This window comes from Lissotriton vulgaris, unplaced genomic scaffold (assembly GCF_964263255.1).
Source record: "Lissotriton vulgaris unplaced genomic scaffold, aLisVul1.2 SCAFFOLD_1386, whole genome shotgun sequence".
Taxonomy (NCBI): domain Eukaryota; kingdom Metazoa; phylum Chordata; class Amphibia; order Caudata; family Salamandridae; genus Lissotriton; species Lissotriton vulgaris.
Window position 1 is genome coordinate 416,454 of NW_028244137.1, and position 72,089 is coordinate 488,542.

The window sequence follows — 72,089 nt, forward strand, 5'->3', positions numbered from 1 at the left end:
GCAGGCTGGACTCAGATTGAGTAGCAGGAAGTAATATCAGCATCTGCTGCTGGTGCTGTCTCTGCCACCGCTGACCTGGAACAGGAAACCTTTCTTCCTTTCACACAATGTGCTCAGTGGATTTCATCAGGAGCCGAGGCGCGCCCTCTGCTGGGCACTTAAAGAACCTTCACATCCATTCTCCAGGAGTGAATACACACAAACAAGCATTTTGTGGCAGGGTCTGGGTTTTTAGATGTCACAGATGTGGATGTTTTTAACATACACACAGTCCACATACAAGGTCTCACTCTTGGTTGCTGCTGTAAAAAAGTATTTACAGCTTCATTACACATGAACATCTTCAAATGAATGATGCAGAGGACTAACGGGAATTTAGAGAAAGTTGTCAACTGGAAGTGACAGTTTATACTTCATTCAATATATGAGTTAGTGGTGCAATTAAACTGGGCAGCTTATTTATTTTCTCATTTTTTTTAAACGCTTTATAGGGTTTTTCAAATGCACATCATGGTACATAGCAAAGTAAATAGAGAAAAATAGCATTCACTTTTATTCACCAGATCAAATAGTGTGGCATAAGTCATATGTCAAAGCGAAAATTAACAGATTTTTTCTAATCTTCCTGTGATTTGGGGTTATTCCTTATATTTAATACAGTTTTATATCCTCAAACAACTCTGAATTTAGGCCCAAATTAGGCATAGCTGGCAAGGTATCAGATTGCTATGTGTGACATTTTCATATTTTCAGGGTAATTATGAGTGACATTTCAACAAGTAGGAGTGACACTAGCTCCGTCACCACTGACCAGAGGCATCCAATCGTCACTGGCATGGCCCAAGATACTTCTATCAATCAGGGAAGTTTATTTTTTTTATTTATTTATTTTTTTAAGTTATTTTATTGCACAGAGAACAAAGACGGAACTTAGAACTGGATAACTTGGCCCTTTCTCTTCTTGTCTCCGCCCAATTCAAAGTGTTTACATCTTAAAGCCCGCTACCCACCCATGAGGGTCTCAAGGCGCTGAGGGAGAAAGGGAGCAGCTCCGGTCAGTTGAAGAGGCAGGTCTTGAGGGATGTGCAGGGTGGGGGCACGTCTGATGTTGATCGGCAGCTCGTTCTAGATCTTGATCGTGATGTAGGAGAAGGTACTTCCCCCCGCTCTTGCTCTGCAGATGCGCGGGGGTTCAGTGAGTGTGAGGTCGGCCGATCGAAGGGTCCTTTTGGGTACCTGGAAGTAGATTATGTTGTTGAGATATCGGGGTCCAGTGTTGTGGAGGCATTTGTAGGTGTGGGCGAGTATCTTGAAAGTTACTCTTTTCTTGATGTGGGAGCCAGTGGACGTTACACAGGTGCTATGGTGATGTGTTTGTGTCAAGGGATGCCGAGAATGAGTCTGGCTGCGGTGTTCTGTATGGTTTGGATAGTTTGAGGAGCAGAGACTTGTTGATTCCGGCGAAGAGGACGTTTCCTTAGTCCAGTCTGCTGTTTATGAGTCCATGGGTGACCATTTGAAGATCTTTCAGAGGATGCAGAGGTTATTGAAGCAGGTGGATGTGATGGCGTTCGCCTGTCAGGTCAGGGTGGAAGTTTGATTCTTTGGCTTCTGCCGGTGAGGAAGGAGCGGAGCCTGTCGAGAGCGGTTCCCTGTATGCCAGCTTTGTGGAGTCTGGCGGTGAGTGTGCGGGGGGAGACAGTGTTGAAGGCTGCAGAGAGGTTGAGTACGATCAGGGCTGCGGTGTGTCCTTGGTTTAGGAGGGTGCGGATGTCTTCTGTGGCTGCGAGTAGAGCGGTCTCAGTGCTGTGGTTGCTGCAGAATCCGGTTTAGGAGGGGTCCTCCGATGAATTTCGTTAGTCGGAGGTTGACGGTCTTCTCTGTGACGTTTGCCGTGAAGGGGAGGAGGTAGATAGGTTGTAGTTCTTGAGGTCCGATGGATCTGCTGTGCGCTTCTTGAGTAGGGGTCTAACTTCTGTGCATTTCCAGTCATCTGGAGAGATGCTGGTGGCGTTCATTGTGTGTCGTAGTTCCGTAGCGATGGTGGTGGTGGTTGTTCTGTGGAAAATGTGCATGGGCAGGGGTCCGTGGGGGCATCCGAGTGGATGCTTTCATGGTCGATGCGGTGTCTTCGGTGGTGACTGGGTTCCAGGAGGAGATGGTGGGCTGGCTGGGGTTGCTGGAGGGGGGAGTGGTTTCAGAATAGGGTGTCTGGTCGCTGAAGTTGTTGTGGAGGCCCTTGATTTTCTGATGGAAGTAGGAGCCGAGCTTGTTTCAGAGGTCCTGGGAGGGGTTGATATCCGTGGTTTTGTTGGGGGGTTTGGTGAATTCCTGGATGATGCTGAAGAGCCCCTTGGAGCTGCTGGAGTTGGCAAGGGTCTTGTTCTGGATGAAGGTCCATTTCGTGGATCTGAAGCGTTGGTGGTATTCTGTCATGGTGTTCTTATAGGTGATGCAGCCCTCCGAGGATTTGCTATTTTTCCAGTTCTTCTTGAGATATCTGCAGGTGCGTCTGGATTCTTGGAGTTCGGCGGTAAATCAGGTAGGTTTTCTGGGGCTCTGTTTGTTGGGGGCAGGTAGGGGTGCAAGCTCGTCTGCGCAGTTGGAGATCCATCTGTGGAGTTCTTTGACTACGAGGTTGTCATTGGTCGAGGTGGCATAGGCATCGCGGTTGAGGGTGGACTTCAGCTGCTCCTCAGTAATTGTTCTCCAGTTTCTTCCTGTAGGTTGGGGTGCAGGTTTGGACGCCGTGGGTTTGTCGATGTGGAAGTGTACGCAGTGGAGGTCCTTACATGGGGTTGCATGGTGTGGCTGAAGTGGATGTTACCTCCTATGAAGATGGGGTAGAGGGTGTGTCCTGCCTTGTGGGTGGTGACAAGTTATTTCAGTCCGAGGTTGGTGAGGTTGTCCAGGAGGGTGGCGGAGTGATGTTGTTGAGGTGGAAGTCGAGGTCTCCGATGAGTATGTAGTCCGTGGAAGCAATAGCGTGGGGTCCTTTGAGGTTGGCGAAGGTGGTGGTAAACGCTGCTCGAGGTCCAGGAGGTCTGTAGCTGAGGGTGCTTCTTAGGGTCCTTCTGGGACTGGTCTGGATCTTGAAATAGAGGGGTTCGGTGGTGGCGGGCTGTCGCTTGAACTCAAGGTCATGAGTCGGAGGGTGCTCTTGTGTACGATGGCAAGTCCTCCTCCTGGGCGGTCCTTCCTCTTGATCTTGTATTCGTCGGGCGGAGGCGATGTCGGGGCGGTGCAGGTTTCTATGAAGAAGGTGATGTCTGGTGAGAGGGTGTCGATGAAGTCCCAGATCTCTATGGCGTGGCTGTCCATGGAGTGCATGTTGAGGGGGATACACCTCAGGACTTCGGTGGTATTGGCGTCCGACGTGGGTGCGGGTGCCGTAGGGGTGCAGATGGAGGTGAAGGTCTGGCGGCAGGGATGGCAGGAGAACTGGCCGTGGGTGATGTTTGGCGTGGACAGCTGGCAGTTGTTCTTGTCGGGGTTGAATGCAAGGAGGGCAGCTCTGTCGTAGCGGTGGGTGGCCGGAGAACCAGGGTCCCTGGCGCTGAATATGGATGGGCTGCGAACGGGTGCATGCGGGCTTGCCTTTGGTACGCCTTTGGCGTGCAGCGACCGCCATTAAATAGGGAAGGGGGAGGGAAGCACAGCTGGGAGGTGGGAGAGGGAAACCAGCAGGGGGAAGGCCATGGGGCAGCAGCGGTGGGGAAACCACGCGCACAGAGGACACAACAGAACAACAGGAAAGACAGATAAAGAAAAGTAAAAATCAGGCAAAGAGGCACACATCAAAAAACAAGAATAACAAGACACCAGGGCACAGTAATAACAGACACAGACAAGGACAGCACAAAAACGGACACAGGCAGAGAGGCAGACATAGGCCTCGAACACCTACTGGTAGAGGTGACGCGGGTCGGCGGCGGTGGCAAAAGAGCAGAGCTGCTGGGGGAGAAAGCAGGTCCCTAGTCAGGGGTCTTGCTCTTGCTCCCTCTCAGTGGCTGCCATTAAATAGGGAAGGGAAGTGCAGCTGGGAGGCGGGAGCTGGAAACCAGCAGGTGGAGGGGCCACAGGGGCAGCAGAAAAAACCTGTGCACAGAGGACACAACAGAACAACAGGAAAGACAGATAAAGAGGCACCAATTAAAAAAGCACAATAACAAGGCACCAAGGCACAGTAATAACAGACACAGACAAAGACAGCACAAAATCGGACACAAGCAGAGAGGCAGACAGAGGCCTCAAACACCTACTGGCGGAGATGCCGCGTGGTCAGCTCTCCCTGTGACTGTATGTCATTGACAGATGTACATCCTGGATACATCCTGGATACATATGTTTCTTTCAACCATTTAAAGCCAATTTCCTTATTATATTTTTTTACAGACTTGAATTGCAATAGGTTAACCTATTTTTAAATTTATGTACTTACACAGCTAACTAGACTTATAAAGAAACATCTTACCCAAACACCCATACTACCAACCTGTCGTGAGAAAACAAAGAGCTGTGATGATGCCATGTCAGATTGCTTTTTTCCTAACTGCACCTATTTGGTTCAGTTTTTGTGAAATCGGTTGATCTTTGCACACTTCAGAGACAACAGTGTTACATCATATAAGTGTTTATAATCAACTGATATATGGTTTCTTTGGCTGCTATAGGCTAACTTACGGTTCTTTGACAAACTAAATATATTTTCAAAAGCTCACAAAGTATTGCAATCTGTTCTTTTCATTTCATTATCTCAACTGACCTTACTGCTGCAAGGAACCTGAAATATAAGTGAGGGCACTCGTGAGAGGCCCCTGCGGTGAGGGGGCCTGAGACAGCTTTATGAAACTGAACAGAACTCAACTTGTTGTGCAGTCAGTGACTGCAGAGCTGTGAGCTGTGTCACTTTCACAATTGCTTTAGGGGCTCCCAGTTGTGAAGTTACTTTGTGCAGCTGCCTGCATACAGGGAAATGCAGAGCAGTCTCTCAGCTACAGTAACAGTTACAGGCTGAATGAAGACGTGCGTTTGGCATCCGGTGCTGCAGGAGATAGTACGGGCTACATAGCACGTTGAAGATGTGGTCCTTCCCCCAGCAGACAGCTGGTCTCATGGGATTTGTAGTCCCTTTACCAGGCAGCTGCTTTGGTATGGCATCCAGCACTGCATTTGATAGTCCGGCACGATATAGCGTGTCGAAGATCTTGCCCCTCCTCCTCCAACTGCAGACAAACAGGTCTCCTGGGATATGTAGTCCCTTTACCAGGCAGCTGCAGTGGTGTGGCATCCAGCTGCATTTGATAGTCCGGCACTATAGAGCATGTAGACAATGTGACCCCTTCTCCTCCATCAGCAGGCAAGCAGTTATCATGGGACTAATAGTCCCTGTAGCAGGCAGTCTGTTGACTGGGTCCAAACTGGGGTGGCGTGGTGGGCAAAAGAACAATGGATTTAACCCAGATCTTTTGACTGGGGGAGAATGGCTGCATTGACAGCATTCCGTCCATAATTTGTTTGCGTAACACTTTTCACCCTAATTTGGATGGGTATGCCCAGACGTGGGTCCCTTGCTCACTGTGCCACTGGATTCAAGCTAGCCTGGCTGAAGAAGGGTGACATACCTGAACCGGTCCCGGGATGCTTGTTTCCGGTCCAGGGAGGACCTGACCTGGCAGTTCGGTCTGGATTGTTCCCATGGGGAACAGGGTCAAGACTGATTTGCGTATGGATGGGACTAACTGGGGTGAAAATAGAACAAGAAACGTAACCCCGCCAACTGATGTAGTGGTCCTAACAATAGGATCCCAATATGTATGGGGTGATAAGCCTAGGAGTTAGCACTGCACATGACAAAAATCAGTCAATCCAATTATACTCAAGAAAAAGTATTTAGCAAATATATATATATTTTTATTCTTTTTATATACTCTTAGAGTTGATGTAGAAAAAAACTTACATAAATAGATAACATTTTAAATCCACATAGTTTTCTTTAGAACATCAAACAACATACATAAGTGAAAAAAGGGGATAAAAATAACAGAAATTCATCCTACTTTGGGGCCTACCCAGTAACAATTCACACTTCAGTCATACTCACATACTCACAGATTTCCAAATTAATCTACCTAAAATTCTATCATTCAACTTTCATTCTTTCATACATTCCTATCGTCCTGGCGTATGCAACCCAGGGATGGTAAGTATGTTGCATAGATCAGAATGTTATTCCAGATAGATGGTATTAATACGGCTCCTAATGAATATAAAACAGTATGCCGTATTTCTGGAGACACAAGCCGACGCGCGTTTCGGTGACAGGCCAGATGGGCCACACCTTCGTCAGGGCTGGGGGTTGTTGACTGGGAGGGAAAAGGAATAAAGATCTGGAAATGAAAAACAATGTCTTAGTTTTTTCGTTCTATATACAATTTACAAGCATAAAGTGTTCAAACATATACTTTTTCCACTGTCTAATGCATTTTAACAGGGATAACACTGATTATTATTATTGGTATGATGACTGTATGGTTGACTATTTGTAGCTGTGCAGTGCCAAGCTACCTAGTGACACTCCCTAAGACAGACTCCCAGTTGGGTGAGATCTGTAAAAGGCATTAAAGATAACCTAGACTAAGCGACCAATCAAGTACATAATATCACAACTTTCATATATCACATCATTGCATACATTCATTCTGGGGCACGTTTGGCCAAGTGTAGAAAGGTTTTTTGCAAGTCATACTAACGGTCTAGGGCTAGGATGTCAAAGGGCCCATCCTTCAGGTAAAATCGTTTATTCTCAAATGTAGCGGGGGGTTGAGTTTGGCATAATACCAGGATGAGTTTTTCATTGATATTGAACTTTCCAAAACAGCAACAACAAGGGGTGTGCGCAATATTTTTTAAGTCAGACTATAGTAGTACTTGACACTATCCCATTTATTTTTAGAGAACAACGTTGAGCCAAAGAGACAATTTATAGAATATTTTTTTTATTATAAATACCTATTATAGATTTCTAGTCATAGTAACATAGCTGCTCGAAACCCGATGTCGTGCGAGAGGTAGGGGGTGTTTTCTATTTTTCATTCACGCCGGATACTGCGATAGTGAACCTATAATTCAAACGAAGTTTTAAACCAGCACTTGATTTAACAAGATTGAAATTCCATATTTAGCTGGCGACATCATTAGATATCCGTTTCAATTTATAAGGTTAACTGAGCCCAATCCTATGTTCAAACAATATATGTCCTAAATTACCTGATATAATCTTTGGGAGGTTCTTCAGTGAAAATACGAAGTTAGATTATTCCCAAGGGATAGAGATCCTAGTAAGCAAAAAGGGAACACTAGTTATAGATGGACTCGTATTGTTAGGTCTAACCTTAATAATGGAAAAAGAATACTGATCCATTACCTGAATATGGTGGCTATCATGAAGCAAGTTACCGGGAAACTAGTTCCACGAGATAAGAATTTATAGCGGTGGGTTAGGTGTTGCTCCGCCGTACTTTTAGATGTTTGGGGCAGCAGGTATCAAGAGAAGTCCCTTATGGAGGATAAAATCATAAGTATACACTATAACTAATATCCTCTAGACAATACAAAGTCAGGGTGCCTATCACATTTACACACCGTAGGGAGTTGAACCACGAAGCCGCTATGTTTTCTGCTATGGAGAGCTGTAGATGGAGCTACCTAATAGAGGCTATAGGATAGAAGGGAGACAGTAGTAAGTATATGGCTTAACACGTTCTGTCAGGGTGGTAGGGTATCGGTCAGTCACACTTACCTTAAGCAATTGAAGCGCGGTCTGTAAGTGGGATTCCGTCGACTCGCCGCATCGACCTATCGCAACGGGAGACAGGACTCTCACCGCTTCAGAGCCGGTTAGCGTTTAAATAGCCGGTTCTTCGCGCCACAGATGAAACACATCAGCTGCTTGGGGGTAGTAAACATAGATGGCGGACTTCGTTTTACTGATAGATAATTGGCGGCCATTTTAGGAAAGCTATTCTGTGACTGCAGAAATGGAAAACGGGCCTAATTCCTTAAATCGCTAGTTGGCCACCATCTTAGAAGAAGTGTTTTAGATTTCATTTAACTAATAGGAATATCAAGGTATGTCATTGACAAGACTCTCACTGTTTACGATCCAGTTAACGTAATAGCCCGTTTCTCACGCCACAGATAAGATACGTCGGCTGCATGGAGGTAGTAAACATCAACAACGGACTTCGTTTTACTGATCGACAGATGGCGGCCACCTTAGGAAAGCTACTCCGGGGCTATAGAGATGGATAACGGACCTGATTCCTAGAACTGCTTAGTAGCCACCATCTTTGAAGGATTATTCCTGCTTTCATTAAACTAGAAGGTATATTTTATATTTCAATTATATGCGCCTATTCAGGAGAGCCCCCCTGAAAAGTTCAAAGTACATTCATTTTACAGATATAGCCAAATACCGAGTTGTTCCCTCCCGATTTAGTTATCTATTTCTTGAATACAGTGGTCATGCATCATTATCACGGAGCTTATTTTTACAGAAATGCTTGATGCCAAGGACATTCTTCATTCAGTCCTTTATCCACAGCATTCAAGAAAAAGATCCAGAACACCTCCCGTTTTTTTCGTAAACACACGGGATCAGTTCCAGGGTTCGCTTTTATTTTTTCCAGGATAAACCAACGAAGTTCCAGTTCTTTATGTTCTTTTTCCAGCCAGTGTGCTACAATGGGGGCTGCAGTTTTTTGGTTCCTGATGTTGGACTTATGCTCCCCTATTCGTACTCGGCACTCTCTGCCTGTGTCCCCAACATATGGGAGGTTGCACGGACACAGAATTAAATATATGATGTTACTGGTGCGACAGTTTGTCATGATGGCATTTCGTCGTACAGATATCGTGCGGGTGTTGGTACTGACAGTATCACCCACAATAGCCTGCGGGCAAATATGACATGTCCCACATTTGTGGTTGCCATATAAAGGCTCCAATCCAGTAATGGTGGTTTGGGTATTTTCAGGGGTTTCTCGGATTTTGCCTCTTACCAGGTGGTTTTTCAAGTTGGGGTTTTTTTTTAAGGCGAATATCGGTCGGCTCAGATGTGGCTTCTCACTTTCTAAATTCAAGATATGCCAACTTGAATTGATGGCCTGTCTAATTCTGTGGTTCATAGCCTCTCTGTTGGTGTATCTTGCCCGTTTGAACGACTCCTTGATCAATCTGGCTGGATAGCCTCGGAAACGAAGTTTCTCTTGCAAGATATCGGCTTGAGTCAGGAAGTCGTGCATATCTGAGCAATTTCTCCTAATTCGGAGAAACTGACCATAGGGGATACTATCCCTCTGACTCCGCGGATGGAAGCTGGAGTACTGGAGCAAGGTGTTCCGAGCCGTCGGCTTAGTGTATAACGATACCTTAATGGTGTTTTTGTGGTGTTCAATCCAGATGTCCAAAAATTCAATTTTGGAAGTACTTGTATGGCTGGTGAATCTCAAATTAGCATCCGCCGCATTGAGCCATTTAATAAATTCAGACAGCTGTTCTTCGGCCCCCTTCCAGATGAAAAAGATGTCGTCAATGAACCGTTTCCAGTTCTTGACGTTCTCGAAGAAAGGGGCCATTTCATTGAAGATGTTGATTCTTTCAAATTCTCCCATGTATAGGCAAGCTATACTGGGGGCACAGCTAGCTCCCATGCTGACTCCAGTGGCCTGCCTGTACATGGTATTGTCAAATTCAAAGTAGTTCTCAAAAAGAACTATCCTGAGGCATTGTAGAATGAATTCATCATTGGTGATGTCAGAGTTTCTTGAGAGTATGGTTTCAATGACTTCATATGCACCTCTTTGGGGAATGTTGGAATATAATGATTCCACATCGAGGGTAACCATTATCTCAGAGCTCTCAAAAAATGATGTGCCTTCTATTTGTTGGATAAAGTGTCCCGTGTCTCGCACATATGATTCCAGTTCAGTCACCATAGGATTTAAGAATTTGTCAATATACTTTGACAATGGCTCGGTGGCAGAGCCAATTGTGGAGACAATCGGTCGCATTGGGGGATCAGTGCTGTTTTTGTGGGTCTTGGGTAACCCGTATATAATTGGTATTTTGGTGTTACTCGGGGTAAGAAATTCAGCTTCCGCCTCGCAGATGTGGTTTTGACTGACTCCTCTCTGAACCAGGGTTAGAATACGTTTTTTCAGAGCGTTTTCAGGGTTCCGAGTAATTCGTATGTAGTGGCCTGAAGAGGAGAGCAATTCGGTCATTCTTCTTTTGTAGTCTGAGGTATCGAATACAGTGATCCCACCCCCTTTATCACAAGGTTTAATTGTGATATTTTTGTTCAATTCAAGTTCTTTTAGGGCATTGTTCTCTGATAAAGGTAGGTTTGCTTTGGGTATGGGTACATATTTTGTCATTTTGTTAATTTTATTCATGACAGTCTTTTCAAAGATGTTTACCTCAGGGCCTACCATTTCCAGTGAAGGTGTGAATGAAGAAGGGGGTTTACATCCAGATCTGTTATTCTCGTTGTTTGTAGGTGGAGCCTCCAAAAAGAACTTTTGAAGACGCACCTTTCTGAAGAATAGCTGCAGATCCCTATTTAATTCAAATTTATTGAAGTTAGCTGATGGTACAAAGGATAGGCCCCTCGTTAGAAGTTGAATGGCCATAGGATCAATAGTTTCACTAGATAAGTTAAACACAGGGAGCCCCCTTATGTTCGCCAATACTGATGGTGGCGAGTCTGTACATACATCTACGGTTGTCCGCGACCCTGACGGTAATTCCTCGTTTGAGGTGCTCTCGAGGGGGGACGGGTGTTGCCCCGGCGATTCCCTAAAAAACGATTCTGTTGATGATTATAGTTTCCATTTCTATTCCCTCGATTGGAATTATGTCCTTGGTTGGGGTTATGTCCTTCGTCATAACTAGGATCATAATCTTCAGGGACATCTCCTTCAGAATCAGTAGTTTCTGAGAAGGTGGTAACTTTTCTTCCCTGACCCCATCTGGGTGCCTGTCCGCGAGGTGCATTCTCTTCCTGGGCTGTATAAAAGTTGGTTCCCAGGTATGGGTATGCCCTTTCTTGGGAAAACATTCGAATATCTTTCCGTAATTTTTCTGTTTCCTTTTCAGTAGATACTCAGAGAAGGATTCTAGTTCAAATTGGATCTCCTCGAGTTTCCTTTTACCATCATCTACCGCATCTCCCTCTTTCAGTTTATCTTCCAGTTCACGGATTTCTTTATTAAGGATGTCAATCACGGCACGAGCTGTTTCCACAATGAGCATCATCCAGTCCCTGGAGCAACGGTTGGAAACGAGAGCCCATCGCTCCAGGAACTGTCTGATTTCAATGAACATCCCTGGGATGCTACGGACTCTAAGTCCGATTGGGATGGTGCCGGCTCGTAAATAATCGAGCATAAACTTGGCGTGTAGTTCTGTCCTTTTTGATTTTTTTCTGAGATTGAGCAGTTTATTCCAATCTCCATTGAGCCCTTTAGGGACAGTGAAATCCTGGTTGCCGTCTGCTAGGAGACCAAGCATTTTGGCAAAATCATCGTTGGTAAAACCGAATGTTTTTATAGTGTCCATTTTGGATATGATTCTAATGGTAATCTATCGTATTAAGATAGGGTCGACAATAGAGGTGCTGGAGACCAAGACAAATATGGGTCAAACGTGCTCCACATTCAAATCAACACTCATATCATATGTCAATTATCTCTCATAGCCAGTCTCGGTTGGTTCGCTTAGGTATCAAAAACCCGGACTACCCCCACAGCACAAGGCTGTGAGTAAAATAATGAAAGAAGGGGGTTCCCCGGTGGGCTTTTAAGGATGTAGGCAGGCCGTGAGGGGGAGAAAACTGAAAATAGAACAAGAAACGTAACCCCGCCAACTGATGTAGTGGTCCTAACAATAGGATCCCAATATGTATGGGGTGATAAGCCTAGGAGTTAGCACTGCACATGACAAAAATCAGTCAATCCAATTATACTCAAGAAAAAGTATTTAGCAAATATATATATATATATTTTTTTTTCAATTCCTGCCGAGCAATCTAACTCCAAGTTATATTCAAATACAACAGATATGTTATTAATCAAAATTAAATAACAGGTTTTGACAGCAAAAGTCCAAAATAACATCAAATAAGCATTCAGACACCCGAATCTTGGAGTACGTCAATCCGTATTTAGATGTCAAATTTCAAGAGTCAATCCAGTTTCTCATGTCTTTTTATTCATTCCGAGGTATGTTCCCAATTTCAAAGTTCACTCCAAAATCAAAATTCAAGTTTCACAAAACGTCCACTGCAGCCAACACGTGTTTCGTTGAGCATTTATCTCATGCCAACCAACTTCCTCAGGGCTGCAAGCCAAATTAATACAAAATATAAGCTCAAATAATAGCAATTCTCAATAAAAATAACAGACCATAAAGTAAAAAGATGAGTTGTGCTACAAAAAACACCACTTATGTGAGATAAAGGACACAGTACCCTCATTTTTAGTGACAGGTCATGGTCATAAATACAACATGTGGATCCCGGTGTCAAATTATATACAACAACAAAGCATTCTGGTATATCGCCAAATTCGAGTTAGGATTATTACCTAAACAGTAAATGAAAATTCTTCAGTTTCAGAGTTGTTCAGTATTGTTCTCCAAAGAATCAACAGTATCTGGAAGAACACAAGGAGGCTTTAGCTCTGTCACCACTAGAGTACGATAATTATTAAAACGCGCTCTCAATTTTAAGATGGGATCTGTAATCGGGTCACAATTTATCTTTACTATCAGAGTACACGAATACTTGCCAAATTATTACTCGCTTTAAAAACGTAGTAGGGCAGTGTAACAATTCTTCGTGTTTATTTTATACTTAAAAAAACGGTGTCATCTGGCAAAACATAGTAAAGGGTCGAATATAAGTACCTTTCGATTTCTTCGCACCCACGAGATTTATTATATGGATGGTGAGTCAGTTCATCAACCGATCTATCAGACGGTTCTATAACAAAAAGGAATCTCAGGATCTAAATCGATCTAACTTAAAGTGTAGAACCGATTGCCACTATTTAGTAAAAATTACCTTACCAGTCAGTTAAATAAGTAGCTTCATACAGTATCTTTCCACAATGTCAGTCTTCAGCAATCAAAATCTGGGTCTATAGAGGAAAGCCATAGTATAAGAACCGACCTAACAAAGTACATAATAAAAAGGTCTACCGAAGTGTAAGGTTATAAAATACGGGGTCGCGAGAGTAACGAGACAGTTTCTCACCTATATCCCAGTCGAAACGGCGTGGTGTGTATCTCCACCGGCACGGTGTTTATCTCCGTCGGCGTGCACCGTGGCAAAATCCTGTGACATAAATTTTAGTGTCATATTTTACTAAGAAAATAATTAAGTTAAATGTGCAAAGGTTTAAAAGAATATCAGGGATAATTGATGTTTTGATAATAAAATGTTTTGTTTGTGTATGTATTATTGTCTTGAAGATACAGATTATGTGAAGCAAGGTGAAACATATGATAACTGTTTGTCTATCGGTCTTTTTTGGATTGAAGATATTGTTTATAACAACCCAATAATCATGTAAACAATATTGTTGTGTTGCATAAACTAGGGATCTGGCCAAGCTCAATAGGCTTTGGCTTTCCCACGCACGGGTGCCTGGACTAAGTTCAGTGCTCCATCGCTTAAACAGAATTCCAAGTTATTGTACCCCCAACACACACACAACCCCACAGGGCATACGTGTGGCGTGGCGTGGCGTCCATGCTTTTGCTTTTTGTATTACTAACAGTTCTGCGAAGGGGTCAAGGATGCAGCGGTAATTCAAACCCAATTTTGTTCTTTAGCATAGCACTCACAAGTACTGTACTAAAAAAAAAAAGACACTAAATATGTTTAAAAGTGTTTATTTCAACCGTCTAATCCTGTTGCTTAGTACTTGATTAATAACCACACAGAATATATTTAGAACAGCGCTCATGTATGTTACTAGCAGCAAGAATAATATTAACATTTGTAACAAGAGTGGAATGTTCCTTGGAGCTTAGCAACTGGAATACTTCTTCTATGTGCTACACTATGAGAGTTTGGAGTAGCTAACTTGCCTATAGAGTTTCTTGGACCTTGGCACACTGCATACGTATTCACATTTGAGAAGCAGTGACTATCAGACTTAAGTTAAGAAAGAGTGTTCCTTTGGAAGGAAGACACACATCAGCTGGGCTTAGATCTGCTCCTCTCTGATTGGCTCTCAACATAGGAACAGATGCTGCAGCCGTCTGGCAGGAGCTTTTGTGGTAAATTGGGACGAAGACCTCCCTAATTCAGTGGTCAATTCATGAGGTACATAGAGTGTTAATGACTGACTTTTACTCTACAGTGGGGTACTTCCCATTAATCCGAGACATAACTAAGATTCCAACAAGAAAACATGTACATTTTTCACATTCACTGTCAGACCTTGAAAGGCAGATATCATGGAGATGGTAGCAGACTTGAGTTGCCTTGTGTGGTAGCAAAGTTATTGTTTGGATAAATTGAAACATTCATGAGTTCTCGGAAAGATAATAACATGCTGCACATCGACCACACACAGACAGGATAACGCGTTGGGAGTTTACAACAGTTGTTTGTCTAGTTATCTATTTGGGAAAAAACATATTGTCTGTGATAGCCATATAATCATGTAAACAATGTTTAGGTAATATATGTATTTTTGAGATTGAAGATTGTTCTAATAAAATATATGTTCTTTAGGATATAGGACAATGCAGTTTCCTAAATTAAATAAGCATTTTGAGACCAGATGTTCAAGCTTCCTACTCTTTAAGACATGTAGCTACACAGAGATTTGGTCGCTCAGGAAATACAGGATAATCCACTGGTGTTAAAAATGTTTTGTCCAGCCGGAAATTGAGAACAGAATTCCAGGAGAACACTGCCTAGCAAACACAGCCAAAGGATTGCTGTCTGGAACGCAAAAGCATGGTCAATTAGACTTGATAGACCTATCAGAGAGAGAAACTGTTCATGTAAGGCTCGTTAATGAAACAACAGGAATCCTTAAAGGATAAATTGGTAGAAGAGGTTATCCCAGAAGGTCTAAAGCAGGCGAAGAAGAGGCCAAGAGTCATAGAGACAACCTCCTGCACCCTTATGCATGAGTAAGAGAAGAAAGCATGGCCGTGGTTCTCATGTATAATTCATTAGCAAATTGTATTAAATAGATTTTAAAAATAAATTGGAGAATTTTGGAGGTTAGTGAGAAGAAGCTATCACTGTACCCCTCTGTTTGAACAGAGGTCAGAACCTCAGGAACCCTCACAACAATGACTGACATACCTGGGGCCATTGGTGTAAGTACATCAGACCGTCCGCCCTACTTATGGTAGGCATTCTGACCTACGTGTTTCTCTTCAGGAACACTATGAAAAGACTGGTTGTCTCAAACTGAAAAAATCTATGAAATATGACCTAGACTCCGTTGTAGAAAGCTCTCAGGGTATCAAGTACATTATTTATTGGTTTTACAAAAAGCAAACTCTCACTTTAGGAGTAAAACCAAAAAGTCTGTTGTGAAACTGTGTGAAAAATGGCAGACACTCACCAAACTTTAGGTGCTTTTAGAGGAGCTCCTGTTGCTCCTTGAAGACACAGGGATAGCCAGGTTGGTGGAGATCGCTAAATATGGTGCATGGTAGTCCAACAGGGTAGTGGAGGTTGTTACGCCTGTTCCTCTGGCAGGCCATGGACCCCTGTCAAACTTTAAATGAGCGGGACATTCTTCAAATGTAACTCAAAATAGAAAAATCACTAAAGAAAGGCGGGTTGGATTTAGGGCACTCTATCAAAAATGCAACAAAGAGTTACACCAGCCAAACCAACGGCCCACCCACCAGCCTTGTTTAGAGTTGGACAGATTGTCAGCCTTTCATCGGAAATCCCATTGAGTCTGTTGATGGAAAACTTCTTCCGATGAAGAAAGGGCTCGAAGAAAACCCATCAGACATTATTAGATAAAGCAGTGCTATATAAGAACCGTAAAAAAATAAAAATGTGTATTTGCCAAATTCATGTTTAAATCCCTGTGGTATTTTTATGGATTATGAACAAGAGAACTGCCAAGATACAGACATATTTTAGCTTTCATAAATAAATCAGGTATTTGTTGGGTAAAAAAGACTGAATTAAGTTCCCAAAACAGCCGAGAATCCCAGATCTCAGTATTACTGGTAGCACTTCTCTCTTCATTAACACAGAAGGAGAGGTAGTACCACCTCAAGCAAAGAACCGCTTCTCACTCTGAGAGAAGGCGCACTGGTGAGAATAGTCCCCTCTGATACCACTTGCGCCAGACTCCCAGCTAAAAGCAGTCATGCTATCTAGATTTGACCCCTCTATTACCAAATAAACTAGGCTTCTTGCTGACATCACAAATTATCTTTAAAGTTTAGGGAATAAATCACATCTAAGATCACCTTATATACCCTCAGCAGACAAATACCATGAATTCAAATACATTTGTTGTTTTATTACGTCTAAAAACATACATTTCTTATTAACATGTAACATCTAGCCATCATTGTGTACATTCCATAGCATCATGATTGTTTTTGATGTATCATAATTTAGTTCATGTTAATGTTAAAGTAAATCCCGGTACACACCTCTGTAGTGTGGTTTTTGAAGGCTCTTGGATGTCCATACATGGGTGGTGTTTGGTTATGTATAATTTAATACAGATCTATAAAGTATTGGGTTTCAAATGTATTATGCCACTAATGGAAGTATAAACCCTTTGTTCCTAAATATATATTCTCCAGTTTAGAACTTGTTGCTGTTAACGTGAAAGTAAAGTGAGTTTGACCCTGGAGCAAACCCCTGGAGTGTGTTATGTATAAGGATGGGTGTGCTGAAGAGCAGTCTTGTTGCTGTTCCTCATTGGCCGGGTGGTGAGGGTTTTTCCCCAGTGTGTGTTCGCTGGTGGCTTCGGAGGGTTGCCAACCCACTGAAACTCTTCACGCATTCAATGCAATGGTATGGTTTTTCCCGTGTTTTTTTCGCTGGTGGTTCCGGAGGGTTGATAACTGACTGAATTTCTTCATACATTCACTGCACTGGAATGGTTTTTCCCCTGTGTGTGTTCGCTGATGACTCCTGAGAGTTGAGGAATCACTAAAACTACTTCCACATTCATTGCAATGGTATGGTTTTTCCCCAGTATGTGTTCGCTGATGTGTTTGGAGTTGTGATAACCGACTGAAGCTCTTTACACATTCACTGCACTGGAATGGCTTTTCCCCAGTGTGTGTTCGCTGATGACTCCTGAGATTTGAGGATTGACTAAAACTACTTCCACATTCATTGCAATGGTATGGTTTTTCCCCAGTATGTGTTCGCTGATGTGATTGGAGATGTGATAACAGACTGAAGCTCTTTACACATTCACTGCACTGGAATGGTTTTTCCCCAGTATGTGTTCGCTGAACTGACTGAAGCTCTTCACACATTCATTGCACTGGAATGGCTTTTCCCCTGTGTGTGCTCGCTGATGACTTCTGAGTGTTGAGGAATTACTAAAACTACTTTCACATTCACTGCACTTGATTGGTTTTTCCCCTGTGTGTGTTCGTTTATGTACTTGGAGGTCTAATAACTGACTGAATTTCTTCACACATTCAGTGCATTGGTACGGTTTTCCCCCAGTGTGGGTTCGCTGATGACTCCTTAGAGTTGAGGAATTACTTAAACTACTTCCACATTCATTGCACTGGAATGGTTTTTCCCGTGTGTGCTCGCTCATGTGATTGGAGAGTTGATAACTTACTAAAGCTCTTTACACATTCATTGCATTGGAATGGCTTTTCCCCAGTATGTGTTCGCTGATGACTCCTGAGATTTGAGGATTGACTAAAACTACTTCCACATTCATTGCAATGGTATGGTTTTTCCCCAGTATGTGTTCGCTGATGTGATTGGAGAGTTGATAACCGACTAAAGCTCTTTACACATTCACTGCACTGGAATGGTTTTTCCCCTGTGTGTGTTCGCTGATGACTCCTTAGAGTTGAGGAATGACTAAAACTACTTCCACATTCATTGCACTGGAATGGTTTTTCCCCTGTGTGTGTTCGCTGATGACACCTGAGATTTGAGGAATTACTAAAACTACTTCCACATTCATTGCACTGGAATGGTTTTTCCCCTGTGTGTGTTCGCTGATGACTCCTTAGAGTTGAGGAATGACTAAAACTACTTCCACATTCATTGCACTGGAATGGTTTTTCCCCTGTGTGTGTTCGCTGATGACTCCTTAGAGTTGAGGAATGACTAAAACTACTTCCACATTCATTGCAATGGTATGGTTTTTCCCCAGTGTGCGTTCGCTGATGACTCCTGAGAGTTGAGGAATGACTAAAACTACTTCCACATTCATTGCAATGGTATGGTTTTTCCCCAGTGTGCGTTCGCTGATGTAATTGGAGATGTGATAACTGACTGAAGCTCTTCACACATTCATTGCACTGGAATGGCTTTTCCCCAGTGTGTGTTCGCTGATGTAATTGGAGATGTGATAACTGACTGAAGCTCTTCACACATTCATTGCACTGGAATGGCTTTTCCCCAGTGTGTGTTCGCTGATGACCCCTAAGAGTTGAGGAATGACTAAAACTACTTCCACATTCATTGCACTGGAATGGCTTTTCCCCTGTGTGTGTTCGCTGATGACTTCTGAGTGTTGAGGAATTACTAAAACTACTTCCACATTCACTGCACTGGAATGGCTTTTCCCCTGTGTGTGTTCGCTGATGACTTCTGAGTGTTGAGGAATTACTAAAACTACTTTCACATTCACTGCACTTGATTGGTTTTTCCCCTGTGTGTGTTCATTTATGTACTTGGAGGTCTAATAACTGACTGAATTTCTTCACACATTCAGTGCATTGGTATGGTTTTCCCCCAGTGTGTGTTCCCTGATGTCTTTGGAGTTGTGATAACTGACTAAAGTTCTTCGCACATTCATTGCAATGGTATGATTTTTCCCCTGTGTGTGTTCGCTGATTATCTTTTAGGTGTGTTAACTGACTAAAGTTCTTCATACATTCATTGCAATTGCACATTGCTTCTCCTGTGTATGTTTGCTGATGGTTGTTTAGTAGCGATGACAAACTAAAGCTCTTGCTACATGGGAATGATTTTTCTTTCTTGGTTAGTGTCTGTGGGTCGGGTTTATAATTGTCTGCATCCCATGACTGCGTTTCCTGAGGAGCTAACATGGTTGATGAAGCACTTGTGTTATTCTCACATTCCCGGTGTGTGTGTGATATTTTGGGATGGTTGATTTCAGATTTCACAATGAAATGCAAGACTCGCCAGCTACATATATTATTTTGGCAAGTAAAGCTTCTTTGTAGGTGGGTATGTCTTTAGATTGTATAATAGTTTTCTGTGTTACGGGTAAAGATTAGTCTTCCTTCTGGTCGATGCAAATTAGCACAGTCTGTTGTAGATCAAAGACCCTCTCTTTCTATTACTCTTCAGTTGTCTGGCTCCACTCCCTTGTGCTTTTCTCGTGCTCATGTGGTTTGGCCAGAAAGATTTTATAATACACCTAGCACGCTGAATGGTGGTCTGCCATCATTACAGGAAGCAGAGCAATGCTGTATCCACCTCATACCGAACACATGATCAAAGCTGGTGGAGGCCCGTTTATACAGGAGGTGGTTTGTCAGTGTTGTTGCCTTAATTTTCTAGAGGTAATTTCTTAGTCCTGTTGCGTGCATCCACTGATATGCTCTTGACTGCTTCTTCCAGGATCTATCAGTTTATGTTCAGGGCCCTCAGTCTCTGACTGTGCAGATCTTTTCCTGAATATTGGAGCTTATTTTGTCTAACCACTTTTTTCAGAATTGCACGATTACTGTCATTCTTCACGATCCTTTGTGCATTCAAGGCAGGTTTCCTATTGGATGTAAAGAGATTTAAAATCATTAAATGGAAATGTAAGAGAATGTGAATACACAATATTTAACTAGTTGTAAAAGATATCTCTTCTTTACCATTTTTTAAAGTTACCAAGGGCTATTTCACCATACACAGATCTTTAACTAAATCTTCCATTGAACATGTCACTCTTAATTACTTCAGAAAAGGAGGTGATTTTCCAGTGTTCACAGAGTAACTTAGTACAGAAAGAGTACACATGGAGTGCCCACTCGCTAGAGGTACAGCGTTAGGAAGATGCAACATGGCCAAGATTTTATTTAAACAAGAAGGGATTGTGGAAAAAGATGGATCAGGATGTGCTGCTGTCACTTCAGTCTCAGGAAGTGTATAACAACAGCAACCCTTTCTTGAACCATATCACAAACAAAACTCTTCAGGAAGTATATAATAAAGGTAACACTTCAGGAAGTATATAAGAAATGAAGCTCCATTCACACTCTTCTTGACAGTACTTTCCTGTTCACAGTGGAGCAGCTGAAGTTCCAACTCCTGTCTTTACTTTTCTGTTTGTTAAGTTATCTTTGCCACTTTCCTGGGGTTAGTTCAAGCATTTGTGGGAAGATTACAGCATTGATTATAGAGATTCCATCACAACCTGTAATATACCTGCGATATCTCTGCTGTCAATACGTCTGCTTTTTGTCTTTTTCTACCTTACCATGGCATATGACTTATTGTTTTCCGTGTGGTGTCAGCATGCTACTCTGTGGGTGGATGGAGCGTTGGCAGAGTGGTATAAGATGTCAGTTGCAGGTGTGTGCAGCATTTACACCTTTGGGCATTTCTTGAAATTAGCTTCACCTTTCTCCCTGTTCATCGCCTTCCATACTCTCTTACGTCTGCGTACTCGCTCCACAGGGTTCACTCACAGCTAAAGCAGAGGAGAGACTCGATGCACACTGCAGACATCAGGTAATGATCTGATAGACAAACGGCCATGCTTGGCAGTACCAGGATCACAAGCGTCATTAAAGAGGCTCGCCAGGGACATACAAACGGAGGAAGTGCACAGGTAGCTACTAATGAGGTACAAACAGAGGAGGCGAACATGTTGGTACATGCTCCTTTTTCTGTCTGTTTCAGGCCTTTACTGGGCTGGGTATTGGTGTGCACTATATCTTATTCCTGCGGCTGATAGAGGCACTTGCTGCATGGGTGTTACCACTGTGACCCTTTACAATAAGAGAGCAGAGCCTTAGATAGCGCAACACCTGGAGACTGCCTGCCTTGAGGGGAAGGTGAGGGTCCGGGTGTGAGACAATATCAGCAAGGTACATAAATGGATCCAATGAAACACAGCCGCAGAGAGGCGAAATCGTCAGGCTAGATGGAGAAGAGCCGGGTCTTCCACTGTTTCCGAATCAGTAAGTGATGTTGACTCTTTTAAAGGTTAGGAGGCATAATATTCCATCGGGTCGGAGCTAAGACATGGAAGGAGCAACCTCCCGTTCTGACTCTGCTGTGAAGAGGGATGTGGGCCTTGTTTAGATTGGCGGAGCGTAGTGTTCTAGATGGCATGTAAAATTGCATCCAGGCAGCTAGGCTGGGTTCTCCTTGCTTGCATGGATTTTGTGGGAGATGGATAGGGCTTTGAACTTTGAAAGCTTTCCAATAGGTAGCCAATAGAACTTGCTCAAAAGTTGGGAAGCAGAGCTGAATCGGTTCAGAACAGATTTCTTTCAGCCCAAATAGAGATATTTGCAATAGTCCAGGAGCAAAATGACAAGCGATTGTACAATCAGCTGGCAGGATTGCCAGGAAAAGTATCCTATAATTGGTTTGAGGTTCCTTAGGATGCCAAAACAGTTCTTCTGCTAGAATCTTGACTTCGGTTTCCAAGGATGAAGAGCTATCCATCCATACCCCAAGGTTTTCTACCACCACTTTATGTTCGACGGGTACATAGTATTTCTGGACATCATTGATCACTCCAAAGATGAGTATGTCTGCCCAGCAGGATTTAAGTTTTAAACAGTTGTTGTGCATCCATGCCGCCACCGCTGTTAGACAGTTTCTATATTTGAAACAACCACTGGTCAACTCTGCTGACAGGGAAATAATTAGCTGAGTGTCGCCTGCATTCAACACTGGTGAGATTCCAAAGGAATTAACTACCTTTACGTTAGGGTTAGGGACAGGGCAGTCATCTAATCTAGTTGTTTCTCTAACTAAGGGGGGTGTAACAAAACTATATGGGGTTTTTCTTCCAGAATTACCGGCAGTCCCTGCACCAACCCCCGAACATTCCTAGCCTGCCTCTACATTTAGTGGGAAACCAACTGACACTACCTCCGTAAATAGTAAATGAAAAAAAATGCGACACTGCCCTCCAAGTGTCCTGCCAAAGAAGATCAGAAAGGTTTCTATGCCAGCGAGTTCCACATATATGAATGGCCAGCAACTTTCAGAGACTACATTTTCCTCATATTGGTGTGATCTTCTTGATAACTTTAAACAACTTTTGCAACCAATCTATGCCCGTTTAGATTCTACAGATAGCACCTACGGTCATCCCCTCTGATGTCTGTAAAACTCTTAAAAAAATTATAACTGTGAAAGTCATAATTTGTGTTTTAACATGATCCTTGGTCGTGAGTTAGCTAAATCACCCTCTACTTCTATTGGTCATCCTTGTTTTGAAAATCAGTGGCTCCCAGCAGGGATCCTAAAGGTCCAGACCATGTAGATCTGGTCTCTAGCAGTTGCCCACCGCAGGTGCCCATATAAGACTCTATGGGTAAGGGGCAATCACACGACTTATCAAGACCAGAGGTTAAGGTTAATCCCCTGTCTACTCAGGCCCATAGCAGACCAAATCAGCAATACATGAACTTCCCTCCTGCAGCTTGTCACTATGTTCAAGTTTTAGTTGACGTGCCTTTACTGCGTCCCAATCTTAGAAAATCTTCACTTCAGCTGATGGCCAAGGCTCGACACTGGATGACTCAAAACTCTAATCAAGGTCATCTCATCCAAAATCATTTGATAATGGCCAGAAGAACGCAGTGAATTGGGTCTGGTGTAAAACTAACCAATAATGACTGGTTATTTTAAACTTTGATAATGAATGGCTAGTGAGAGACCCATTAGGGAGTTTACCGGTTGCCCCTTCACTCCATTCTCAGATTTATGCAGTCTCGATAGGCTTTTTCTATAGGTCGCACCAGTACATAGTTCCACCGTACTCACTCAGGGCCTTTCTTTAGTGAGAACTGGTCATAAGCCTGCGCAGATGGCTTTTGATGCCCTTGCCCTGTCAAATAGGTAGTCATTGTTGGAAGATATGGAGGCATGTGATTGACTGATCTTTCCACTAACTTATCCAAAAAGGGGGGAGAAGGAGGGTACATCTAGGTTCAACCTCCTAAGTTTTAAAGCATAGTACAGAAATTCACATATGGTGGATCGTGGGAACCTAGCCAGTGAGAAAAATTACAGGTTATCCCCAAACTTTGGGTTTCCCTTAACAGAAAAGAAAATGTATTTTCTTGAGTCCCCTCACTCACCCAGGGTGTTGTTGAGGATACGGTGGAGGTCCATAGAAGAAGGGTGGGTTATGAAAAGGGGGTTGGTAGGCTCGCCAGCCATATCCTCCATGGCCTCTATTCCGCATTCTACCTCTGAAGTTTGGGCGACCCCATGGGTTCTTCCGTCCCCCTGTGCTGTTATCCGAATCGTTGGAGCTGGTTTCTAAACCATCTGTGTCAGTGTTATATCCTGGGTTCCTCCCTGTGAGCTGGTAGTCATCTCTGGTGTATGGGTAGGCCTTCTCGTGACTGAAGTTTTTCCCATCTTTTTTTAATTTTTGATATGTTGTATCTTTGAGTGATAGTTCAAACTCTGTCGTCATTTCCAACAGAGTCTACTGGCCCCTCCACCCTGGCGGACCATGGGGCATATCATTGCTAACAAAAAAGTATGTCTCTTTCCCAAAATAACCGGGAATAAAAATAAATGTTATAAGTTGCATGTTATGTCAGTCAATGTAAGTGTACAGTCAAAACAAGTGCATGGAAGATATGCTTTTAACAGAATCCTTTGAACAGGAACACCGGGAACAGACACAGACGGAATGCAATCCACGGTTTGTGATTATATTTTCTTTATTTTAGGAGCACAAGAAAGAACACACACTATTGCTTTGTTTATATTATATAGGCACTAACCTCACTATTGTCGAAAATAACGTGGCCTGCCCTGTAGTGCAGGCAATATGTATTAACCTACAAACTATTTTTCTCTCCCTATCACAGGTACTGCGGGTACAACGTTAACCATATGTATAATTAATAGACACACACACTAGGTGTGTTCTGTACTTATTTAAAGTCATTTTCGGTTCATTTACAGGAGTGGCATACATGGGGCTGACCCCCATGTTGTCCTGAAGAAGAGGTGTGGGGGACACCTTGAAACATGGCGACAGGACATTAGGGGCTATGACCACATAAGTTATACTTCCTTTGTCTAATCCCTTTTTTAACACACCAACTAGAAGCAGGAATAAATAATTGAGCTCACTAGCTAGGTATTTTTAAATAGCTCTAATCACCACTCCACTATACACTGCATCACACATAGTTTCACAAAACCAGTGCTCCTACGTATCCTTCGCAAGTCGCAGCACGCCCCAAGCAGTAGATGCTCGGGATGGCCCCAATGATGAAGCATGTCACCTAGGGGCAAACCTGGGTGAGTGAGGGGACTCAAGAAAATACATTTTCTTTTCTGGTTGGCGAACCCAAAGGTTTGGGGATACCCTGTAATTTTTCTCACTGGCTAGGTTCCCACGACCCACCATATGTGGATTTCTGTACTGATCTTTCCACTAAATCATTGCCTCCTCAGTCTGTTCTTTATAACTATTATCAAATGTTTTTTGGTTTGGTACCCGTGGAGAGGGTTCAGTTGGACATTTTAGATTCACTAAGCAGTATTACATCCTTACCAATTGACCCTACATCATCCTTATCACCAGTACCGACATCGATTTGATCGCAGGAGTCCCTAAGTGATATAAAGATTCTCTCTAGGAATATAGCGGGCTATGAAAACAAAAAGGATAATCAAAATTGGTATAAAGTGTTCACTGATATTATCTGCCTTCAGGAAAATTGGGAAGAGCAGTCGGTCTATGTAAATGGCTACAGCTCCTTTGTTACGCCAGCAGTTCCATCAGCAGCAGGTAGATCTAAGGGGGGCTTACTCAGAATTGTAGCAAACAGGATCACCCTATCTAAAGTGACCTTTATCAATGACTCGCCCCATTTTCATGTTATCGTCACTGAAGGTTCTGGGAAAATTAATTTGTTACGCATTCATTTTTATAATAATAATTTTAAGAATTATACACAGGTGACAGATTAGTTGGCAGGAATATACCAAACATGTTCACTTTTTTTTATTTGAGCTGGGGATTTTCATGTGTACTGTAGCCCCAATTCGGACCAATGTATTTGTGGGGTAACTGACACTAATGGCATTGGTCTATTCTAGGCAGTTTGCTTCTTCCAGCAGTCCAACTTTGCCTAGCACCTTTCTACAAATTAAATCCGAACCCTCCTCTGAATTGTATTGGTATCTAATTACTTCAACCCGTGACAGAAAACTTTTCCACCAGTTTAGAGTGGGAACACTACCCACCAAGGATGTTACCTTGTGTGGTCTAACTTGTACACTAACTGTAGCAACTGCCCTTTCTGGCCGGGCAGGGTTGAAACTGTGGCCCACATTTTATTTGCTTGCCCAGCTTATCAAACCCCGAGACGTGATTGGCTGAAACCTGTGTATCTACTAATGGGGGCCAGGGACCACTGTGAGGCTGACAGATTACTTAAAACCGCAGTGGACGGCCCATTAGTGATCGCCACAGCCAAGTTCTGGGGCTGGCTCTGGGTGAGGAATAGATAAACATCCTTCATCATGTAAATTTTATTGATTGTTTTTGTATATGTCTTTTTCTCTCTTTTTATGACTGACTGATGCTCTTTTTAAAAAAAGGATATAGCTCTCTGGCCCGTTATTTGGGCGTGTTTTCTTTATTGTGTATTGAATTATTTATTGCTTTAACTTCGTGTACTTGAGAGATATTCACAATCATGCTCTTGTGACAGTGTAATGTTACTGTTCAATTCAACCCGTGTTTGTAACGTGATAACTTTTGTGATTTTTTTTTTTAATCGAAATAAAGTTTATAAATTGGTGAATTGATATGAGAATATGTGTCAGTGGTGCAATTAAACTTGACAGCTTATTAATTAATTATTTTTAAATGATTTTTTTAACGCTGTATGTATTGGGTTTTTCAGATGCACATCACGGTACATAGCAAAGTAAAAAGTGTAAAATACCATGCAATTTCATACACCATTCCAAATACAGTGTGGCATAAGTCATATGTCAAAGCGAAAATTAAATGAACAGATTTTGTCTAATCTTCCTGTGTTTTTGGGTTATTCCTTATCATAGCTGCCAAGATTTCAGATTGCTATGAGTGACATTTCAATGACTATGAGTGACACTTTCTGGCCAGCATAATTAAGCGAAGAAGCAGAGGAAAGCATATAAATATCAGAAATTACACCCATCTGATCAACAACAAAGTAAAAAGTTAAGTGCTGCAAAGCACAAGAAATGGAAGGGCACTAAAATATCTAAAACACTCATAAAACAATTCATAAGCAATAGCTGTGTCACCTATGGTTTCATCATTCATTTTCGCCACGCGTGCCATGATGTGAAGCGGTTTCTGTGATATCGACTGATGGAGCTAAATCTGTTTGTCTATTTCTGTATTACACGTGCAGCACAAATGGTGTAATTCATAAGAAGGACGGGACGGTGTTCTACGGGCACAAAAAGATGGGGAGCTCAAAACAACGTTACACCTGCAGAAAAGCAATTAGTTATTCCAGCTTTCACCAGCCTTAGTACACCCACTGGGCCCTAGGCTTTTTTGCTGACAATCAATCAAGGCAAAGAAAGAAAATCACTGGCCAGGCGGCTCTCTCCCGGGTCCAGTCCTGTAGGATGTGAGCGGCCCCGACACAGATTTCCGCTGCCACACCCATCATAATTATAGTCAGCGAACAGAGTCACAGCCTGGCAGGCTGCTGTATTTCAAAACACACTCACTGACAAGTCACAGAAGCAAAATAAAAATCACTCATTACAGCTGAGATTCTGACTGCCACGTGAGCCGGCACGCCATGTGCCCATGACCTCAGTTTAGTTGCATCGGTATGGCCTGCCCTGCCACGTACCACGCATCAGGGGTTAGGCTAATGCATTTCAGTGTGGTGGTCCGCATCACCACACTGAAATCCGAAGTCACGCATTATAGCGCCTCCTCAGCTACTATAATGCACCATGACTGAGTGGCAATGCATATTGCGCGCTCTTCTCGTTAGGTTTCAGGGGCGTGCTCATGATCTGCTCCTCGCAGCTCTTGACTTTGTTACAATGTATTGGGACTGAACACACCACGGGCCGATACAACGCGGCATCACTGAGGAGTCACTACCCAATGACTATCCAGAATTGCAATATGCTCACCAGCCCAGCTGTATGGATTCCGTGAGTTACCATGTCACACACAGGCTGAGCCCACCAGCGCTGGCAAAAGAGCTGATGCCAGTCCGAGTCAGCAGCCTGTCCGGCTGCCAGATTGAGTACTGTCACCACAACACACACAAAAACTGGATAATAAAAGTTGGCACATGCTCAGTGAGAAAAAACTGCCCTTACTCACAAAATTGTGACAAAATTGTGACATGCTTCATCATTGGGCTTGCTTACTAACAACCTTGTGTTTCATCATACCACCTTGCCCCATGAGCATCTATCTGTGAATAAAACTAAATACCATATGAGAAATACAAACAACTATGTGGCTATAGAAAAAACTTGATGAGGGAAAACACAAGTTAATGTGAACCTTAGGAGTAAGAACACAGAAGTACCATTAGATGGCAGAAATATAATACAAGGTTTACTACACACAACCTAGAGGAACACCACACAGTAAATGACCTATCCTGGACGGGCCTGGACTAACCAGGAATCAGACCATCTATAGGAGATAAAAAAGAGATTACTCCTGATGAGGGAACAGAAGTGGGTGTACATAATAAAAAGCCACGCATTGGATTGACTGATGATATTCCTTGGAACACCCTGAATATATAAAGTTGACCACTATATAGACTCCAGTTTTGATTAGTGGCTCCCTTGGTAACTTGAAAAATAGATAAGCATCCAATAAAGTTATCTTTCCAATAACCTGTAAAAAAATCACAGTATAGATCTGAAGATCGGACACCTGATGCCGTAGACGTTGAGATCATGTGACTCCTATGTCCCCCGCGTTACCTGAACTTCTCCTGTCTTAGGGTAGGAGGAGGACTGCAACTCGCACCTATATGGCGAGAGTTGGAGAATGTCCAGAAAATGTACTCACCTTGAAGAAGTAAGGCGCTAGGGGTGGGGTCTGGGACGGAACATCTACAAGATGTGGACATAGATTATGGTACTGGGTGTGCAGTTACACCGACAAAGTAAATACGCGATCGCTTACTTTAATTATGACCATGTGTGGTGGTATACGCATGTATATCGTGAACTGAAGCATTTCCACTGTAATCCAGGCATTCTTTCAGCGGTCATGACCCTTACGACTGTGTGAAATGGCACTATGAGTTGCTTCCAGATTTATTGATTTTCCCCATTTATACATATCAAATAATCATGCCTATTTATAACACCTTTATGTATATGCTTTATCTCGTTATAGAGTTTGACTACTGAGGGTCCCTCCCAACCCCTCTCTAATTCAAGCGATTCGCTTGTTGAAACTCGGTGAGTGATATTTTCTTGCGCAGCATTAGTGATGGTAAAAGTGTTTTCCTGAGTCTTATGAGGTGTGGACACTGTTCCACGATGAGTGTTTAGTACAATTTGGATGCAATGCTCCAAATATTGTTCCTAGAGGGTACTGTGAGCTTTGAGGTGGTCCGTGGATGTGGTGCAAAGAGGGAATAAGCACCCAGAGGTGTGTATTTTCTACTCCTTGATACTTTGTGCGGGGTCAAATGGCAATCTAGTAATATTTCTCTCCCCTCCGTGTGCTTTTCCCACAGATTATGAAGTGTACGTGAAATAGGGAACCCCAAGTTGGAAGGAATGCATTCCATAGATACCTATGCCAGGATCAGAGGATACTACGTTTTGGGATGCGGAGGGTCCTGATGAATGCCGGAGTGACCCGACACTGTGGGCATGATTTAAACGGCAGAAACATGTCAACACCATGGCAGTAAGGAGGGGTGAAGGTATCTTAATCTTCTCCTGTCACCACGACCCATCACATTTTAAAAACTAGCTAGACGACCCAGGAATAAAGTTTTGAGTGGGTACACATTGGAGCTAGTTTTAACTTTCACTAGCTGCACTTTTCTTCGGTGATCCCAAACTGTCATTGTTTGTATTGTTATCCCCTCACCTTTGCTCCACACCAGGCGTTGTGTTAGTAAGCAAGCCCAATGATGAAGCACTTCACAATTTTATGAGTGAGGGCAGTTTTATCTCACTGAGCACGAGCCACCTTTTATTATCCACTTTCCCACTCCTTTGTGTGTGTTGCAGTCATAAATTGGGGAGGTGGGAGTAGGGAAGTCACCTCTCCCCCCTTCTGGTTGTGTTAAAGTGAGTGTTGTCACCACCAGTGTGTGTACAGTGGCTCAGGACCATGAATCATGCAGGGGTGGTGTTGGTTGCACCACAGGCCCTGGAGTCCACGACGAGTTGTTGCAGGCTGGCCATGCAGGGGGTCCGTCTGTTGCAACAGCGCCAGTGTTCCGTTGTAGAAGTACCTAAGAGCGAGCCAGCATTCTTCCGGCTTCTTGTAAACCTGTCCCATATCTGTTATTTGCTTTTAAAGCTACCAAGGTTTCAGGTTGCTATGCGTGACATTTTCATATTTTTACTGTAATTATGAGTGACATTTCAATGACTATGAGTGACACTATATCCGTCACCATTGACCAGAGTCACCTGACGTCACGGGCGCGGCCAAAGACACTTCTGATGCAGAAAGACAAAAAATTAGCATTTGCACGTGGCATTTCTTGAGATCAGTTGTGAGTAGCCCCGTAGCTTGTCCCATCTCTCCTCAATGAATTGTTTGCTCTATGTTTCCTTCCATGTTCTACATTTGAATCACCTGGTATAATTTGGTAACAGAATTACATCCAGTGACCAACCCACAGGCGGGCTTACTGGTGGGCTTTTAGTAGGGTATTTGTGACACATAAAATAAAGGCATTTTTTGCTTAAAAATTCTTGAGTATCCCACCAGAATCAGGTCTGTCGATATTTATGTTTCTGTTCATTGATCAGCGCATTCTGCCGTGTCGTCTTCCGTTAATTTTAACCTTCCTTGAAGCATGCCCTGGTACTTGTGTGTCCTTCCACTGTTTGGGTTGTGGGATCTACTTTTCCCTGCTCCCTTGATGTCTGCTTACAAATCAATCAATCAAGGAATTGCAAGCCTGCTACTTACCCGTGAGGGTCTCAAGGCGCTGAGGTGGGGGGGGCCCGCAGATCAGTTTAGCCAAAGACTCAGGTCTTGAGGGTCTCCCTGAAGGTGTTCAGGGAGGGGGTATGTCTGATGTCTGGCAGTAGCTCGTTCCAGGTCTTGGCTGCAATGTGAGAGAAGGATCTTCCACCTGCTCTGGCTCTCTGGATGTGCGAGGTTTCGGCCAGTGCAAGGTTGGAAGATCGGAGGTTTCTTTTGGGTACGTGGGGTTTGATTCTGTTGTTGAGGTATTTGGGTCCGTTGTTGTGTAGGCATTTGTAGGTGTGAGTAAGGATTTTGAAAGTGACTCTTTTCTCCACAGGGAGCCAGTGGAGACTTCGTAGGTGTTGGTTGATGTGTTCGTGTCGGGGGATGCCGAGGACGAGTCTGGCGGCGGTGCTCTGTATTGTCTGGAGTTTGCGGATTAGGGACTTGTTGCAGCCGGCATAGAGTGCATTTCCATAATCCAGTCTGCTGGTGATGAGTGCATGGGTGACTGTCTTCCTTGACTCAGGGGGGATCCATTTGGATGAGTGATTAGTCGAGTACAATGCCAAACATCTTGGCGTGGTCTGAGGGGGTAGGTGGGCTTCCGAGGGCGGTTGGCCACCAGGTGCTGTCCCATGCAGAAGGGGTGGCAACGAGGACGAGGACTTCTGTCTTCTCGGCGTTGAGCTTCAGGCAGCTGTTGGTCATCCAGAATGCAACATCTTGATTCCTTTCTGGAAGTTGATTTTGGCAGTAGTGGGGTCTTTGGTGAGAGAGAGGATGAGCTGGGTGTCGTTGGCGTAAGATATGTGGTTGAGGCCGTGTTGTCGGAGGATGGCTGCGAGGGGGGCCAAGTAGATGTTGAAGAGGGTGGGGGTCGGTGATGACCCTGTGGGACTCCGCAGGTGATTTTTGTGGGGTCGGAGAGGAAGGGTGGATCCAGTCGAGGGTTTTTCTTTGTATGCTGGCGTCGTGTAGTCTGGCGACTAGTGTGCTGTGGGAGACGGTGTTGAAGGCCGCTGTTAGGTCGAGCAGGATGAGGGCTGCTGAGTGGCCTAGGTCCATGAGGGTACAGATGTCATCTGTGGGGGTGAGTAGGGCAGTCTCTGTGCTGTGTTTGCTTCGGAATACGGATTGGGACGGGTTGAGGACGGCAGAACAGTTTTAGCCTCACAGGCATACTCTGTGTGAATGTATTTCATTACCAAATGCTTTTTTTTCTCTTTTTAATACTTCATTCAATAGTTTTGTTTTAATGATATTCACATATATACCAGAAGAGAGCAAAGCCTGGTACAAGGGTATAATAAGGCAATTGGTGGAATGCCTCCGGATTAAGTTAAAGTGCAATAACCATAAAACAGTAAACAATGCGACATTACACCCTAATAATACCAAACATTGGTTTGATGCTGAATGCCGGAAATTAAAGGCCGGTATTAAGAAACAAGAAAGATACCTCAGGGGTAACTACAGTGAGGAAGTGGTAACAGAACTCAGAAAAATGAAGTTAAAATATAAGACAGTTATCAGAGATAAAAAAAAAGGAGTTTTAAGGACAAATGTTGGGATAACTTACTTGTGGTAATTGAAGATAAAAATGTGAAAGGCTTTTGGAGGTTAATACAGGACTGTATGGGAAAAGCACAAGGGACCATGCAGTGCCCAGTGCCAGAGGACAAGTGGCTGACCTACCTAGAGGAAATCTATGGGAAATGGCCAATGAGGGAGGGAATAATGGTAAATGCTTGGCCAGGAATAAGTGAAGAATTAAAAACCCACTTTTCCCCAGATCGAATTAGAACCATAATATCTAGGTTAAACTTAAGACGGGCGGCTGGCCCTGACAACATGCCAGCTGTCATAATAAAAACAAACATAGAATGGTGGGCAGAGTTCCTTTCAAATATGTTTTTAGGGATCCTAAATACAGGTGAATTCCCTGCAAATTGGAAAGGGGCTATTGTTAGGCCAATCCATAAAAAAGGCGATGCAAACTCCCCCAAAAATTACCGCTTTACAAACCTTTTGGATATAGGTGAAAAGGTCTTTTCCAAGGTAATCCTAGGGATACTAAAGGAGTGGGTGGAAGACAAACAGATAATACCCCCAGAGCAGGGGGGGGGGTTCAAAGAAGGCCACTCAACGATTGACCATTGTTTTGCTCTGTGGTCCATCGCATGGAAGTCAATTGATCAGAGGGGTAATTTATTCTGCTGTTTCGTTGACTTCCGTGGAGCCTTTGATCTTGTGGACAGGGAACAGCTGTGGTCAACACTAGTAGGGTATGAACTACAGGATGACCTGCTGGTCCTGATCCAAGCATCACATACAGAAAATTGGACACAGATAATATTGGACACGGATGGAGGACTGACCGGGAGAATTCCTATTGGGAACGGCTTAAGGCAGGGGTGCGTTCTAGCCCCCCTGCTGTTCGCCCTGTTTTTAGCTGACCTACCCCAAGTATTAAAAGATGTCAGAGGGGCGAACCCGAAATTGGGAGGAAAGCACATATCATGCCTCCTTTATGCCGATGACCTAGTAATTATGGATCAAACTGAGATAGGCCTCCAGAGAAAACTAAATAGGTTTAAAGAATATTGTACGAGTAAAAAATTAGTGGTAAATATGGATAAGACGAAAATTGTATGTTTTGGGAGAAGGAAAGTGAAGTTCTCGTGGTATCTTGGCACAATTTTGCTTGAGAGGGTGACTAATTACAGATATTTGGGAATGTGGTTCTCAGGTAACTTGAATTGGCACACACACCTGCAAGCATTAAAAATAAGGGCATTGGAGTCGGTCAAAGGCCTAAAAAGATTTAATAATACCTATGGTGAGAGGTCAGATAGGCCGGTCTTAAAAGCCTATCAAGCAATGGTCCCCCCACAATTTTTGTATGGAGCTGAGGTTATTTATCTCGGTGGTAAGACCTCCTGGGATAGAGAGGAGGGAAATATATTAAAAAGCTTATTCGCACTGCCAAAATCCTCTATGGTGCAGGCAGCACGACTGGAGCTGGGAATAACCTCCTGGGCTATAACAGCTTGTATGAGCCTTGTACGCTTCTGGCAGCGGTTGGGAGTAGGGGAAATCGCTAAAATCTCCCAATGGGCTAAGGAGGAAATCACCATTAGTGAGCTTCCCTGGGCAAAAGAGGTGAGAGCCTCAGTAAGCAAGGCTTATGGGGTGTTAGATTTGAAGGTATGCTTGCCGCAAGACCCCATAATAATTGGGAAAAAAGAATTAAAGATTCAAGGGGTCAATATGTCCCGTAGTTATGATCGGGACTACCTTGCTCAAAAGTCCTCGGTAGCACACATAAAGTGGCTTTGGAGAGCAACCAGCACTTCCCCTACGTGGATCGGCTACCCAGCCACAGTCTGAGGCGAGAAGTCTTGAAAATGCGAATTGGTATAAACCCAGGTTATGCGAATAACGGGGTCCGAAACCTAATGATAGGATGTAATGGGAAATGCACTTGCACTTTAGGAACCACCTGCGATATTTTACATATTTTATTAGATTGTACGAGATTTTTAGACTTTCGAAAGGAGTTTTTATGTCCGATTTTTTTAAAAATATAGGATTACGCACAGAATGCAAGCTGCTACTCTTTTGGTGGAAATGGAGAATTTAGATATAGCCTGTGCGTTGGGGAAATATATGAATAAAGTTAAGTTGTTCCTCAAATGCGCAGAAGAACATGTATAGTGCAGCCCTTATCTTTGAATAAGGGTAGAGACACCAAGGTATAACAGTAGTAAAAATTGCATTCTGAAGAAGTTATGTATAGGTAAAAAAAAAAAAATTGGGCGATTTTAACAAATAAATGTTATAATACTCTGTTTTAAAAGGAACAAGAGAAGTTAAACTACATGTATCTTGAGGTGTAATTGTGGTTTTAATATTATCATGTTATGCTGCTGCTCTTTCTCTTTGCTGAATATTGTCATGTTTTGTTGCTGTTCTTTCTTTTATCACGGAATGTGGGAAATGTACTTTTAAGGTTTTAACAAATCAAATAAAGTTTTGTTTGACTGACTGACTGACATATACATTTTAACCTTGCCTTGTAACTATACCCTATGCAGATGCACATCCAGACCGCATACTTTAAATACTTTCCTCAACATGCTTTGTTTATTTCTTAATTTCAATGGCACGTACACTTTAAACTCTCCCTGTGACTGTATGTCATTGACAGATGCACATCCCGGACGCATACATTTCTTTCAACCATTTAAAACAAATTACCATATTATATATTTTTACAGACTTGAATTGCAACAGATTGTTACTTTTAAATAGATCTACTTACACAGCTAACTAGTCTAATAATGCTACATCTTACCCCAACACCTGTACTACCAACCTGCTGAAAGAAAATAAAGAGCTATGACGCAGCCAGCGCTGGCCACGTCAGAGCGCTTTTTTCTTAACTGTACTATTTGGTTTCTTTTTTTGTGAAATCGGTTGATGTTTGCACACTTTCGAGACAACAGTGTTGCGAAATAAAAGTGTTTTTCAAAAACTGATATATGGTTTCTTTGACTAACTTACGTTTATTTGACGGACTCAATATATTTTCAAAAGCTCACAAAGTATTGCAATCTGTTTTTTCACAATCTGTTCATTTCATTAAAGAGCCTGAAATATAAGTAAGGGCACGCGTGAGAGGCCCGTGCGGTGAGCAGGCCTGAGCCAGCTTTATGAAACTGAACAGAACGGAACTTGTTGTGCAGACAGTCAGTGACTGCAGAGCTGTGAGCTGTGTCACTTTCACAATTACTTTAGGAGCTCCCAGCTGTTAAGTTACTTTGTGCAGCTGGCTGCATACAGGGAATTGCAGAGCAGCCTCTCAGCTAAACTAACAGTTACAGGCTGAATGAAGACGTGCGCTTGGCGTCCTGTGCTGCAGGAGACAGTACGGGCATCGTAGCACGTTGAAGATGTGGTCCCTCTTCCTGCCCCAGCAGACAACAGGTCTCCTGGGATTTGTAGTCTTTTTACCATGCAGCTACAGGGGTTTGAAGCCCCGCGCTGTGGGACATAGTCCAGGGCAATATAGCGTGTAGAAGATGCGGCCCCTCCTCCTCCCCCAGCAGACAACAGGTCTCCTGATATTTGTAGTCCCTTTACCAGGCAGCTGCAGTGGTGTGGCATCCAGCGCTGCATTTGAGAGTCCGGCACTATATAGCATGTGGCCTCTCCTGCTCCATCAGCAGACAGACAAGTCTCCTGGGACTTATAGTTCCTTTAGCAGACAGTCTCTTGACAGTGCGAGTGGCTTTTTGTTGAAAATTAAAGCTTGACACAATGGGGTGCTCTCCAGACCAGGCCGAACAGGGCTTTTGGGGTGATCAGTCATAGCTCCGATCCTGTGCTTTCCGGTCCCCTCTGATTCCGTACTCTTGCATGGACACATACTGACTGGGTTGTTACTACTTTGTCCCTTTACCATAGGAGAGCAGAGCCACAGACAGCACAGTCCCTAGAGACTGCCCGTCCCTAGGGTCGAAAGCCAGGCTAAGGTGTCAAGCACAGGAAATACATGCCTCCTAAGAAACACTTTGCTTCGGGGCGTTCCCACCCCTGGTCCTAGGGTTCCTTTGCTATCAGTCCACTCTCTCAAACTCAGATGCCTTTTTCAGCACCTTTGGTACTACAGCTGCCTCCAGGCCTCCTTCCTGTCATGCTGATTCTCTCTCTTCCCACAATGTAGGATACAGACTTGGTATACATAACACCCTACCAAGAGTCTTTTCAGACACTGGAAGCCTCAATCTTATTAAAGTCAGCATTACTCCTCCACTACTGTGACTTATAGTCATAATGCTGTCCTTGTTGATCAGAAATAAAGACTTGATAATAAGTATGTTTTTTTAGGAAGACTGAGGACGTTATCCTGACAATAAATGCATACATTAAATAAAGGTATACTTATCTACACTAATCGTACGCTGAGACATAATGCAATGATTAATGATACACAATATAAGTTTAAGACTCTTACATTGATTCAGCACAAGTATTGTCAATTAAATTAACCTAAAATCAACAGGTATAGGATTTCTCTTTTAGCAGAGTTTACATTTTTTCCCTAGAAGTTAGGAGTAGGAATTCATTTTTAAGATTCAAAGACCTTTTTTTTTATACAAATTAACAAAATTAAACTGTTCCATTTAATAGAACTTGTATCGCTGCTCTAAAGAGGTAGTGGATATTTAGGGATTGCGCAAAATATATTATTGTTTAAGTCAATTACTTTATGGAGAAATATTAAATATGAAAGGCTATATATTAAACAGAGGCGAATCCTTTGACAAAACTTTTAGTGTCATATTTTACTAAGAAAATAATCAAATTAAATGTGCACAGGTTTAAAAGAATAACATTTAAGTGATCAATATAATCGTGTCACCATGTCAAACCCCTGCTACAACAACTACACTGACTCCCAGTGAGCCAACGTTGTGCGTTTAAATTTAAGCTTTGATGGACACCGGCCCGGCATTCATATCCAGTAAAATTAGGAAATACAGTCCCTCCCGTACCCTTCGATCGTCCTGCCACTGCCTCCTGACCATCCCAAGATATAAACGAAACAAACATGGGGGGCTGTGTTTCTCAACGCTGGCTCCCCAGTTCTGGAACTCTCTTCCTATTTCCTTACGTCTAATTGACAACCATCTTCAATTTAGGAAGCAGCTTAAAACCTGGCTTTTCACGTCTGCCTACTCCATCTAAACCGCCTTCGTTCCGCGCCCTGTCCCTCAGCGCCAAGAAACCTATCCGGTGTATGTTGCGCTATAGAAATAATTTATAACATTGTGTGGAAATTTATTGTACCTTTATACTATATATTTGTGATGTCATTCTTATTTACAACTCTTTTGATATCTTGAATGGTTTTCATGTTCTCTTTTTTGAGTGTTATTTGACGTTTTAATTATAAAATGTTTTGTTTGTATATGTATTATGGTCATGAAGATACGGTCTTATGTGTAGCAAGGTGAAACCTATGATGACTGTTTGTCAATCTGTCTTTTTTTGGATTGAAGATATTGTTTTTGATAACCCAATAATCATGTAAACAATATTGTTGTGTTGCATAAATTAGGTAATATATGTCTTTGTATTTTTGTATTTTTGTGATTGAAGATTGTTCTAATTAAATATATGTACTTTCAGCACGCTATATATTAGTTTCTCTGAAAATTGGGCCTTGAAGAATGTAAATAAAATAAAATGTACTCCCAAAAATACTTTAGAACCTTCCTTTTTTTAGGCTCTCATAGTAGATGTAATACTGTTTGAAACAAGACGGTGGGGTTATAATGGCTGGGTTGGTTGAAGTACATGCAGGGTCACTGACTCTCTCAGTCTGGTTCTTTTATTTCCCTAAATAGACCATTTTAAGATTGAAATGTTAAAGACACAATACATTAGAGCGGCGGTTCTACAACTTTTTAATTCTGAGGCCCCCACTGAATCATTACTGCAATCCCGTCATTATTGGAATCCAGAGACCCTCGGCCTAAGCTATTTTCTTTTGCCCAGACCTCAAAACAATACTCAACAAGCAGCACCAATGGCATAGCCAATAGGTCTGGCCTTTGGACAGTATAAGTGTTTAGCCAGAGCTATTGGCTTTGCCACCTTATAAGTGTTTAGCCAGAGCTATTGGCTTTGCCAATTTATTTTCGCTCCGTTGTAGAGCAGCGTGGCTGCTATGCAGCATGATGAGAAGTTATGCTAAAAAAGTGCTATAAGCATTTTTGTTATCTTATACATAACCAATAAAACATTATGTACAACTGAACGACCCTCCTAACCCAGATTTATGGGGCGGTGTGGGAACAAACAAAACTGATTCTTTATGCTTTGCCCCATTTCCAGTTTGAAATCTCGGAACAGGAGGCAGTTACCAGACCTGGTAAATGCCTCACCCCCGGGCAATATTATTTACTATGGGTGATAAATATTCCACCCTATTCTGCACAACGTGTGGTCGGCACAAAAAAACCTGCTGGAGAATATTTCTATATTTGTCTCTTGATAACATTTAACTAAGATTATAAATGCAGTCTCTTTAGATACAATTTAGCACGTTATAGAGAAAATAGGAACTACCAATGCTTGCCTGGTTCTTAATTTATTGTGCAAAACATATTTATCCACCCCCTGAATACTTGCGTGTGCTCTGCTCCCTCCACTGCACACTTTATGGCTCATTCGGTAATTCTAGGCAGCACTTGTAATATACAAAAGGACCGGGTGCCTCAACAAAGGGCAATTAGGAGAAGCTGCACTTCAACTTCATATTCTATGTTTGAAAGAAGCGCAGAAAAAAACCTAAAATATCAGAACAATTGCCTGGATGCGAGAACATTAAACGTAAAAGACAACAGACTACATCAACCTTCAAGTAATGCGAGACTTAGTGCAGTGCAAATGCTTGTTTAATGCCAACTGGTGAAATTATGCTGGGGAAAAACAACGTAAACAAACAAGACACTAATAACCAGGAAAAAGTCGTAAGTGTAAGCAACTGAGATTTCGATCTCAGAAGGTGAGGTGTCCACAATTCCAGATTTCACTCTGGATCAGGCTGAAGCAACCCCTGAGTAGAGTCAACTGAAACATCTACACAGTGAGCTGAACACACAGACAAAGGTGTACGGGCATTTGAAGCTCGACAGCATGGTTTCAAGAGTCAGGAGCCAATTGAAAACATATGTAAGCAAATGTGCAAAGAAAACTCCCATCCAGCACCTGGGCTTCAGTAGCACGAGCAGGAAGGAGAAGCGAGCACTAGACAGGACATATGTCTTTTAGGAAGACTTGTAGGGCAGATTTACAAGCCCTTTGCGCCACTTTTGCGTCACTTTTCCCATGTTAAAAATGACACAAAAGTGTCGCAAGGAGCTTGTAAATCTGCCCTAGGTGTCTTAGAAATACAATTCTGGAAGGAACAGGAGATTGGTGGGGTCTGGAGGAAGTGAAAGGCCTGGTCACCCGGCAGAAGAAGTTTACATGAGCCTGTAAGCCAGGGCTGCGTTTACATGAGGCTGTTGCAAAAGTGTCTGTCAACAGAGCAAGCAAACAGCTCGTCTATAGGGTAGAAGAGTATTAGAGGGGTAGTAGAGGGGTATTACAGTGGTATGGTGTTAGAATGTTAATTGGGTATAAGGATAAAGGCATATAGGGCTAGAAGAGGGCTTGAGGGGTTGTAGAGGGGTAAATGTGTATACGAGTAGAAGAGGTTTAGAGGGTTTGAGGGAAAGAAGAGTGTTAGTAGATGTTTAGAGGTGTAGTACAAGGGAAGATGGGTATTACAGTGGTAGGCTACAAGAAGAGGGGTAGTAAAGGGGTAGTGTTGGAAAAGGTTTTAGGGATAGAAGAGGGATGTTCGAGGTGTAGATGTGTAGCTAGGTAGATGGATAGAAGGGTAGAGGGTTATAGGTGTAGAAGAGGGTTATAGTGATAGTAGAGGAATAGTAGAGTGTTAGTATAGAGCTAAAGGAGTACACGAGGGCTAGATGGATGTAGGTTTGAGGAAATAGAAATTTTACGTGGCCAGTGTGTCCCCTACATGCACCCTATGTATGTCCATGTCACCATGCAATTCCCTTCTCATGCCTGCAATAATAACGCCTCTGCAATTCCGTCCAATGTTAGCATGTCAGTCACCAAGCCCTCCATGAAAGAAACGTTAATTCTGCACTGAGGCCTATGTTGCCAATGCATTTACATGGTGTACGTTTAAAAGTCGAGATGAACTTGTTTTTGTGGCTCAGCTGAGCCAGGACCCGAATTCAGGCTCCATGCCTCCTGACACTCTGAAAACTGCAGTTTAGCTATGTATCCCTGACCTCTCACATACTTCCTACTCAGCCGAGAGGTGCCCAGCTTGGCCTGCCAAGACAGTATTTTGCTTACAGTTATCTGTCCTGCTCCACAGAAACACATTCCTGCTTAACGAAAAGGGTAAACATATTCCGCCTGCAGAAGATAGGGCCTAGCCTTTCTGTCTCCATTCAAGTGATTTACAGAACTCACATCCATAGAAGGCCCATGGCCCCCACGCAATGCACGAAGAAATATATGCACACACTAGCATTTAGTGATGAGCAGCCTTTGCTCGAGCGACCTTTAAGTCAGATAATACATCCTCCAAACTCAAGATATCAGATAATACCAGAAGTGCAGGTCGTCCTGACATCCAAGACTCCTCTACTAGCACGAAAGTCAGCTCCCCTCAGCTTCCCCCAGTTACACGTCAATTCCACGTCATGACCAAATTGCGCGCACAAGTAGGGTAAAGGTTCCTGCTGACCATGCAGACCCCCTCCATGTATCCACCCACCTATGACACACCTATGACTCATCAAGTGAACACCCACGTGTACGCCTTCTTACACGCCCTTTTTCACGCCCATTTTTTTTTGTAAACAATTTTTATTGCAGAGCCAATCACAGGATAAACAATCACATTAGCATCAGCATTGTGAAACCCCCCCACTCGTTTTGAGGATCCCATCAGGTGCACACAGCCGTTAGCCCACAACCCGGAGGTCGGGCGGCAAAATCTCAAAGCAATGCAATCTTCGTTTTCAGAGGACATCGCATGGCTCCTGTGGGGGGTTCCATTGTCTGCTTTAAATTTTTTCCCCCAAACCCCCCCCCCTGTAGTGCCTATAACTAAGATCCCAACTACACTACTGAAAGGGAGTCCCTCCCTACTCCTTAGATTCCCCCTTCACCCCCCCCATGTGTCACCAGTCCTTCTTGGTCAGGAATTGAGTTTGAATTACCGCAATCAATGGGCCTTGGTTAACTATCGTGTGTGTGTGTCCCTGGTATTGGTGTTGACCTCCCCTGGTCGTCGGCGGTGTTATTCAGCTCTTCTGGCTCATCCTCCTCCTCTTCTAGTGTACTATCGCGCAGCGCCTGCACCAAGAGCTCCCATTACATAGCCGCCTCCAGGGCTCGCTCGTCCGCCCCTCTGCGCGCCAGCTGGTACCTAATTGTGCTCTCGCTCGCCGCTCATTTCAAAAATTCAGTGAGCCATCTCCGATGGGTTGGGCTCGTTTTTGCCTTCCACCCCCTCGTCAATTCCCGTTTGGCCAAAAGGAGGCCCATATCTATGAACCTGCTCGACATCCTATTTTTGGGTGTGTGCGGGAACCAATGTAGTACGCTGACGGCCGTAGTGTATCGGAGGTCTCTGTCCGCGGCGTCGTTCAGAGTGTCGCCGACTTCACTCCAGTAATCCTGTAGGTGGGGGCACTCTCTGAGCATGTGAGTCAGATCCTCCCCTAGTGCGTTGCAGCGCGGGCAAGCGGCCTCCTCTGCCCCAAAATATTTCTGGATGTTGCCCGGGGTAAGGTAAGCTCTGTGGAGAATATAAAAGTGGATGAGCTGGAATCGTGCGTTCCTCGTGCTCTTCCTAGCCCGACCTACTAGTTGCATCCATGTGGTGTCCGGGATCTCTATCTGCAAATCCAATTCCCACTTGGCCTTTAAAGTAGTCAGAGGTTGCAGAGTTTCTCTCAGCATTCTCGAATATAAGCACGTAACCGCCTTAACGGTGCCCGCCGACATCATGACGTACTGGCAGGCCTGGGCTGTCGGTGGCTCCGCTAATCCCATTCCCCAATGGCCCTGTATAGCTCGCACTACTGCCGCGTGCAACAAGTAGTCGCCTCGCGGGAGGTCGAAACGTTCTTGTAGCGCTTGATATGGGACCAATGCTCCGTCCTCATACAAGTCTCCCACCACTTGCAGCCCTGCGTCTTCCCATCCCTGCAGGTGTGACCAGTCGCCCCCGTGCGGGAGTGCCGTTATCATACCGAGGGGGATCTCGGGTGCATATGGGCATCTAATCTTCGCGCGTTTCGCTGAGCGGTTCCAGCAGAGGCGGAGAGTTTTTTCCTCCAAAGACAGGTCCCTCAATGGTAATTTTTGGCGTAGGGCAATGTAGGCGAGCACATGACGGGGGATGCCGCTGTCTCGGCCATGTTCCGGCCCGCGGTAGACTCTAGCAATTTCTTGCGTAAAGGTCTGGAGCTGAGCTGCCAAATAGTAAAGCTCAAAGTCTGGGACAGCTAGGCCTCCCTCGTCCTTCGGGCGGGTTAGGGTGGACAATGCCACTCTTCGCCTGCCCGCGCCCCATAGAAAGGAAATAAGCAGTGACCGCAGCTGTCGGAAAGTCGCGGCCGGGACCCAAAAAGGCAAGGTCCGGTATAATACAGCAAGCGGGGCAATGCTATCATTTTTAGCAGCGATATGCGACCTGTTACCGATAATGGGAGAGTAGCCCAGAAGGACATATTGCCTTTTAGGGCTCGGATACAGCGTCCAAGGTTCCCATCTAGCATGTCTGCTTCATCATGATAAACATGTACCCCCAGGTAGTCCAGGCAACTGGGTTCCCACCTGAGTAAAGGTCGGGGAAGGGGCTGAGTCTCATGTTTACGTAGGGGGAATAAACAAGTCTTTGCCCAGTTAACCTTCAGGCCAGATATCTCTCCAAAACGCCTCAGGAGTCTTTCGGCTCCTGACAGTGCCTCATCAGCATCCTCCAAGAAGAGCAGGAGGTCATCCGCGTATAGCGAGATAAAATGGTGTGTCCCGCTATGAGTTAGACCCTCGTAGTAGGCGCCCTACCTAGCCATCGCCGCCAGGGGTTCCACTGCTAGGGCAAATAGCAGAGGAGATAGTGCGCAGCCCTGCCTGGTGCCGCGAAGCACTTCAAATTGGTCCGACACCAGGGTGCCCACCCTCACTCTTGCCTTCGCCTCAGCATATAATACCTTCGTCCACTGTATGTAGCCTTCTCCCAGCCCAAAGCTCCGCAGTACTCTATAGAGGTAATCCCATTCCAGGCTATCAAAAGCCTTCTCTATGTCCACTGCCAACACCAGGGGGGTTCTTGCCTCCGGAGGTGGGCTAGACAACAAACGGGTCAATCTCCTAATGTTATGGCTGGTATTACGCTTGGTGATAAACCCGGACTGGTCCCTATGGACTAGGGTCTGCATATGCTGTAGCAACCTGTTTGCCAGTACCGTACTCAGGATTTTATAGTCCGTGGTCAGCATTGACAGCGGCCGGTAAGATGCCGTGTCTGTGCTCTCTCTCCGCGGTTTCAGTAGGGGGATCATCAAAGCTTCACGCATCGAGCTTGGTAGCCATCCCTTAAGCTTAGCTTCGGCGTAGAGAATTTGTAGGCGGGGGCCCCGCTGATCTAGGTACCGCCCATAAAACTCAATTGGCAATCCGTCGAGGCCGGGGGTCCCATTCCGGGCCATTTTTTTAATCGCTCCCCTGATTTCCATTAAACCTATCGGGCCTCCCAAGGCTTTCGCCTGGTCCTGGTCTAGTTACGGTAACTGCAGTTCCCCTAGGAAGGCCGCTATATCCCGATCTTTATCGCCGAGCGCGCTCCTATACAATTGCTCATAATAGGTCCTGAAACTGCTCAGGATCGCCGATTGCGTGGTGCGCATGTCGCCATTCCCCTCTGATATGGCCAGTATCGGGTGGCTACGTCTGGCAGGGTTGGCAAGCCAAGCCAGCAGGGTCCCTGCTTTGTCCCCTTCAGCGTGCGTTCTCACCAGATATGCTCGGTAATCATAGCTGCGAAGGCGTTCTAGTTCTATCGCCACTGCCTCCAGCGCCGCACAGAGATCGCCCTGGACGTCAGGTCGCTCTGGGCGCGACCGCTCAATCTCGCGCAGACTACGTTCCGCCTTGTCCAAGTCTTCTAACAACGTCTTGCGGGCGCCTGCAAATTTTCCGATACAATGCCCGCGGATCACAACATTAAGTGCGTCCCATTCCGTGGCTCTAGAATCGGTAGACCCTTCGTTTTCCGCAAAATAATGCTCAATCCTCTGTCCTAATGCCTCGCGGAACGGCGGGTCATCTAAAGTGTCTGGACGGAGCTGCCATGTTGGGATCTTGGAGATTTCGGTCATCCAATCAAGCGATAGTAACAGGGGGTTATGGTCCGAGATCGTGCGCGCCAGGTATTCAGTGCGGGCGACTGCAGGGAGCACAAGCGGAGAACACAGGAAGGCGTCGATACGAACGTGGAGGTCGTGGAGGCTAGAGTGGAATGAGTAGTCTCGTTCGGTTGGGCGCTGCGCGCGCCAAGCATCCGTCAATCCCCACTGGCCCTGCCATTCTAGTCTACACTTCGCCAATCTGCGTACTGGGGACGAGTGCAATGGAGGGCGCGATCTGTCCAGGTCAACGTCTATCACTGAGTTGAGGTCACCCCCCAGTAGAACAGGGCCTGCGAGGTAACTAGCCAGTTCCCCAGAGAGCCGCGCAAAATATGCAGCCTGGTCTACATTAGGTGCATACGCGCTGCAAAGCACTATGTGGCGCCCTCTAAGGGTTCCCTCCACCGCCACGAACCTCCCCTCTGGATCCACCACTTGACGAGTAACTTGGAATGGGGTACCCGCTCTAATCCAGATCAAGGCTCCCCTAGCGAAGGCCGAATATGTAGTATTAAACAAGTGACCCCTCCATCTACGTTGCAGCGCTATTCCCTCTTGTTTCGTCAAATGTGTCTCCTGTAGTAGCGCAATGTGAACCCCCCTTCGAACCAAGTAGGCGTGTATTTTGTGTCGTCTAGCCATGGTGTGCAGCCCCCTCACATTCCAGGTTACACACTTTATCATTCCTGTATTAGTCATTATCCCATGCAGTATGGTATTGTTCGCAATGTCCGTACTCCCGATCACTCATGATGACACAGTCCCCCCACCCCACAATAACAGTCCCCTTCCCCCCTCTCACAACTGCGCCCCTGGCTCCCCCAACTGCCTCGGGCTCCCCACCCTCCCCCAGAACAGGACCCAACTGTGCTAGAGTCGCTCCCATCCAAACTATATGCGGGCAACTGTTCCCTTATCCCCACCTAATCCGCAGTCTGCATCGCGGAGGCCTTATGGGCCCTAAGAGGCACGAGTTGGCTACTGGAGTGGGCCTCAGTCTCCTTCCCCCGCCCACAAAATAGTGGTACTCACAACATCGTAGTTCCAAGAACTGCCTGCTCCGGTCAATAGGTCAATCCGAGTCCATCAATATAGGGTAAAACTGGGCCGGCAGAGCCCCCTTATCCCTCTACAATCTCCCCCGAAGTTTGTGGAGTGACCTCCGGGCCCTTCAAGCCGCCAAATTCCGACAGTTCAGTTTCAGATCCCGTTGCTCGAGTGTCTGATCCCGAGGCCCGTCCCGATTGGGTCGAGACAGCACCCGATAGGTCAATTACTGCTTGCAGTGCGGCCTTCCGTTCGCTCTCCGTCTGCGAGACCGTTGGTTTGCCAGTCTTCCGCTTACGGCTCCGCGTCCTCCGAGATCTCCGCAGGGGCAGTTGCAGTCTCTCTTCCTCCTCTCTCATGCGCGCTCCATCTGTTCCGGCTTTGTACATGTCCCACCAGGCCCATGCGTCCGCCGATGTGGGAAAGAACAGGGATTTGTCATCTACCACCACCCGCAGCCTGGCCGGAAAGAGGAGCGAGTACTGCAGGCCTTCTGTCCTAAGTTCTTTTTTGATGGATAAGAAGGAGGCCCGTAACTTCTGGGTCTCGAACGTATAGTCCGGGAACAGTGTTACTTTGCAATTATCCACTTGGAAAGGGCCCGCTGTCCTCGCTCGTTGTAGTAGCCAGTCTCTATCTTTGTAGTGTAGCAGTTTGATGACTACTGGACGTGGCGATTGTCCCGGACTGGGCGGTTTGGCAGGTACCCGGTGAGCTCTTTCAATGGTGAAAAAGGGAGAGAGACCCTCAGGCGCCACCTCCGTCTGTAGCCAGGTGGTCAGATAGTCCACAATGTCAGAGCCCTCTTTTTTTTCCGAAAGGCCCACAAGGCGTACGTTGTTCCGTCTGCTGCGATTTTCCGCATCTTCTGCTCGTCGCTCAAGGGCCTGTATCCGGTCTAGAACCTCCGTTAACCGACCTTCCATAGACTTGTGTGCGGGAATCAACTCCTCCAGGGTCGATTCCGTAGTTTTAACCCTGTCCGACAATTTCCCATGGTCTGCCCGCAGGAGGCCTGTTGCGTGTTTATCTAGGTTCCTGATCGATACTGTGACCTTATGCCCCTATTCGGCTATAAAGCCCTTTATTCCCTATATTGGCATAACCGTTCAAGTGCGATTTTCTGAAAAGTCATCTCTGGCCTCACACGAACAGAGCCACATTCCAGCATAGTTCCCTCTGCCACTTCCTTTGCGACCAATTAGTGCAATGACAGAGCAGTAGTCACTATCTGATATTCCTAGATAACACTCCGAGTTCTTCAACAAGATAAAAACGTAGCAAACCTGGAAATCCCCGCTTGCTATGTTTTGATTAGTAATGGAACTCTAATGAGCAACTGATAACTATCACTTCCTAGTGACATCTTTAATTGACGTCTTATGTCCAGCAAACTTGCGTCAAACCCGGCACCTGTCAGGTATAAATATTACCAACGTTGCCTTAAGCAATTCCCTGTTGTGAGCTGTTGTGAGCTGCGAGCTACTGATGCTGGCTGCCTGCATGACCCTGTGTTGGTAAATCTAGCACTCTGTCGCTGCAGCCTGCTATCCTGTGGTGGTGAAGCTGCTGATACCATTATCGCCGCTACAGCGCGAACTATGGTGCAGTACGCTTAAGGAGCTGAACAGACGTCCCTCTGCGAAGACATCCAGCAGATTACAGCTGCCCGCGGACGCTGTCCCCCCTCCTTCCTCGACGCGCTGAAGAGAAGCCGCTGCCTTTCTCGTGCAGAAAAAATCCAGTCCCGGCGCTTCCGGTTTACCCTCGCGGGTGACTGGGATATCGAGAGAGACCCCTGAAGGAGATACCAATCCTCCATCATTCTATTCAGAGGTATGGTGTTGACTAAACCCTTAGACGAGAATTCTTGAAACAAACCTTGGCAAAAACAACTTAACTTAAGCTACTTACTTACTCCCCTTCTCACGTGTTAGGCTTAGGTCAGGCACACTGGGGTAGGCGTAGTTAGAAGCACCAGTTGAGTATGTTAGCCTAATGTATATATGACTGTATATATGTTTTATTACTTTTAAACCATTGTATGGCTAAGAAACCATATCAATGCTTTTACAGTTCTATTTCGCAATACTTATCTTACTGTACGTACTTTTTATAATAACAGTTATTGCAATTGTGGCAATACATTTCTCTTGTACAAGAAGAAAGACTGTTCAATAAATGTTACCCTTTATTGATACACGCCCGTCTCTCTATTCTCTACATACCGTGAAAGTAAACTGCACTAGACTGACTGAGTGAAATCTATGTCTATTGTTTCACACGACCCTAGAGATCGACTCTTGATCTGAGGAGCAAAGTTGTCATGTTGCACGGTTGTTGGAAAACTGAATCCCTTCTTGTCTGTGCCAGGGAAGCTGATCACTTCCTATGCAGAGAAGAAAGTTTCCAGTGACCTCTGAGCTAGTTGGTAACACAACCTAATTAAGTTTAGCATAGTCAGTGGAGGCCTGGAATATAAGCAGTTCCACGTCGATACTACTGTTTATGTTATTCCAATGCGCAGGGCCTAGTGGGAAACTAGGAACTACACTACATGGCGCCCAACGTTTGGTAAGGCGATAAACTAACGCAAGACTTATAGAGTAACTCAGTCGTGCATATTTCACAGACCCCTTTCTCCCGTAAATACTCCAATAGACGTCTGGAGTGGGTGAAAGGTTAAAATCCGCCCGACCTTAGTAGGAAGAGATTCCTATGTAAAGCTCTGGTTTATTCAACGTTGAAGGATACAGTGTTCCAAAATATTGTGCACCTAATCTTTGTCTCCTTGGAGACCTACTCTGCAAAACCTGCATTTTTACAATGCCAGGAGAAAATAACGGCACCACTGGGGCCGCAGCAGATGCGACTCAGCAAGGTCCCGAATACACAGACCCGGATGCTATAATCATCCCGGCACATTTAAGAAGATCTATAACTTTAAAACTTATAGAGAACGGACTGACACCTCAAGGTGGTACAGTAATTTTCGTGATAGAGGCTCACGAGTATCGGCAGACAGAGGTATTCTATTCATGGATAAACTTTCCAGCGGTAAACGCTATAACACAAGAGTTTCACTATTATAAAATAGAGAAACCACCGGATGAGTACGCTCCTTTCGAGGAGGTTGAAATTCCACTTAAATTTCAAGAGCACCTGCTCTGGTTTAATGGCGCCCTAAAACACAATGATCACATAACTAGGCTCGGTCCGCTATGTAGACCAGGAGCCACGTGGCCGGTTCTAGCCAGCTACACACCACATCCGGACATTGTAAAAATGTCTAAGGAAGAGCTGTTAGCACAGCTAAAAACATTAATAAAAATACATAGGCAATTAGTCCAATATGTAATGCGGACTGCAACAGTCCAGCCAGCTGTTAATACACCACAGCTGACCCCTCATCAGGGGAACACAAATAAAATTACACCACAGAACATACAGTCATGTCTTGGTAAAACACCCGTAAAACGGGAACAAATTCCTTTCTGGTTAGCACAGAAAATCACTCAAATAGAGGCAGTATTTCCTGATACTACCCCTATTGAGAAACACAGAATCTTGACCATCTGCCTTCCTATGGGAATCGCACCACACGTGGAGGACTGTGACACTTGGGGTACAGTCTTTGCTTCCATTTACACAAAAATACACGGTGTTCCGTCTATGGCGGTAATACCAGAAGTGCTAAAACAGATTCAAAATGAATTCGGTCCAGAGCCCGCTTTAAATCTAGGTATGAAATTACTGAAAGACTTCAAGCAGGTCTCGGCTATATTATTAGCCAACATTAGAGGAGAAGCAGCATCTGTGGCGATCCGCCAGAAGTTGAAGGAAACAGATATAAAAGATCCTGTTGAGCTTGCAAAAATCATAGAAAAGTGCTATGAAGAATTAGGTAGAGACAGCTTGGGTGGGAAACCGGTAAAGCCCCAACTGCTCGAAAATCCTGAAAAATTATTTATTAAAAATAATTTAAACACTCCTAAAAAGAGCTGGGATGGAAATAAACAATCCACTCCCAAGGAAAAAGTTTTCCAGTCCAGAGGAAGGTCTCCTCGACGGAGGGAAAGAACTCCGACTCGAGAACGCCAGTCTCCCCAGGGGGAGCCCTCTGAGAAAAGATATAACCTTAGAAATAGGGATAATATAAAAAAACCTGATAGATATCAAAGCATTGATATACGTCCCTCTCGATCTCTTCCACAGAATTCGGAAAGAAGAGGACGGTCAGACCCAGGAGAGCACACCAAGTCCAAAGACAAGGAACCTGCTCAAAATAAGAAATCTCAATTTCAGACAAAGAAGGTAGCCTGTATTAGAGTAATCAACCATGCCGAGAATACTGAGGACACAGTTGAAAAACGGGGAGTGGGCATTGACAATGTTGGACAGTGCAGCAGAAATCAGTATAGCGCGCAAGATCATGATGAGTCATCTGGAGACAGTGGACACGAATGAATACATTCAGGTTGAAACTGCCGACGCCAGACTTAGCGAGCCCCATAAAATATACGAAATAACATTGCGTATGGAGGGTGATAAGACTAGGAAAATTAAGGGTCTATTTTGGGATAAGCTCTCAAAAGGCTATGATATTCTGTTAGCTGAAAAAGATTGGCCCCCGGAGTTTGTCAGGGAGTGCCCTCGTGGCGAAGAGGTGATTATGCCAGCCTTCTCGAATCACATTCCGATTCATAAAAAATACACATATGCAAGGAAATGGGCAGTAGCCCAGGCACCTGCATTGTATAAAAATCATGTAGGATGGGATGAGGATTCAACGCCTCACAAAATCCAACTAAAAAGTGAACCAACTGCCCAACGGCAGTATCCCATAAAGCAAGAAGCTAAAAAACAAGTCAGGGAGATCTTAGATCAACTTGAATACCAGGGGGTGATTGAAACATGCCCCTCTCAAATGAACAATCCTTTGTTTCCTGTCTCCAAGCCAGACAATTCATATCGTCTAGTCTTGGACTACAGACATCTTAATACATGTTGCAAAACTTTTGCAGTACAAAACTCGCATAGTGCAGCCCTAATGAATAATATAGTTAGGAAAAAATATAAAACGACATTAGACATTTCTAATGGTTTCTTTTGTCAAAACATTGCACCAGAAAGCAGATATTTGACCGCTTTCTCCGCATTTGGGTCGCAGAAAAAATTCTGTCGACTCCCACAGGGGTTCAAGAACAGCCCAGGACTATTCTCAGCTAGGGTAACAGAGTTACTACAAATCTATGATGATGAAGCATTGTCTTACGTAGATGATATTTATCTCACAGACGACGACTTGGATACTCACTTGAAAAGAGTGAACACCATTATACTTGGGTTCGCAACAGAGGGTTACAAATTCAACTTTAAAAAGTCCCGAATTGCCCATCTGACAGTACTGTTTTTAGGGTACGAATTATCAAGTGAAGGGAAAAGCCTAGCGGACAACTTCTTAGAGAAGTGCGCTGTACTCCAAGCTCCAAAAACGCTGAAGAATTTACAATCCATACTAGGTTTTCTGAATTTCGGAAGAACTTACATTCTAAATTACGCAGAGAGGGTTAAACCTCTCTACGATCTAATAAAACCTGATTTAAAACAAATCAATTGGACTCAAAAACACACAGAAATTTTGAGATCACTGCAAACAGACATGTTAGCAAAAACAAAATTAGATACACGTGACAACACGATCGATCTTGTAATCCGAGTCATCCCAGGAAGATGCGGATTCACGTACCTAACCTCTAATGAGGGAGAAAAGGTACCAATTTCAATTAAATCTCACTTGTACACACAAGTAGAAAAAACATTCAGTCACACAGAAAGAACTGTGAACGCAGTGCAAATCGCATTAACAAATGAAAGAGAACTAGCACACGGCAAACGGATTAATATCCTCACAGCGGAATCCGCCTTCGAAGCGCTATTCAGCCCAGTAAACCTGCCTACAGTGTCACTGGATCCTAAATGGATACAGTGTATAGATTCTCTAGGAGCGGAAGATGTGAAATACTATTTCGTCCCGCAATACGAAGAACTGAATGACTTAGAATATGAAGAAGAGTATCCTCTGCCAATCGAAATTCTGCCTCTCCCACTATACGCCTGTATAATCTATACAGATAGCTTTGTACAGCATTTCAACGTAGAGAGAAAATCCTACGATGCAGCATGTGCGATCATTAAAGGTCGTTGGCTGTGCGGTAAATTCAGACCGAAAGTAACAAAAACTGAATCTGTAAGAAACTGTTCGGTTCAGAGAACTGAAATAAGATCTTTAAAGATGGCGCTCGAAAATGCAGAACGCGAATTCCCCACACTTATAGTGTGCGATTCTCATTTTTGCGTCAACTCTTACAACAATAAACTGCAGAGTTGGATCGAAAACGACTACAAAGATGACACAGGTGCCACAATAAAGCATAAATTGCTCTGGAACGAGGTAGCTCTTTTACACAAAGAACTACAAAAGACTCACGTGATTCACGCACAGAGTCTTCAACGTGATGGCGTTCACGTTGCAGGGAATTCATTGGCTAATACAGCCACCGCGGAAGCAACTAACCCGGCTTCCGTAGCCACAAAAAAGCGTACAGATAAGTACATAGACGGGGAAACCATGCTAGCAGTAAAAACGACCGTAAAAGGCGACTGTGCAGCACTACCCGTAAACTATCCACTCAATTATGCATACATAATCGATGCAAACTCCGTTCCTTTTGCTCGAATCCCTGGAGTGGGGGATAGAGTAATTCCAAACACGAACAGGAGAATATTTTTAATAGCAGACGCACATATGGGTTTGGGTCTTAGGCACAGAAAGATCAAGGAATCACTGACTGAATTACAATCAGTTTTCTGGTGGCCGGGAATGAGTGTAGAACACCAAATATATGCAAACAACTGTGAAAACTGCAATAGGGATCGCAGTAGCGAACCTTGCTACCGGCTACCAGTCAGAAAGAGCGTAACGCTGCCTACACCCCATCCTGCGTCCTATTAATAGTTAAGACGAAATACACTTAAAAGATGTGGCCTCCAGCGCTCGGCTGACGCTAGAACGGTTATAAAAGATTCGCGAGTCCATATCGGCATATACGCAATTACCACGTTCCATTCTGACCAGGGTCCTGCTTTCAGCTCTCGAGCCTATAAGGAGGCCATGGCCAGCATGGGAATTGGGTTGTGGTATTCTTGTCCGTCATACCCCGGAAGGGAATAGTGTGATAGAAAGAAAAAACCGGGGCATAAAGCAATCTATAACAGCGAAGGTATTAGGTTCAGGCGCTGGGTGGGTCAAACATTTAATAAGTGTCCAGACTAGTCTTAACAACATGCCAAGAAATTCTCTAAAAGGCTTCAGCCCATACGAACTATTGTTCGGGATTAGAATGCGAGTTCAGGACCTCGATAGTCATATGTCAGTGGTACAAGAAGAAACAACGCACTTTGATGTAAAGGATCGTTTGGCTGTTTTACAGGAACTGAATGAAACAAGAAAATCATTAAGCAACATAAAGTTAAAGCAACAGCCAAGTACCACTGACGAGGCACCACCCGCAACAGCACCAGCAAGGCCTGTCTGGATTCCAAAGATTGGGGATCTAGTCAGAGAAAAGATCGCGGTTAAGAAGGAATTTGGGCCTTCTTACAGAAAAGCAGTACCTGTCTTAGCAGTCACCGGAACAAGATCAGTTGTGCTACCGCCCCTTGCTGGTAAAAAGGAGAACAGAATCGTGTCCATCGATCTGGTAAAACCACAAGCATGTGGCCTATAATCAACAGTAGGCCCAGTGGACTCCCAAGAAACAACAGAATACCCAAACTTGCAACAATCCAAGAGGTTCAAACTGAAAGACTCATCACATTCGATCAGCCTGCAGTGCACAATGAAGGACTATGCAATAATGCCATGGAACTCGTGCCTCTTGAAACACAGATTGAAACAGTTCGTCAAGAAATAACACCAGTCTACAATGATGTGGCATCAGAAAGTGCTACCGAGAGACAGATTGAAAGAACAATCCCATCAATTGACAGAACTGCCTCTGGTTATTTCATCAACTTCGACAACTTCTCTGAAGATCAAAATGACCCCGAAGTGATGCCAGAAACAAAAAAGTCTTTTAAAGAAAAAGCAACGGAACTCTTTCATCAACTGAAGGAAATCTACCTCATTTCCCCTTGGCTAGAGTTCTGGTTCGGTCTAGGTGTATTTTTCCTCCTGCTTTGGCTCATCATGGTACTGTGTTTGGGAAAATTCATTGAAGGAAAATATATTACAATGGACACAGCAAGTCAGAACATCAACCTAGTCCTGAAACCACACAGATCATCCCACGTGAAGAAAAGAGAACTGTCTACAGTAAATGTCACAGCAATTCCAATACCTGGTGGGGTAGTATGGGAGAAAACAGACTATGAGATCTATGGTCCGGTCGAAATCCTGAAGTATCCTCATCAACTAAAGGTTTCCTTAAGTGACTTTGTGACACCTAGTACATTCTCTGATGATTGGGACTTTAACAGTATTAATGACATGATGTCTGATTTAGTAATGTCAGCTAGATTCACAGATCATGATTATTTACAAGGTTCATCTAGTTATGAGCAGTTATTCTGTTACACCCACTATGGGGATCATTACTTGCATAAATCTGCACAGCCTAGAAATGTTTTTATGTATAATCAATGGGAACATTGTTCTACACCACCTAAAAGCAGTTCTAAAGTATTTTTTGAGAAATTCAAATACTTCTCAGGGTTTAACACCAGTAATGCAGAAACGTTTTATTATAAACTGTTAGAGAAAACAGGAATGAAAACAATGCTGACAAATTCTAAATTGATATATTCAGAAGCATTTTATGACAAAATGATGACATTTGGTTTTGATTATTGGAAAAATAATATTGAAACGAAAACGATTTGGGGTACAAAAGATTGGCAGGTGCAAGGCATTGAAGCACTATTTAGAACCTGCATGATACCAGAACAAATGTTGTTTTTAAATGACACAGTACACCAAACATCTTGTCTTGGCCTAGCTAAGAACAAAGACCTTAGAACACCGTCTATACCAAAGCCAATACCTGAAAATACAACCACAGATATTGAGTTAGACGTGTCACAAATTTTACATTTCAACAGAACACATCCTGATTGGAAAAAGTGGTTAATCTGGCCTACAGACACAAATAGCTGTCAAGATAGATTCCTGAATAAAACACAGGGTTTAAAAATGACCAGATTAGACTCAAGATATTCCCAGAGACAACATCTAGGGATTATAACAACATACAGTGTAGGGAAGCTCTGCCTTGAATGGCTAAAATCATCCACACTGGCTGAAATTAAGCAACACTTGTCTTTATTAAAAGATGGTGCTGATTTGCGCGATTTCATTCTTGGACCACGCAAACAGCGTCAAAAGCGTTTCATAGCGACCAGCATCTATGCTGCTTACAACGAGGCTTGGAAAGTAAAGCAAATTGAAACTGCTGAGAAAATACGAGAAATTGATCGTATTAATTTGGAGAAATCACTTTCTGTGGTAGACAATGGGTTAATGACTCTGTCTTCCAGAATATATTCGTTGGACAATATTGTATCCTCTGCCTTTGATGTGATAGACAGAGATTTGCTAATGTTACAACATGGCCAATCTCAATTACGCTCTATTATAGAATTAGGCTGGACGCTGCAAAATCTTCGTTCAGGCTATGTGCCTTGGCGTTTGATAAACACAACGTCATTATTTTCCAGTTTTAACCTTACTGATAAACAGATCAGTTTGGCACAGAAAGGAGCAGACTATACAATCCTGAGCATCGAAAAACTCGAGAGATTACCATTGACAATGTCAGAGAGTCCTGTCATTGAATGGATAATACACGGCATTATCACCATTCCGATAACAACTTTCCGATTTAAAAAGTGCCTTGAATACATACCTGCTGGCCAGTATGAACAATTGGGTAAAGGATATGTAAAATCCGAATGGAAATTACCATACACTCATTCTTGCTATAGTGACAGCGACAAAAATGTATTTCTTAGTGGTGATAACTGTAAACACTCACTAAGCGGTATACTTTTGTGTCAGGGTATTAATTTACACGGAGCATGTGATGGAAATTCAAACAACCTTTCATGCCACCAGCTAGTCACACCTGCAACTCAGATAGAGCCCTTCTTTATGCAACTTTCGAACGGGAGTTACATTCTTAGAACGGATCACAGGTGTTGTGGCCTCGCGCCAGGGACAAGTTATCTAGTACAAGTAACGTCCATGGTCAAATGTTGTATGCAAGCATTGTTTCCGAGTGGGCCTCCAGACATAGTGACTCCCATCTGGCCTCGTCTGAATCTCGATTCTATACGAATTGATACATTAAGCAAAATGAAATCTGTACTTTTACAGACAACAGTGCCTATAACGTCATCTAAAGAGACGTATGATCTTCTAGTCGCAAGGACGGCTACTGAGGTTCATGACCTTTTATCAACAAATTGCCCCGTACATTTCGTAGAAATGTTCAGCCAACTCCTTAACATGTCTAGTGCAACAAGCATCCCAGGCATATCTAAGACAGTCTTTACGGGACTGCTAACACCCTTCCAGGCAATTTTGGGAATCTTTCCTAATTTTGTGCACTCCATTTTTGGCGGCATACAACTATTTTTGGGACTCGTTGCAGGGATTCTATTTTTGACCCTCCTGCTACGTTATGGCAAGCCTCGGCTCAGACATAGCTCCCATGGGAATGGAAGAGACAATCCTAGCAATGCGCTACCGGGACAGGATAACTAACGTCCTTGGATTAGCCAGGCTGAGAGATCTAAACATGACCTGGTTCCTTTCATTCAGACCGATATGGCAAAATTGCATTTTACCTGTGCTACGGTGTATGCTTTGCGGCGATGAATGCGTGTTGGACATCTGTCTTTCACTTCCATCAGCAGTACCAATGGACGTCGATACTTTGCTCAGTCCAATAACGGCGCACGCATTGTGTTGTCCCCAGCGGCTACCAATCCTGATGACGGCATTCGTGGAGACTCCTGTACTACAGCCAAGTGGTAACAGTGGAGCGAGTGACAAAAGCAACATCATCCAGGTACAATGTTCTGTGAGCATTGCTGGTCCTGCCTTCGATGACAGCAATCATTCTCACACCTGCCAAGTTACAGCGCTATCTAATTTGGTTGAACTATCACCTGATTTTGTAGACCAATTCTTTGAGAGCCTGTCTGATACGATGTTCTCACCCGTAGAGAAACAATAACTTTTAAGAAGCTTTTCCGACACACAGTGTTCCCAAGAACTCTGAATTCGGCCTTCGCTTTGATCAACAGAAACTGCCAAGAGCTTTGGAAATCTATTTTTTTTCCCCGTTCAAGCAATAATTCTTTGAATTGGACAATTTTTTTAATATTGACCCTTTTTTGGCACGAACAATTCTTTGCTTAACGTAAAAACTATTCTTAGAGAACAGAAGCTTCACACTTCTATTTCTAAACAATTTATTACAATGCTTTTTTATGTGATGATTTATCTCGCATTTCTTCTGTCAGAGATACTTCATGTGTAATTCTTTATGCATATTCGTTCATTGATTTCATATGCAATAATTTTTGAATGATTACTATGCTTTAAAAAACGTACAGTACCTAAATTCCATGTATTACAAGTACGCCTATTTCGAATGCATTTATGTATTTTGGGGTGGGCAATGTTACACATGCATCTAATTGCTTAGTTTTAGTAATTTTGATGGACATTAACCCGTGGAGTGGGTGTTGCGTGTTTATCTAGGTTCCTGCTCGATACTGTGACCTTATGCCCCTATTCGGCTATAAAGCCCTTTATTCCCTATATTGGCATAACCGTTCAAGTGCGATTTTCTGAAAAGTCATCTCTGGCCTCACACGAACAGAGCCACATTCCAGCATAGTTCCCTCTGCCACTTCCTTTGCGACCAATTAGTGCAATGACAGAGCAGTAGTCACTATCTGATATTCCTAGATAACACTCCGAGTTCTTCAACAAGATAAAAACGTAGCAAACCTGGAAATCCCCGCTTGCTATGTTTTGATTAGTAATGGAACTCTAATGAGCAACTGATAACTATCACTTCCTAGTGACATCTTTAATTGACGTCTTATGTCCAGCAAACTTGCGTCAAACCCGGCACCTGTCAGGTATAAATATTACCAACATTGCCTTAAGCAATTCCCTGTTGTGAGCTGTTGTGAGCTGCGAGCTACTGATGCTGGCTGCCTGCATGACCCTGTGTTGGTAAATCTAGCACTCTGTCGCTGCAGCCTGCTATCCTGTGGTGGTGAAGCTGCTGATACCATTATCGCCGCTACAGCGTGAACTATGGTGCAGTACGCTTAAGGAGCTGAACAGACGTCCCTCTGCGAAGACATCCAGCAGATTCCAGCTGCCCGCGGACGCTGTCCCCCCTCCTTCCTCGACGCGCTGAAGAGAAGCCGCTGCCTTTCTCGTGCAGAGAAATCCAGTCCCGGCGCTTCCGGTTTACCCTCGCGGGTGACTGGGATATCGAGAGAGACCCCTGAAGGAGATACCAATCCTCCATCATTCTATTCAGAGGTATGGTGTTGACTAAACCCTTAGACGAGAATTCTTGAAACAAACCTTGGCAAAACCAACTTAACTTAAGCTACTTACTTACTCCCCTTCTCACGTGTTAGGCTTAGGTCAGGCACACTGGGGTAGGCGTAGTTAGAAGCACCAGTTGAGTATGTTAGCCTAATGTATATATGACTGTATATATGTTTTATTACTTTTAAACCATTGTATGGCTAAGAAACCATATCAATGCTTTTACAGTTCTATTTCGCAATACTTATCTTACTGTACGTACTTTTATAATAACAGTTATTGCAATTGTGGCAATACATTTCTCTTGTACGAGAAGAAAGACTGTTCAATAAATGTTACCCTTTATTGATACACGCCCGTCTCTCTATTCTCGACATACCGTGAAAGTAAACTGCACTAGACTGACTGAGTGAATTCTATGTCTATTGTTTCACACGACCCTAGAGATCGACTCTTGATCTGAGGAGCAAAGTTGTCATGTTGCACGGTTGTTGGAAAACTAAATCCCTTCTTGTCTGTGCCAGGGAAGCTGATCACTTCCTATGCAGAGAAGAAAGTTTCCAGTGACCTCTGAGCTAGTTGGTAACACAACCTAATTAAGTTTAGCATAGTCAGTGGAGGCCTGGAATATAAGCAGTTCCACGTCGATACTACTGTTTATGTTATTCCAATGCGCAGGGCCTAGTGGGAAACTAGGAACTACACTACAGGCCAAGGCTCGTGGCCACTTGTGTAATGTCCTGATGGAGGGCATCTTTCATGGCGGTGATAGCCTCTAGGATTCGGTCCTGCATCTGCTGAAGATCCGGAGGGGCCGCCACGGAGTCGTCAGGAGTTTCCGAGCCAGCGCCTCCTTCCCCCTTCGGGCCTCTTGGCTTCCCCATAGTTACAGTCCAATATCCCGGATCGGGACAGTGCACCACCAGTGGGTATGGCTAATGTTCGTCCCGGGGACGGGAGCAGCTAGATATTGGCAGGGGCCGGCAGGCCGATAGAGTTAGCGATAACGATAGGTTCTAGTCCTGGGGACTCAGCGGGGCTCCCAGATAGACGGGACCCCACTTCCAGCCTCCCTCCGCCGGACTGGTCTCAGCGCTGTTCGCCAGTGCGGTCTTTGGGGCTGCAGTAAGACGCTGGTTCCGCCACTCCCCCCCCCCCCGGGAAGGTGTCCTCAGAGCGATGTCTGTGGGGGCCAGAGTGAGTTCCAGGCGTGTGCGTCCTTGCTCACTCCACCACCTGGCGGTCACTGCACTCTAGTTCCAAGGGCAAGGGCCAGGGGGGCGTCCTTAGTGCGACACCCGGTAGCGCTGATTCGCCGCAAGCCCAGCCGTGGTGGTCCGGGCCCCACAATGACAGTTAGGGGGGGGTGCCTGTCGCTGAGTCGCTGGCCGGTCCCAGGCGTTATTCCCGCGGCGGGGCCAACTCCCAAATACCACTCAGGCGTCTCCTCTAGCAAGCCGGAGACGGGTCACTTCACATAGGACCCCCGCAATGGGGCTCGAGGCCAGACAGTGCAGCCGTATAGTCGGTAGTCCCAGCACTCCCAGCCCTCAGCAGTGTTGGTGGGGTAACTGCCGCTCTCCCCCTCAGGTCTCAGGCTCAAGGAGCCGCACAGGCGGTGTCCGCTATAAAGGCAGGTCAGTGTGCTCCCGCGGCCCCACCTCGAGGCAGCAGGTTTGCGGATGAGGAGGAACAGCACCTGCAGTCTCGGAGGTGAGACGCTCTCCTACCGTGTGTCGAGCGTCGCCGCAGACAGGGCCGCCGGTCAAGGCTGCGTGTCCGTGGGGTCAGTCGTTCACCGCTCGCTGTTAATCCGGGGGAAGGCAGAGGCAGCAGCACAGGTCGGATCCCGCTATTCTCGGTCGCCTTAGGCCCCAGAGGCCGGGGCGTCGATTTGGCCGAGTCCGGGCTGGGGGAGGGGCTACGCTATGGCCGCGGAGCAACAGCAGACACAGCTCCAGGCCAGTAAATCAGCCACAGTTGCACCCTCCGCAGTGCAGCGCCTCGCACCGGATCAGCTCGTGCAGGCGGAGTGTAGGGATGAGTGAAGCGGCCGCAAGGCTAGTGGCGCATCGCCGTCCGTGGGGTCACCGCCATCCTGTGGATCTTCGAACCGGAGCTCCGCCACCAGTGTGCACCATTAGCGGCTGAAGGATCGGGTCATTTCCTCGACCGGAGCGGGCACAGGAGTATCTCCCGGGAGCATCCGACCTCTGGCGGGGGCCCCCAGGGCTGTGACAGGAGTAATGGCCGGATTAGCGGGCAGGGGGTCGGGAGCCTCGCTAGGCTGCGACCATCTTGCCAGGTGCAAGCCCCGCCTCCGCCCTTTTTCACGCCCATGTGCTCTTATCTCTCTCTTTCACTTGCTCCGCCTTCTCTATGCAAGTTAATGTATGCTTTAAAGTATAAATGATGTACTCTGTGAATAAAGTTCAGATGATGATCCTTCCTGATCCCTAGTGGTGATGGAACCCGATTCTCCCTTAACTCGAGTTACTGAATTAAAGCCCTTTTGAATCGGACACCACGGACTCTGCCTCTCATTATATGCATGATCCTTGTTAATGTATAGAAATTCTGACAGGGTAATTATTTTATTTACCACATAATCTGGCGCCCGAATAGGGACCAGTCCCCTTCCCCACGCGCCGGAGATGTAGGTCCAGCCCCCTGCCCCCTTCTACAGCCGTGACGGACTTCAAGTGTACACAACAGCGGGACTTCCTGCCTACTCCCTCAGGCCCACGGAGGAGACGGAGACTGCGACCAGGCATCCACACGAGGCGGTGAGGATTGCGGACCATCCCAACCAGAGCCCAAGCCGAGAGAGCAAGGTCCGAGGTATCCCGAGGCCCACCCGTTCCGAGGCGCATGCGCATGCGCAGCAGTAGCAGTCACGCAGTATCGAGTTTCCGAGGCCTTCAAGTTCTGCTTCCCGGTGAGTACCGTTATTGGGAACGCATAGAGACGGGTTCATTTATTTGAGCCCGGTAAAGACGCGTCTGGGTACACAGGCACGGTAGAGACGTGTCCATTTCGGTGGACGCGGTAAAGACGTGTCTCTTCACGAGACCGGTATGGTGGTACTGTTTTGCAGTACATAAAGTAAACAGTTTTTCAAGTTCATATTTTTCCCCATGTACTAGTTAGGATGTATCTGTTTTTAATGTTTTAGTGTTGTAGTGTGAATGGTTGTTTTCAGTCTATTTTTTGTGTATATTGTGTTTTCGTTCAGTTAGTTCCAACATGCCACTGTTTTCGAAATTACGTCAGATAGGGACCAGGAAAGGGATACTCGAAGAGTCAGTTCCCGTCCCGCCTAGAGACACACCTGGTCATTTTATGTATCAGAAGCATGGGCTAGATGCCATACTGTTTTTAGACTTATGGGTAGATTACACGAAGGATCTAGAAGAAAAGTATAGATGGCCTGCCTCAGGAACATGGGATGCTGAATGCATTATGAAAGTAGAGGAAGCACTATGGAAAAAGAAAGTTAGACCGTCCCAGAAAGATGCCATTGAGTTATGGCGTAAAGAAGCGCATAGGAGAGCAGAGAAAGTATTCCACAAAGCAGAGAGAAGTAAAGAGGCAGCAGAAAAAGCCAGAGAAAAAGAACTAAAAGAAGAGGGGGAACGGTCAAGGCGGAACAAGCGGATAGAGAAAGAAATGCCCTCATTGCAGGTATTTATCCCGTCCTCGCTGAAGGACTAGCTAAAGTGACCCCCTCAGAAGTACCCAGTAATTTGCCGCCACCACTAGTACCGACTAAAGTACGTAGACATAAACAGACAGAAGCTGAGGCTTTTATTTCCTCCGATCTAGAAGAGCCCGCTTCGGACTATGTAAACGCAGCATTCCCTCCTCCTGTCCCTCCTGTCAACAATTCTTCCTTCCCCCCGCCCCCAACACAGGATCTGCTTGCACAACTGCGGCTTCCGCCGGCGACCGTGAAAGACGACTTAGGACAAGGGGCAATGGGAGGGGGGCCACCAAACTCGCCACGAACACCGCCAGCAACACGAGCACTGCTAGGGTTAGGGCTACAACGAACGCCACAAATGACAGGATCACCCTATAAGCATAATGTAACGATTTCCCATTGTATATACGATCCAGTACCAGGTGTGGGTGCCATGCTCATGTTCTCACTAAGATTAAGACATGCTGTCGATTATTTGATCACATTACCTGGCATGAATGATAATTTAGATAAAATATACCATTTCATTAGAACGGGGAGGGACCCGAGAGTATAGAAGAGGCCATGGAACAGAGAAAGATGGAGGTTCAATGCATGATTTTACGTTTTTTGATTAACTGTCTGATCAGGGAACAAGACCAACCAGGTAAAGGAGTAACAAGAGGTCTGACGGATTGGAGTGACAACATAGCTGCCGGTAAACATGATAAAGAGGGACAGACAGAATGTATGTACAGGAAAATACGAAAATAGATTCTAAAGATACACAGGAAAGAGTCTGACGAGAAAGAGGATTCAGCATCAGAAGATACTGAGCACGAAACAGAGGAAGTGGATAAAATGAATTACGTAGGCAAAGCCCGGCAGTTTGACAGGCACAAGTGCCTCGACTACCGCAAACAGGGACCTCCTATAAAAGAAAGATATTCCCTCGAAAATCTATTCCAAGCTACTGAGAACGCACTGAAAAGACGAGTAGAGTGCGACAGACCCCAGACCCCACATTTTCAAGAATTGGCCCGGTCAGCCGTTCAATGGGTGTCTAATGCTAACATATATAAGGTGACGTAGTGGCTCAGACCTTTTTGAGCCTTCCACAGAACGAACAGCGTTTGGCTGGTATTTACATGGTTCAACATTTGATCACGTTGTACGAGAGTCAATATTCTGATCCCGGTCCCTTGTATAAATTACTGGACGATATATTACTAGGTAGATGGATAGGCCTAGGTACCGATTTAATTAATGTCATTCTAGACCAACGACATAAGTACTTGACTTCTATGACCACGTGCATGATTCCTGCCCCACACCACGACAGAAAGGGCTTACACATAGACAGACAGAACCCCCTACGAGAGGTTCATCCCGTTAAAAATACAGCGGGTGAGCTTCAGCGAGTATACGTTTACACACCCTTGACGAAAATAGAAATACTTGAAATGAAAAAGATGCTGCCCTGCCATGATAAAGACCCGGGGGGGGTTCCACCGTGAATTAAAAGACATTCTCCGCATAGGGGATTACACGTACGCTGACATCATTAAATTATTGAAAGTACTGTTACCTGCTGGTATTTACGAAAAGCTTAAAGAGAAAGACTGGGAGGTGGGAGAGAAAAAGATAAATTGGGCAGAATTGGAAACCGAGGATAAAGGCCGACACCCTGGTGTTGGTCTTGGGGAAAAAGCTAAAGAACTACCTGAACTCCTGATACAGGTCCTGCCGAGATTATTGGTTACTAAAAAGGAAGATTGGGATGCTATTTCAGCCTGCAAACAGAAACAAGACGAGGACACCAGTGATTTTTATTCTAGATTGGAGAAATGTTTTTCTATTAATAGTGGCCTTAAGCCAAGTAGTGAATCATACCCACATCTATTTGTGAGCAAACTAGTAGAGAATTCCTTACCCCCGATCAAGAATAGAGTACTGAAGGTTGAGAGTACCTGGCAAGCAAATAGCCCTTCCAAATGTTGCAAATGTTACAATATCACCAGAACAGAATTAGAGAGGAACAGGAACATGAAAAGAGACACATGAAAGATACGAAAATGAAAGTGCTGGTTGCACAATAAGTACCAGCTAATGCGAATAAAAAGGGCACGGCACCTGTTAAAGGGAACTGTAATTATTGCAAGCAACCAGGTCACTATGTAAACCAATGTGCCGTCCTGAAACACAATATAGCTACAGGCAAGACAAAAGAAAGACCGCATCCTCCTAGACAGAATAGCACCCCACAGAACACGCAACAGACAGTAGCGAATTTTCCACCCCCACCAGCAGCTGCCACACAACAAGCCACCCAGCAAATGTACCAGTACACACAGTCAGACTATCCAGAATTCCAACAGTTCTCATGAAACAGCCTAGAGAGGGAGGTTGGCTTGCCCCTTATTGAGGTTCCTGTAGATCACGGGTACTCATAGTACGGCCCGCGGGCCAGTGGCGGCCCGGCAAGCCTTCCTTTGTGGCCCGCGGACCTTGCTGACATTGTACCCGTGTTTTTGGAAAAAATGTTTAGAGTGTCTACAAACACTGAGTCTTTCAACAGCGCAACTCTGAGCGACTCTGCTGCGGGGCCAGGGCGATTCCAGTGATTAAGTGGAGCTGCAGGGGCCTAAGAAGAGGTGAAATTCCAACAAAGCCCATTAACATGCAAATGGTCTTTTAAAGACCTGTTAATTGCTCGAGTGCTGCTGTGTCCCGGAAGCTGCCTCAGCCAGGGCAGCTGGTAGGAGGGGTCGTTTGGGAGAAGATCGCCCTTAGGGGGGCTCTACGATGCAGATCCATGCAGACCCCCTGCTCCCTAAAAGCCGTAAACTTTTTTCCATTGAAATGACCAGTGTCTAAGAACCCAGGTCACGTAATCAGCATCTACAAGACAGTCATAATTGATATATTCTGAGTGGCAGGAAACAACTCTACCTCGTGTGAAAATACAAATGAAAATACATGCTATAAAACAATCACATATTATCATAAGAAATTAAAATGTATATGTGTGTTTATGCACAAGTTCTTAACTAAACATCGTATGTCTCACTGGTATGCTTTGCTCCTTGAAATATATTTAAAAAGTGTTAAGAGTAAGAAAAGTACATAGTTATGCATATTTTAAAAACAGATAATGAAAAATAAAATGTATTAAAGTTGCCAGTTCCGGGTAAAGTCACTTTGAGAAAAGCATGCTCATTTTTCATTTTTCAAGACGTGAATGTCAGAGGTAGGGTTTTGAATTGTGAAATGTCATAGTTTCAGCATGCTGTCTGGTGAGGTGGCCCAGTCCTCTATGCTGCTCCGTGATGCTGTCTATGAAGCGAGGGTCGGAGGAGAATAGGGAGCTCCCCCTCCCCTCTTTCCCCCCCCCCCCCAAGATCAGTGAGCCCAAAGGATATTGAGGGCCCGCTGGGGAGGAGGGTGGTGCCGGAGCAGTTCCTGGTCAGAGAGCTCAGCTCGCAGCTGCACTCCGGGGATCTGGACGGCACAGTGTGATCTGTGCGAGCGCAGCGGGATCCCTCCTCGTCGTACAACAGAAGAAGGCATAAAATACGGGGGATGTCCCAGCCCGACGGGAGTGCTCCCTGCATCTCAGTGGCGTGCCCTCCTGTGAAGCATTGCTCGTACCTTTGAAGCACAAGAGGCAGAGAAAGGGAGAGGCAGGCAGAGAAAAGGAGAGGCAGGCAGACAAAGGAGAGAGGCAGGCAGACAAAGGAGAAAGGCAGACAGAGAAAGGAGAGAGGCAGGCAGAGAAGGGGAGAGGCAGGCAGAGAAAGGAGAGAGGCAGGCAGAGGGTGGGAGAGAGGCAGAGGGTGGGAAAGAGGCAGACAGAGAAAGGAGAGAGGCAGACAGAGAAAGGAGAGACAGAAGAAGGCATAAAATGCAAGGGATGTCCCAGATCGACGGGAGTGCTCCCTGCATCTCAGTGGCGTGCCCTCCTGTGAAGCAGTGATTCATCATTGCTCGTACCTTTGAAGCACGAGAGGCAGAGAAAGGGAGAGGCTGGCAGAGAAAGGGAGAGGCAGGCAGAGAAAGGGAGAGGCAGGCAGACAAAGGAGAGAGGCAGGCAGACAAAGGAGAGAGGCAGGCAGAGAAGGGGAGAGGCAGGCAGAGAAAGGAGAGAGGCAGGCAGAGAAGGAGAGAGGCAGGCAGAGAAAGGAGAGAGGCAGGCAGAGGTGGGAGAGAGGCAGAGGGTGGGAAAGAGGCAGACAGAGAAAGGGAAAGGCAAGCAGAGAAAGGGAGAGGCAGGCAGAGAAAGGGAAAAAGGCAGAGGGTGGGAGAGAGGCAGAGGGTGGGAGAGGCAGAGTGGGGGGAGAGAGGCAGAGGGTGGGACAGAGGCAGAGGGTGAGAGAGAGGCAGAGTGGGGGAGAGAGGCAGAGGGAGGGTGGGAGGCAGAGGGAGGGTGGGAGACAGAGGGTGGGAGACAGAGACAGAGGGAGAGAGAGAGGGTGGGAGAGAGGGTGGGAGAGAGGGTGGGAGAGAGGGAGTGAGACAGTCCGAGTGAGTGAGACAGTCAGAGTGAGTGAGACAGAGGGAGACAGGGAGAGAGAGAGGGAGGGAGAGAGAGAGAAAGAAAGAAAGAGAGAGATGTGTATGCCAAGGCTGGTGGCTCAGTGGACGAAGGCGTCCGCTGCAGGGACCTGTGATCAACCTCATGGTCAGTTTTTTTTTGTTGCTCTAGCCCCGCCCCCTTCCTCACTGACCCCCCCCCCACTGGTGCGGCCCTCGGACACAAACCACACTGTATATTTGGCCCCTGAGAGAAAGTTTGTGAGTACCCATGCTGTAGATCAAGAAGGTCCCTATGTACATAGTCGTGTATTGGGAAAAGACAGAAAATTTTTGATTGACACAGGGGCGAGCAGAACTACCATCAGTCATGACGAGGTTCCAGGGGCACCCCTCTCAGGCTCACAGAATGTTTCCCTGGGATTTTCAGGAAAGCCTATTGTTAACGAAGTATCAAGGCCAGTTTCCCTAGGAGTCGGTCCATTGTCCCGTACCACAGACTTGTTACTTACTAAGTCATGTCCAGAAAATGTGCTTGGTATAAAGACATTGAAAGAACTAGGAGCAGTTATTTGTTGTTCTCCGGAAGGAGTGCGATTGTTTTTACGTGATTTTAAAGGACATTATGTGTTGAAAGATCTTGATCCCAGACTCCAGAATGTACCACAGCATTTATGGGCACAAGGTCCGACTGACGTAGGTTATATGCACATTACGCCACATCACGCCATGTCACTCTCAAACCAGGAGTAGTACTGCCACGAATCCGACAATACAAGTTACCACCTGATGCCGTAGTAGCATTACTGAAAATTGTTGACGAGCTCATTGCACAAGGAGTGGTAGTAGAAACTGACTCGAATGTATGTAATTCACCTGTCATCCCTATTCTTAAACGAACAGACCCTAATGCACCACCAGTCTACAGACTAGTGATTGACCTTCGAGACTTGAACAAATGCATAATTCCCCAATACCCAGTGGTCCCAGACATTTCTTCATTACTGACTGCAATTGATTCCGAGGCAACGTTCTTTACTGTAATTGACCTAAAGAACGCCTTCTTCAGTGTCCCAATTCATCCAAAGAGCCAATATCTCTTCGGCTTCTGTTTAAATGGACGCAGCTTTAAATTTACGAGAGCTCCTCAAGGATTCACAGAAAGTCCTAGTATTTACAGCCAAGCATTGAAAACACAACTGGACAGTATTCACATGCCTGCCAACACCGCACTGCTCCAATATGTAGACGATATACTGATCACAGCACGAACAGAACCAGACTGCGAACATGCATCACTGACAGTTTTACACTTCCTGGCAGACAAGGGGCACAAAGTGTCCCCTTCGAAGTTGCAATTCTGTGCACAGCAAGTGGTGTACCTTGGACACTTGCTGTCCAAGAGGGGTAGACAGCTGACACAGGACCATATTCAGTTAATTGCCAACCTTTCACAGCCCAAGGCACAAAAGGAAGTACAAGCCTTCATTGGCCTCACTTCTTACTGCAGACAATGGATTCCCCAGTATGCATATCTAGCCAAACTACTCATACAGCTAACAACACAGGAGGCAGCGTCTTCGACTGTCCTCCCTTGGACACAAAAACATACCCTTGCATTTGAAGAATTGAAGAAAGCCCTATGTCAAGCACCAGTTTTAGCGACTCCCTGTTACAGCAAGCCTTTTACGCTTTTTGTCACTGAACGAGATGGAACAGCATTATCTGTCCTTACACAAGATCAAGCAGGAAAACACAAGCCTTGTGCTTATTTTTCTAGTACATTGGATCCAGTGGCCTAGGCTCTGCCTGCGTGCCTGAAATCAGTTGCAGCAACAGCCCTAGCTATAAGACAGAGTGATTCCATAGTGTTAGGACACCCCCTGACAGTACAAGTTCCACATTCAGTGGAAGTCCTCTTGAACAGGACACAGACGCAGCATCTGACTGTAGCAAGACTGACAGGATATGAACTGACATTATTTCAGCCACACATAGAGATCAGACGATGCAACATTCTGAACCCTGCTACACTCTTGCCCTCAAGCACAGTGGACACTGCACCACATGACTGTGTGGAAGTAATTATTACAGTGACAAAACCAAGACAAGACTTGACAGACATTGCATTACCCGACCCAGACCTGACACTTTATGTAGATGGTTCATGCATGAGAACGAGTACAGGAGAGTTAGTGGCCGCGTATGCCGTGACCACTGATACTGAAGTCATAGAGACACAACGAATAGACACACTGTCAGCCCAAGCAGCAGAGCTCATCGCTCTGACCCAAGCCTGTATACGAGCCAAGAACTTGAAAGTAAACATATATACAGATTCACAGTACGCTTTCGGGGTCGTTCATGACTTTGGAGTGTTATGGAAAGAGAGAGGTTTCCTGACCTCTCATGGGGCCAAAATTCAGCATGGTCCCCTTATTCAGGCTCTGTTAGAAGCAATACATTTGCCTACAGCCATAGCCGTCCTGAAATGCAAAGCACATACGAAAGTTACAGACACCATTTCCCAGGGTAACGACCTGGCAGATCGAACAGCTAAACTTACAGCCCAGACTCCAACAGACACTCCAACAGACACGACAAAGACAAAAGTGCCATCACTGACAAACAGCATGACAGTCAGGGATCCCTCACAAGATGTACTCGACATACAGACACATGCCTCTCCAGACGAAATAAAGAAATGGACTGAACAAGGAGGGGTCCATACTGACCAGGGTTGGATGACAAAAGGCAAAGCTACATGGTTTCTCCCTGACTCTATGGTACAAGTCATCATAAACACAGCACATAGTCCAGCACACTTAGGAGAAAAGGCAATGCTAGACAGTTTACAGAATATTTGGTTCAACAAGCACCTGCGTGCAGCAGCAAAACAGAAAGTACGCACCTGCATGATCTGTTGCCAGTTCAATCCAGGCAAAGGCATTCCGGTGGAACAAGGTGGATTTCATCCTCCTGACCACCCTTTTGAAGTCCTCCAGATGGATTATATCCAGATGGACAGATGTAGAGGATACAAATATGTCCTAGTAGTTGTATGTGCACTATCTAGATGGACAGAAGCATACCCAGTCCCAGATTACACTGCTGTAACCACTGCCAGGCAATTGGTACAAGAGTTCTTTCCACGGTACGGATTGCCCCGTGTCGTGTACTCAGATAATGGTCAGCCATTCTCCTCTGAATTAATGAAACAAGTATCTCTTCTGTTAGGGTACCAGTGGAAATGTCATTGAGTACGACACCCAGAGGCAGCCGGACTTGTAGAGCGACACAATCAGACGCTCAAGACAAAATTAGCGAAAGTCTGTGCAGAAAAAGGCGTGGATTGGATGGTAGCCTTGCCGGTTGCCCTCTTTTACATGCGTATGGTAGCTCATTCCAGAACAGGCCTGTCCCCTTATGAAGTGGTTTTTGGTAGACCACCGAATATGTGGGGTACGCCTATGCCAAAGAAAATTACTGATGTTGACAGTAAAATGTTGACAGATTACCTGGCTTCCTTGATGTCTGCACTCCTCTCTTGTCGTTCACAGGTTGCTGCCGCTTTTCCCGACAACACCCAAGTCAAAGAGCACACCATCGTTCCAGGGGATGTAGTGTTGGTCCGGAATTTTGATCGTTCAAGCCCTCTCGAGCCCCGCTGGCGAACACCGAAGTTAGTACTGCTTACCACGAGGACTGCCGTCAAGGTCGAGGGACGCAAGGGCTGGATCCATGCCAAACACATCAAGAAATTCCATGGAAATGCCGGAACTTTAATCGAGACTAAAGACTGCCCCGAAACCAATGACTCAAAGCCCCCTTTGCTAGAAAAGACTCCGCAACAGGAGTATAGGTCTAAATTACGGTCTAGTAAGTCAGACAGCGTTTAATTGTTTAAGTCCACCCTGTGGTGAATCGGTTAGACAGGTTCCTGACATGTATAAGATCGTAGACCAGAATAGCAGAAAGAGAGATAAGAAAGAGAAATACTGCAAGATTTTACTCAGTAGATGTATAGTAACTCTGATTATTATGTTTCTTCTAAGTATATCGATTATATGTATCAGCTTGACACTACATGTTTTCTTTCCTCCTATTGCTTCACATATACACTCTTCCTTCAACGAAACTGTAGAGCACACATTCAGTGATCTGCCACCCCATGAACTGTCATATCGACTAGCACTGTGCAACAATACTTTTATTCGAATGTTGCACCATTCTCATCAGACCAGCAATGTAACAAATTGCTGGGTATGTGGCCGACTCCCACCTTATCAGAAAACGAAGGGAGTTCTGCCCCTCTTTCCTTTCCCGTTCTCGCACAATAGTTCGTGCGGAGCATGGTTTGCTTTAATGTAATCACAAGACAGAAAGTTCACAGATTCCCAGAGCGATTGGATTTGGGGAGATTTAAATATAGTAATGAATAAGGCATGTTTTCCAGACGAAGATGGTCTTCCCCAGAGGAAAGGGACCGATCTAGAAAATGAAGTGTACGAACAAGGAAATGCTTCCCTTAACTTTATGATTCTGAATGTCCAGTCCGAGAAAAATACAGGTCCACCGTTCATATCAGTCTTACCAGTAAAAGGTGAATTATGCGTTAGAAAGAAAGGATCCTTGCATTTAGGACACAGTGATTGTAATACTGTAGTCGAGTTCAATGATAAAGGAAAGTCTACTTTCAAAGCTTCCCGCCATTCCTATTTCATTTGCGGTCAGACAGCCTATGTACGTCTGCCCTTAGACTGGGGTGGGACGTGTTATATAGCGTTCCTACTGCCACCCGTCTTTCTAGCCCCATCCCATTATCATCGAGATTCACGACTAGTACATGTTAGACACAAGAGGGAGACCGATTCCCCAGTTGTCGATCAGACTGAGACAGCTTTGGAGCAATATACAGATTTCAATAAAGGATTCTTTTTCTTCATAGGTCCCGTCCAAAACAGTAAACTAATACGCAGGTTAACAAGAACTTTGGAAGCAGTAGTGAATGAGAATACTTCTGCTCTAGCGAACTTGACGGAGGAGCAGTCAGCCATGAGACTTGTTGTTCTTCAGAACCGCCTTGTTCTTGACGTCCTCCTGGCAGATAGGGGCGGGGCTTGTAGAGTGATCGGCTCCAGTTGTTGCGTGTTTATTCCTAATAACGAGCCATCCGTGTATGCAGCAATAACAAGGCTCCATAAGATAGCTCACGAGATACATCAAAACCCAGGCACATGGACTTGGTCCGGTTGGCTCTGGAGTGTAATTTCAGCATGGGGATGGAAAGTATTGTCATTCCTAGGAATGATACTGCTTGTTATATTCAGTTGCTGTCTCTGTCTGCAATGTGGCCCGGCGATTTGCGGCTTGTGTGCCACTGCCTGTATTCCCCATCCACGTATACAAAAGAAAAAAGACGAACAAATGATGCTGTATGATCAGATATACGGTATCATGAATATCGATGTGTCCTGAAGGGCACAGTAGGGGACAAGGAGGGAATGAGGAAATAGAAATTTTACGTGGCCAGTGTGTCCCCT

At 44.9% G+C, this 72,089-nt stretch overlaps 1 pseudogene; it reads right to left on the reverse strand.

The window, feature by feature from the left end:
- Positions 1-16,990: 16,990 nt before the first annotated feature.
- On the reverse strand, positions 16,991-19,188 carry LOC147668138 (uncharacterized; annotated as a pseudogene).
- Positions 19,189-72,089: the final 52,901 nt, after the last annotated feature.